This window comes from Battus philenor, unplaced genomic scaffold, assembly GCF_028537555.1.
Source record: "Battus philenor isolate CCGP_79_NKW_IND1 unplaced genomic scaffold, ilBatPhil1.0.hap1 SCAF_20, whole genome shotgun sequence".
Classification (NCBI taxonomy): Eukaryota; Metazoa; Arthropoda; class Insecta; order Lepidoptera; family Papilionidae; genus Battus; species Battus philenor.
The window spans coordinates 11,289,512-11,354,319 of record NW_027181683.1 but is presented as its reverse complement, the minus strand read 5'-3'; the positions used below and the strand labels follow the sequence as shown (position 1 = coordinate 11,354,319).

The following is a 64,808-nucleotide window of genomic DNA, read 5'->3' as shown; positions in this document are numbered from 1 at the left end:
AATTACTAAGCACAAGTACAAACAACTACTAAACAAAGGTACAAATTAACACAGGTATCCAACCATAGATATTGTATATAACTAAACTAACTAACTAAAGTTTAATTGTCATTTAAAACTCTCGGGCATTAGAAAAGCAGGTAATTTCTTTTCCTAGGTTGGTATAACTGTCTGTACATTTGCCAAGCGTTTGTTTATCAAAAATTGGAATATTATTTGTCTAAATCTAAACAATTTTGAAGGATGTTTATGTTTCAAGCGCGACAAATCGCAATTGGTGTCAAAATCGCACAATTTATAAAAAAAAATCGTTAGAAACTCATCAACTTCCGTAACCACCGTATTCGCCTGATTAGGCTACGTACGGCTAGCTATTCAGCAAACTCAAAAGGACCATGCGGGGACACCGTTATGAAAGGAGATGAAAACCGAATCGAAGAAAGTCTAGAGAAATATTCCCACTGATAAAAGCGTTCGCAAACACGTTTTATCGGATGGGGATTATTTTGAAGGGGGTAAAATTGATTTGGAAAAATTAATAAAGTGTTAATATAATAAGAAATTTAATAAATTTACATTTTATAAATCAATCCACCTTTCTTTTTGACAACAGTATTATAACAAGAACTACATAATTTTTTTTTTCTGCAAACGTCACTGACATTTGGTTTTATTCCAAAATAATTAATAATATGTTATAAAAATTTATGTTATAATATAAAATCAGCATACATTACATTAATATAGATAAAACCTCTAAATGTATTTAAATAGGTTATGTTATATATTTAAATTGTTTTGACCAAAATTTACCGACCACAGATAATAATATGTAACGATATTTTTTTTTCTGTAAGCTTTTAAAAAGTGTCAGATACAAAGACAGCATTATTATAATAACGACAGTAATTATTTGTTTCGATACTTATTTTCGCGCCAATTTATGTAACTAACCTAGCTTAAAATGAGCAATAAAAAATATATTTCCGTTAGTAGTTACGTCGTAACACTTCGAGCCACTCGACTACGCATCCTAATGTGAACTTAACCTAGATATTGGCTGTGGTTTTTCTGCCTCTGCCCGATTGTCTTTTTTTTTATCTGTTTACGCGTAACACGAATCAATAAAAATGTGCTAAATGCACACCTGTAGTATTTATTACTACGCAAATTTATCGATTTTGACATTGACTTATCATTTTTTTTTTTGGGAGCCTCTCGTACTCCTATTTATGGTGGGACAGGGACTTTATTTGCAATTTAATTTTTCACATGATTTTTATTTTTTCTCTCTTTCATATTTTACTTTCTCTTTCGGTCTATTATCTATCTTTCATGCTACATTTCTACTTTCTTACCCTTTTGCTCTGTTCATCTATCATTCTTTCCTCTTTTCTTCTTACATTTTTTCATTTTACATTTTTACTTATTTTCTATAGTACGTTATATATCACATTTGAGTTTTATTTTATTACATTTTATCACATTTCTTATTGTATATTTGGATTTTTATTTTTTTGTATAACGTTTTTAACTATTTTCTTGCAACAAGCGAGGAATCCTTTCCTAGTTTCTCTTTCGCCTATCAGGGAGGCTATTGTCTCCTCCCTGATTTTAACGCCAGACCGGCACTTACTCTCTTACTTATCTTCATCAATCTTACTTATCATCATCAATCAACCTTATGATGCCCACTGCTGAACGTAGTCCTCGGCTTCATATTTTATGGAAGCAGCCAGTATGCAGAGTTTTTTGATGACCGTAACAAGGTCGTCCATCCACCTTGTGGGCGGACGTTCAAGGCTGTGCTGATATCCACTCCAAAACCTAAAAGCCTTTGCGGCCATTTTGGTAGTTTACGTGATTTGCCCACTTTCACTTCAATAGCAAGTGGCAAGTGTCAATTCAACTGTCATTATGATTGTGATGTCACTGAAGACGAATTAATTCAAATTTTAATTATTTTTCTTGTAAAATACTATAATGTACAATACAATATATTTTATATACAGGACGACGTTCGTTTTTACACCTGTTTACAATCATTCTGTATATCCCTAGTTGTTATTATAGTATATTAAATACCACAGTAAAATATTACTACGAGTACATACAAGTTTAAAACCACGTGACAAAGATTTTTTTAATCAGCTTCCTGGGATCAGCCACTTTGCCCGTCGTGTTGGGACTAAATGGTTGTCATATAACGACCATTAGCCATTAGACGTGACGTGAGTAGAAGTTAGATCGATGCGTACTGCGCAGGATCATATGTCAGTGGACGTCTATAAACTGAATAGAAAAAGAAAAAAAATCCACTATCTCAAGATTTTACTTTTACATCGACTTAGGAGTTGATTGCATTTTTTTTAACTTTACTGCTTATAATGGCGAGGTTTAATCGTACGTTTTGAAAGTTATATAACTAAATGAATTACATTTAAAGATATTTTGTTTATTTAAACACCTCTTATACAATTAATGTGATAATGGTGAACTTAATGTCGAAGGCATTATCTACCAGTTAACCTTTTGGCCGGTGCAGATATAAATTAATGAAGGTATGATAAATAAGGTAATAATATAAAAGGTGAGGAAAATAAACAAGCAAAATAAATACCTCATATAAATATACTAATGGCTACCACTAATATATATACAAATACATACATATTTGAATATATACATATACTATTAATGTAAATATAATAAATAAAATAATTTTCGTAATGATTTCATCAGCATGTCAAGCAACAGCTTTCGAACCTTCTAATGCATTTTGTCTGTCTTCACATGCGTTTCTATAACTATAAAATCTATAACTATAACTTTTCTCTGTGTTAACCCTTAAAAAGATATCATAGCGAATTGTCAAAATTATAATATCGATTAATTTAATTAACTGTTTTAAATAGCTGATTTCGATATCGATAATTGACAACATGCATTTAAGAGCAGAGTACCTAAATATACGAGAACTTCTCTATTGTAATTGTAATAAAAGGGTGTTGTGTGAAGTTAAACGGACTGTTCCAAAAGGAATATTTGTATCAAAGTTGCATGCGGGAAACAATATTATGAAAATTTGCTACAATTGCGCGGTGTATAATTTTGTAATACTTTAGGTATACAATGTATTAATATATATTCGTCGGTCAGAGTTAGGAAGCGGCCGATAAACCATGAAGGTCCAAGCGATAAATACAAAATAAATAAAAATTAAATATTCAATAACACGTAATGAGAACATGGGCGGTATCGAAAACAATCATTATGTCTCGAAAGTGACGTGTTTACTGTCACTCATAGTGTTGAAAACACCATCACGTTTGAACTACTTTCAAGATATCTGATGGTATTAATTCTTTTTTGGAATACCACTCTTTTGAAATTAAACACGTTAATGGAAGTACACTGACAAAATCTTTTTTAAATTGTATCGATTGAATCTATATTTGTTTCTCGTTGCAGGATACGAGAGAAGTCTAGCCGCTGACGGTAAGACATTATTTATATATACGTTTAAATAAGATTTTGTTAGCACATACTGTATAGGTCACAAATAATATCACTATTCACAAAATTCGGATAACTAAAAAAAGCAACTCTCGTCAGATCGTCTTAACAGTTAGCATTTTGAGCCTGTGATACACTCTCGGACTAACTACACTGGCCTATTTATAATGTTAGAGCAGTCTTTCCCAAAATGGCCACGCCCCAAACGGGCGCAATTTGATTATGTGGAGCAATTCGAAAATGGACTCGACACGAGTTTAATCCTTTCGCTTTAATATAAAAATGGATAAGAATTTTAAGGTTGGACATGGTGAAATCGTAAATAGAGATAAATAACAAAATTTACAATATATTAGTTATAATTAGAAAATAGTAATGAAAGCACTCGATTAGTTGTAATTTGTGTAATAGGTGACTTTATGCGCCGTGTTTAACAGGTTCGTGAAGTCATATTTTATTTATTATATTATTATGAGATTATACAGGGTTTATGGTTATAGATATTGGAAGTGAATGTGTAGCTCATTGATATATATTTTTTATAATTGGCCGACCAAACAGCATAGCAATATTCTCAATTACTTCTTACGCAATTAAAACGTATTGAGACGTGTTAAAAATTTAATTAAAATTTCTTTCATATTATATATATTTTAATAATATATATTAACTTTTTCTATTGATATAATCAGAAAGAAAATTGATTTTTATGATATTAATCTCGCGAGTGTATAAATGGCTTTATAATTTTATATAACACATGCAAAGGTTCCGTTGTTTTGAGCGCACTGTAAAAAAAAACTGAATTTGCATGCGTTCTTTCGTAGAGTATACAAATTAAAAAAATGTAAAATTAAACAACGTACAATTATCTATTTATTTTAAAAAGTTATTTATTTTAAAAAGTATGTATATTTCTGTTGTCAAAAATAAAAAATACACTGACATTATTTTTTTTTAATTTCGGTGCCTCTGAAATGCAAACGCCACGGCCATTCGGCCAGCTTGCCCGCCATTTTATTCGGCGCTGAATATGCATTCCGTATGGAACAGCCATACGGAATGCTTCACACGCCAGTGCATTACATCATTTAGTATAGAGAACATATGTCTACTTCTAGTATATTAATTAACCTAAAAATATTTTTAAAACTTAGTTTCAGGTCTTACGTTAAATGAAAACGACTGGTCGTCATACAGCCCGGAGTGGTCAAGCGACTCGACGTACAAGACAATTTCAAATATAGAATACAGTGAAGGCGCGGAGGTTGCAATGCAGGACAGAAGAAGGACCTCCTTGGACAAGTCTTTTAGTGGAAGCACTCGATAGCGTTGTTATAAATAAATAATTATAGTCTTTTCTAATAATTTTATGTTTAGTATTATTTTTTCTTGTTTCTTTTATATCTTTATTGTGTTGCTTTTCATTCTCATCCATGTTATCTCTGCCTCCTGTAAAAATCTGTATTCCGTGTATTGAATTTGTTATAGTAGAATTTTTTCCTAATGTTAAATTTAAATTCCTAATGTTCTTATATTTTTTCCTTCGGTTTAAAATATATTCTAATGATTGTATTAGCCTCATTAGTTTCACATGTGGTCTTGTATTAACTATTAAATTATTTTTATTTATACTTTAAAAATATATATATCTTGCAGATAAGTACACTACAATGCAGGGAAAAATAGAATATATATGTATATATATTTATATATATATGTGTGTGTATATATATACATATGTAATGTTGCAGTTTTTCATCACTATGCATTTAAGGATTAAGCGATGATTAATGAGATTGGTCGAGAATTCCACGGTGATCAACCGTATTTTTGTTACTTACGCCAAGAATCTATTCAGAATACCTTACGAACGCGATAGTAATTTAATGTTAACTTGTCAAACTTCATCACTTCTGCTGCCCACTGCTACGCAAAGGCTTACCACTAATCACCACTATGACCAGCCTGGCTCTGCCCGCGACCCTGTGTGGTATGTCCACCTAATGGGGACCTGACTACACCGCTTCCCCATCAACCATCGGTGGAACGAGCTGTGCCCCGCCCTCTGCCATTTCAGACGAGGTTCTTCCTCAGAATGCCTTCTGATTCGATCTCGAAACCTCCAAGCATAGCTCTCTCCATTGCTGTGAGTGACCTTATGCCTTTTTATAAGGCTAACCATAAGCGACTACGTTTCGCATCCATAAGTCATCACCAGCAATACACACTGTTCAAAGACCTATGTCGAATGAACGCTGTCAATACGAGTTAGATTCGGTGAGTAGCCTCTCTCTTTGTCAAACATAAATCTAGAATTTTCATCATTTAAGCCGAAAAACCGTACACAGCTGGTCATATGCGAACTCAGTTGACCTTAACGGAAGGTTGTCTGTTCATCTGGTGGGTGAAGGTTCTAGACTGCTGTTGCCGAAGAATAGGTGAGAACCTGTTTTGATTAGTGTCCACCTCGTCGATTCCGTTTCCTTTTGGATAGAATTTAGAACCCAATGGGCTGTCGCCTATTTTAGGAATCTGTGGCTTATATGAATTTCATAAAATATAAATTTTTAAGTTATTTTTTTAGTACTTACTTGATATTAATTATCTCTTAGTTGTTAAAGGTAGAAATAAAAATGCATTTATTAAAATAGAAAAAATGTAGGTAACTTTATTTATTGCAATAAACATTGTATAAATTTCAACGAATTTCATTTCTCCTTATATAATTTGAGCATATTTGTTCATAGAAAAAATTTAAAAAATGTATACAGTTTAAACTATTAATACATTGGACGTTTATACTTATAACTATATAAAAATATAAGAAAAGGAATGTATAAAAAGAATACTAAAATCACAACGAGATTCATATATGAGTATAAAATATATTACTAAGTATAATTTTTTGTAAAATATGCAAAAAGAATGCATTCCATGTGATTTTTCATATACATTCTATTTGTGACCGTGTTAAAGCGCGGGAAAGTTTGACAGTTGCCATTTTAATTGTCATCTTTGAGGTTATGTATTTTAATAAGATAATTATTTTTAATTATATCTGTTATATACTTATAACCTGTATATTTGAGAATATATTACGAAATATAATACATAATGTTATCCATTAAATTTTAAAAAATCAGTCGACTTTTAATAACACTAGTATACAAGATGTGTGATTGAACGGGTGAATGTATAATACATTTTATAAGAGTGTAAAATTTTTTCACATATTTCCAATCACCATGTATAAAGTGATGACTCTGAAATACGTAACAATAATTTATTTTTCTCTTGGAAGATGACAGGACAATGACATCTGGCAGAACATAATCTGCAAGATCAGATATTAAATAATTATTGGTTTTATTTTTAACACATTCCATTGTAGGGCGCATACGACCCCCGCTGCACTTTCCGTTTAGGCCATTTGTAGTTCTCATTGAAAAGCAAAGGATTATTAAACAAATGAAATGTAGGGTAGAATACAAATAACTTCAAGTCACGTATGCGCGTACGTAATGCATATTAAAATTTATAAAAATTGTAAAGCATACGTCTTAAACGATTTTTTTTCATTTTTAAAACGTAGGTCGTATACGGCCCACGCCGCCTGAATGGAAAATCTTCGAAAATTGCTTTGGCGCGGAACGTGTTAAATATAGCAAATATGAATTCAGATAATGCTTTTTTATCTTACTATTTATATTTGGATAGTGTGACCCAATATTATTTTACAGAAAGTTACCATCTCTATATATATATATATGTATATATTATCTATAATATTACTGGACGGAATTCAAATGGCTTATTTATAAATATAGCATAATTAAAAGTCGGAAACATATATATATATATACATATATATATATATATGTTTCCGACTTTCTATACATATACATATATATATATATCTATATATAACATATATATATATATGTATAGATAATAGTAATAAACAATATAAGATGTTATTATTTGAATTGCCCCCGATACGTGAAATATATTCGCGTTCGTATGTTAACCCAAATATTTGCTTTTAACAAGGATCAATGTTATAACGGTTTTGTATATTTGATTTTGCAATCAATGAGATATATTTGTTTTTTAAATACATTTTCATGCTTTTATCGTACAAGTGTTATCATAACTTTTGATGTTTACACAAATAATTATGTTTGTTTAAAAAATTATTTACGCCTTTTCGACGCCATTTTATATACTGTTTTCTAATAACTGTGTTACCAATTTAAAGGCAGATTTTTTGGTGCATTTCTAATATTTATATTTACACCACAAATATGTAAAATTGAAATTCTATTTCCTTTTGTATCGCCGTTACTAAGGAACGACTTTACCGGTTTGATTCATCTTTTTTAATATAAGAGTCCTAACATCGCAGATACTATAAATCATTCATATATATATATATGAATTTTGGTTTTATATATATATATATAAAACCAAAAATTTGAAAAATAAAATTAGTAGATAAAATGGCTGCCGAAATTTTTGCATTTGACAGTTAGCAATGAAGTTTGACGTTTGACAGTACGTCTTGAAGTTTGCACGTTTGACAGTTCACGCGCTGTATGTTTATATTGCGTTTTTGCTATATCTATTTATACAAATATGTTACAGTCAAGTCAGAAAGTTTTTTTCTCTTTTCAATGCGCTTGTAGAAAGTGACATTGACAGATAAAGGGCCGTAATTGTCATCTTTTTTTAAAAACCTGAAGTTGTAATATTTTCTGTCACATTTAATTAATAAATAAAGTGATCACTGCGAAATATGTTATTATTAAGGTATTTATACTGACCTTATTTCTAGCAGTATAAAACCTGTCAAGATATATTTTTATATATGGAAAGTGACAACTGTCAAATATCCAAATCCGACAAACGTCTAAAGCATACGCCTAGGAATATACAAAGCGTGATAAGAATCGAATCGCTGACAAGTCCAAGAGTGTTATTAGAGAACCAGCTGTAGACTCTCTTCTTGGACAGCCTTCGTTTGTCTACGGTCAGTTTCCTAGGCCATGAGTCAAAGTCTTGGGGTATTTGTTGACATTGGCTGTCGAACCATTTGCGAGCGAAGCCAGAGGAGCTCTTTGCCTGAACGCAGAGTTCAACAGGTCCACTGGTGAGAGCCTTCCGGAGTTCAGAGTCCACTGGCACGGTGAGGGACCGCAGGTGGTAGGAAGGTTCCGAATGGAAAGCTACCGAGTTGTTCCGGTCACGAACGAAAACAACGAAGTCTGCTATGTCCTCAGCACTTGACACGAACCAGTGAACGTAGATCGATGTTTGAGAACTGCAATAGAAGTGAATTAATTTAAACCCGAAGATGTCGCAATAGAGACTGAGAAGTATGAAAAAGGAGTACGTCTTTGCGTTCTCCTTTTTCATACTTAATAATATAAATAAAAGCAATGAAAAAATTATTGATAAATAAAGTTCCTGTCCTAAATACGAATGGGGTAGGACAGGCCCCTGATAACGGGGTCTATGATAATATGTATACTTTTACGTATCTTCTAAATAGTTTGGGATTCGCATTCAAGAGGGTTCGAATCAAGAACTAATGCCGAGAAGTAGAATAAAGATTGAGAAGGCGAGAATTGTCTCCATAATAGCAAATGAAGAACACTCTTTCTCAATTTCTGCAGGAAGGTCGTAGAAAATATCAAAGAAAGAAATAAACTCAGGTTAAACCGGTCGGCTAATAGTAAATAATAAATAATAAAGTAAATGTGAATAAATATTAAGATAAGAAACTATAAAATAAAAAGAGAACTGAAAAAATGATTGCTCAAACCAAACCCTGTTCCCAACAAAATAGGGGATGGAACGAGAGGTCCCAATAGCGGGGGCAGAAAAAAAGAAAAAAAATAGTTTGGGAGGTGATATGGATAGGTACTTCCCGTTTATACTTACTCCAATGTTTAATGAAATAATACAGTCACAATACCATTATTGAGTAGTTATTATTAGACAGAAGGATTGCATTCTTAATAATATATAAAATACAGAATGTTAACGAACGTTGTCCTAAAAGATAAAAGGTGAGGTAAATTGTCAATGTGTGTGTCAATGACGTATGAACGAAAAATGTCATAATGTCTGTGTGAGAGTGATATTTTTGTAGCGACGATTATGTCGCCACAAGATGTAATTTTAATCTTTCCAAAAATTGGCTGGAAATACCACGATGGAAATATTAAATAAATAAATTGAACGTTGAAACCCTTTATACTTACTACTGTATATCCCGGAACACGAGATCAGGTTCTGAAGCAAGAGCATAGATTGGATCTTCTACGTCCCGGTATCGTTGGAGAAGTTCGTCCGTGCCAACGTTTGCAGCGCACTGCAGACGCTCCTCGTCCACCTTCTCCAAATCTTGACCTTCAAGGGGTGGTGGCTCAGCGCAGCGAAGCCCCCGGTACCGTTCGTCCGATTCTAGTGTACTTCGCGACAACCGGGTTAAATGGTGCTTGAGTGGACGAAGTAAACAGTCGCATTTCAAATGATTCTCTGCAATAAATTATTCATCGTTATTCTTGTTCTTATATAACTAGAGCGGTGACTACAGATCTGCAAGCACAGAGTGGGTCGTCTACCTACAAAGCGGAGACATCTTGTCAAGGTTCCCATCCTCCCAAGGTTACCGTCCAAAGTTCCTTCCAATCGTTCCAATAACATATGGGGGAGGCCCATATCCAATAGTGAACATCCTATCTAAAATTATGATGAAGAAAGCATATCATTGAAACAAATTGTCATAGTTTTAAAGTGTGAAAAGACGAAATGAACTTTAGTAAACTAAACGATGGAGCAGAATTAAGCGACGATTTGTTATCTTTGGAACGTCTAAGTTCAGAGACAAAGACAATACACTACGTAATTTTATTTGAGGTCCTAGTATCTCGAGTTACTTCAGTCCAATAAGGCTGATCTAAGTTGACTATTGGTGGGAATTATGTGAGAATATAATCATAAGTTACTTCTCCATTAGTTAAAGCATCATTAGTTGAATCATGATTAGTCGAAGCATCATTAGCTAAAACATCATCAGTTCAAGCATCATTAGTTGAAGCATTATTAGTAGCAGCATCATTAGTAGAAACATCATTGGTTGAAGCATCATTAGTTGAAGCATCATTAGTTGGTGTACCATTAGCTGAATCATCATTAATTAAATCATTATTAGTTGAATCATCATTAGTTGAAACACCATTAGTTGAAGCATCATTAGTTGAAATATTATCAGTATAAGCATTATTAGTTGAAGCATTATTAGTAGCAGCATCATTAGTAGAAACATCATTAGTTGAAGTACGGTTAGTTTAAGAATCATTAGTTGACGCATCAGTAGGTAAAGCAACATTTGTTGAAGCATCACTAAGTTAATTTGATGCTAAATAATTTAGCAGAAGTGAGCCCATACCTTAACCACAAACAATACCGGAACCAAAAACTGAGTAGAGTTAGTCAAGCGTCTGTGGAATTGGATCTTGTATACCATCAAATAAGATCTGCAGATCGCGGTCCCTGACCTCCTTGACCAGTTCCGGGGTATAGCTGGTGAGTGTGTTTCCACGAACATCCAAGAGTCGCAATTTAGTAGCCTTAAGCAGAGCGTCCACTGGAAGCGTCTCCAACGAGTTGTGGTGTACCAGAATACTGCTTATGTTCTCCGGCAACGTGAACTTCGCCTCCGCTATTTGGTGTACACGAATTGATACAGCTTATTTCACATTAGGGTAATAAATTAAAAAAATCATCAACAAAGATTTTATTAAATGTTTCAATTTTGTCTAACGCGTCAAGTCTGAATTAGTGCCAAAACCGTTTAATTTTTTGGGAAAAAAAAAACGAATGATATCGTTCCACAACCACTGTATTCGCCTGATTTAGTTCCATGCGATTTCTGACTATTCAGGAAACTCGAAAGTCCAATGCGGGAACGCATTTTGACACGACTAAGGAGATAAAAATCGAAGATCTTAAAGGCTATACAGGAAAAAGCCTATTCTAATTATTACGAGGACTGGAATTTTTTTAGCAAAAGTATGTTTTACTGGACGGCGATTATATTGAAGAGGGTGAAATTGATTTGGAAGAATAAATAAAGAACACACACAATATTAATTGTAATGAACAGTAACAGTAAATGAATAGTATATTTACTTACAGGTTCGAGAAATAAGATCTTTAAGCTGATTGTGAGACAAGTCCAGGACCTCGAGTGACGTCAAGTTGCCCAACACATCTGCAAGAAACGTGTTACACTATAAAATATATTTTCATACAATTGAGAATAGAGACGTGAATATATAGCATGTTTTTGAAAGACAAAATCTTGTGAGGTTACTTTTATCGTGACGTCCTAGCGCTGAAATGGTGATGAAGATGAAACCCGCAAAAGTTACGGGTTTCATCACCAGGAGCCCGAGTACGGTGCTCAGGGTTGAAGACCTGTTCACCTTCACCGACCAGACACTTTAAGCTTACCAAATTTGAAATGAGCCTATACTGCTTTTGAAGCTCGTTCCAAAATTACACCAATGTTTGCTTTTGAGAGGAAATTAATTTCAAGGGAATTAAATCTTCAGCAGGTCATAAAGAGAATCCTAGATATAAAGTTTATTCCTCATCTTTAGAAAAACTACAGGTAATTGATTATTATACTTATAAACCCTTTTGGGTCGAATGCATAGCTCATTTGCTTTTCGTATTACTGCTTATTAAAATTAATTACTGTTTTCTACTTCTTTTTTAGCAAATGATCATTTACCCCTTAAAGCTATATCAATTACCGATCACCCTACATATATTTAAAAAAAAACACAAATAAAAGTAGTGAAAATGCTGAAGACTTACTATTTCTGATGTCATTGATGATATTAGCGGACAGATTGAGCTGTTTGACTGTCTTCGTTCCGTAGGTGATGTCGAAGGTCACCACCGGGATGTGGTTATGGCTCAGGTCCACCTCCCGCAGCCGGTAAGGCACCCACCTACTTGACGGGAACATCTTCTTCGAAAGGAATCCGAAGTTGTTGTAACTCAAGTTCACCTAGACACGTCAACAAATATCTCACTATACCGTGGCCAGTTGTTATATAAGTACATTTAAATATATATGTCGGAAATCTGTAGTTTTGACTTTCGTCGACAGATGGCGCTTCTTGATAAGTAGGGTGTCTATAGCTCGACATAGATCTAGCTACATATTTCCAATTGGACTAATGGGATAGCAAGCGGTCTACATTTAGAGTCTTCTGTCGACCAAGATCATAAAATCAATTATTTATGGGGAGTAGGGGTAAGGAAGTGTTCACACGGACCGTATTTTTAAAAACTGGACATACAGGCTTCGTTCAAAACAAATAAGGCGTCAATGATTAAATAAAATTAGTTAACTTCAATTTAGTTGTAATTAGATTATGATTTAAGTTAGTAAATAGTTTAAAGAAACTTACTAAACACTGGAACATGTAAAGACGTCAGCAAAGGAAAATTAAAAAAAATTGAATGTAAAAATATAAACAAAGGCACAGACGCTAATGCCTGTGGAATACAGATTCAACTTTAAAAAAAAAACCTATCTATGAAGATCATGAACCACAATTTATAAGAGCTTTTATACACATCGCCGCTACCACTAAATAAAATAAGTTCTAAAATGCAATTATTCAGGAGATACGAAAAACTAAATATTGGTTACATTTAAAAAAAATTATATCGAACAATGTTTTAAACATATTTGAAAGAAAGCTTTGCACATAATTAATTTATTCTTGTTTATACTTTATAAAAAGATAACATTGCCCATCTCTGCCATTATAAGCCAGAAATTTATAAAAAAATTGTCAAATTGTATTGAAATTCGGAAGTTGCAAATATTTAAAAAAAAGCTATTAAAAGTAATAGACGTAATAAAATGACAATCATTTTATTTAGTGGGAGCGGCGAAATTTACAATCAATTTGTATTACAGGCAATATAACATCTGATAAGGGTTAAAAAAAAGTATAGTTTACTGTATACAGTACTGTATACAGTACAGTGAGATATATCTCATTTATAGAATTATTGTCAATCATTTATGTAATAGTAACTTACCATCTCCAAAGACAGGCAGTCTTCGAGTAAAGTGTTCGTCTTGTTGTCTATCTTCTCCAGGTAATTGTGAGAGAGATCCAATTTCCTTAAAACATTAATTGACTACGTAATATAAATTCAGATTAAGTAATTATAACAGATCACACGAACATCAGATCATTTCTGTAACAAGCTTCTATACTATCACCTAATTAGACGTCCCAAAACGTGGACCGTCAGCCCCGAGAACTGTAATCGCATCCTCCTGGAACTGCATGGTTGACCCATGAAATGTTAAGACGTTACGTCTTTATATTCACGTTTTACATTTTAACTACTTAGTGACGAAACAGTCAATAGGAAAGGCGTGTGGCGCTGACGATCACTAGGAACCGTATACTTTTATATTTAATGGAATCAGGCGTTACCTTGCCGAAGTCCATCCTAAATAAGAAAAGGACCAATATTCAAACACTTCCGCACATGCAGTGGCAGTCGCGCAAGAAAGCGCACCGCCCGCCAGCCCGCTGATAAAAGCGCATGCGGTAAACAATGCGAATCACACAACCGCCACCGCCAAACCACTCAACACGTGTTTCACCCCTCCACGGGGCATCTTCTTAAACTTTTGTTTACAGATATTGTCATACTTAGGCAGTATTATTAAACAAAATAATACGGCAAAATTCAGGTAGTAGTTCAAAACAATCAAAACACACACCACACACAATCTACACACACTAAACATAAACACAACTGTAGTTTTTAGTTGATATTTATGCTTACTTTATAATTGGCAATGTTTATCTATTAAAGTTATTATAACTAAATAAATTATTGAATAAATATATATTCGAGAACAGATTTTCACATACATTTGAATAGTCAATTATATTTAACATTACAAATAGATCCTCGTAGTCAAGTCTGTGATTAAGCTACGACCAGCTCGGAATGCTAGAAGAACCGACTAGATCCTCAACCCTTTTTTTTAAATGAAACTCAATAATATTTTATGTATACATTATAATATCAACCCTGCAAATATGTTAACCAAACTACTGGAGATACATTTCCTGTGAAAGTGTGACATACTGTTAGGAAACTATCAATCGAACTAGTCAAAGCAACTTTAGACCTTCGGAGCCTTTCAATTAAGTACAATATATAATGCCGACCACAGTCGAAGTTCTCGAGGGAGCCCTTGGTCTTAGTAAAGCCTAGAGTAAGGGCTATTAGGTCTTTGCTACTTTTAAACTGAAAAAAAAGCTGGCAAACTGAAAATCAGTCACATACCTTAATGCTACTAATCCTTTGAAAGCTTCGTTGGGGATATGGTAGAGCTGGTTGGCACGGAGAGATAGGTCCAGAAGCTGCTGCAGACCTCGGAAGCTGCCCGGGGAGATACTGGACAACTGGTTGTGTGAGAGGTCCACCATGAACGTGGTGGGGAGGTTTCCAAACGCCGACTTCGATAGCGATGTTATATTATTATACTGTAAGTAATTGAAAATATATAATTTTATATAAACGTGTGAGTATACGTATATACAAAACACATGCACACTTACTCTCATACACACGAACGCAATTGTCTATTCGCCCTCTCACTCACTTACGCCTCCCTCACTCATTCACTCCGTCCTTCTCTAACACACTAATGCTTTAACTGGCTCACTCATGTTTTCTCTCGCTCACTAACGCTCTAATTCACACACCTACTCGCTCCCTCGCACTTTTATATACTAACTCACACACAAGACATCCACGCATATGGAAAAGAGGATATAATAAGATAGCATTGCTTTCCTTATGAGCGACAACAACCTGCACCCAACACTTACAGTTCTGCAGAAAAGTGGTGCAGTTTATAATAAGTAATAAATCCAGGGATTAGGTTAAAGTAAATGAAAATAAGATAGAGTCGGTTAGGACTCCGAGGAAACTAGTAAGCAAGATTATAAATCTCTAAAGATAAAATAAATTCTAAGCGAATGAAATTTAATAAAGTGCTTATATTAAAATAACAGATAAAAATGTGAATGTAAATAATAAAATATAATAATGAAAATATCATAAAAATATTAAAATCGTAAATAATTTAGATTTGTGTCAATAACTGTGATAACGTAAAAACTGGAACCTGGAAATGTAGATGAGAGAAGGCAGGCAAAGTATGGAAGAAGATATGTAAATGGAAAAGTAGATTTTGTGAAGCAAAAAGTTAAAAGTATGGCACAAAACAAAAGGCGAAGGGAATAAAAGAATAATGCTTCATTCTCCTTCCTTCTTTCACATTCTTTTTACAATAAAAAAACACCCACAACTTCGCCTTTTATTCTTCAATAAAATAATAAATATGAAAAAAGTTTTTACTCGAATCTGTAACAACCCAAAAATTGGCAGGGGGGAACGGGTTCTCCTCGTCAAGAGGGCCGTAATATCATAAAAAACTCATACTCTCACATTCACATAGAGAAAGTGAGAAAGAGAAACTCACTCTCCCACACGCTCACGCTCACTCTCACACCCACAAGCATAATATAACTCTGTTGCATTACAATTTTACAAATATGTTCGCAATCTGAAGAAGCTTAGAGAAAGATAAACTGGTTTGACTTTTAGTTTGTTACTTACCTGGAGATAGAGGTACTGCAGACTGGATAAGGTGTTGAGTGCTTCCCATGGTGGAGTGGTCAGGCCATTGTTCGTCAGGTGCAAGTGTTGCAGCGTCAGTAAGGGAGTGAAGGAGTCGGCTCTTAGGGAGTCTCCCAGCTGGTTGCCAGTTAAGTCCAGGCGTAGCAGTGCGTTCATGCTGGGCCAGGTGTTGGGCTTGATCTCCGTTAGATTGTTGTACGCTATGTTCAGCTCACTAACAAATATTATTAAGGTTTAGTAGACAGTACATGGACAGTTTCTCATTTCCTAGTAGTTTTTAAGGTAATTTGAAAATAAAAAAAATAATCATATTGATATTTTCATCATTATCATCGTTTCAATGATAATACAGCCTGTGTCCATTGATTGACACCTCCGTCGATGTTCAAAAGAAATGGAAGCGGCTTGCATAGCTTTTGACGACCTTTGCCAGGTCATGTGCCGTATGAATGATTTTTTGCTACAATGTAAACGCATCCTTACCTCGTTATGATATGAGATAAAATTGTACACTTTCTACTTTTGTCTGTCTGACGAATAATTTATACTTGTTGCATATTTATACTAGGACTGAGACTTGCAATCGCAGGTCGTGGATTCGATTTCCGAGATAAAGTCTTTTATAAATGACACTTTGTGCTGATGAGCAGCAGCTCCTTCTGTGCACCTTAATAGTATGTAGGTATATATATATATATGTATATATATATATATATATACTTATATATATAAGTATATATATATATATATATATATATATATATATATACTTATATATATAAGTATATATATATATATATACATATATACTTATATATATATATATACTTATATATATAAGTATATATATATATATACTGTATGTATTTATATATATATAAATACATACAGTGGTATTGACTCAGCGGTAAAAGACTGAGACTTGCGTTCATAGGTCGCGGGTTCAAATCCGATGATACAGTCTTATACAATTCACACTTTTTGCATTAATTATATAGGATTACCATTGATCAGAAACATGTTTCTAGAGTACGGGCAGCAGTGTCCTCTGCGTACCATAATACCACACTGCAATCGCCAATTTGCCTGCCAAAACTGGCGATTATAGTATATCCCCTATAGATATTTTTGGGAGAGGCTTTCTATAATGAGCGATGGGCAACTTACCCTAAACTGATTGGAATCTGGAATATTCTATCGAGGTGATTATGGGAGACGTCAATCTCACGACAGCTCGCCAGCTTGGCCAAGGCACCGCGGGAGATATCGCGCAGTTCGTTGTGCTCAAGTTGAAGCTTCAGGACAGTTGGCACGGCGCCGAATGCCGACGGCTTGATGCGCTCCAACGAATTGTGGCTCAGGTTCAAATACCTGGTGCGATATTGTATTGTTATGTCTTCGTTCCACGTAATTAACATTTTACATTTTATTATGCATTAAAATGACATATAAAAGGTTATCTAACTCATAAAAGATATAGATAATAAAGTAAAAAAAAAGAAAATAAAAGTTAAATAATTAATGCAGAGGTACAATAGGTTATCGCTCGAGGCGATCTCTACTAAACAACATCCACTTTCATATCCACTTGGCTATATCGTACTTTCATTCGTTAGATCTAACACATTTCCCCCCACCCCAGCCCCTTCTATAGCTCTTGATTATTAAAGACCTAGGCTCTCTGCAGTCTGCGTGATTTAATTTGTATTATTGAAGACCTAGGCTCTCTGCCGTCTGTGTGATTTGATTTGTATTATTGAAGACCTAGGATCTCTGCGGTCTGCGTGATTTGATTTGTATTATTGAAGACCTAGGATCTCTGCCGTCTGCGTGATTTGATTTGTATTATTGAAGACCTAGGATCTCTGTCGTCTGCGTGATTTGATTTGTATTATTGAAGACCTAGGATATCTACCGTCTGTCTGATTTGATTTATACCAAGCTTTAATTCAAATTATATTTCCTCATTTCTGATTCGACTTTATACATAAATCCTGGCCATAGATCGTTGAACAACTGTGAGATGGCCGGAAATAAAGTCATGGTGGCACTGAAACGGAATCGATTGTTACCTTAACGAGAAAAGATTCTGGAAGACAGCGTTGCCTATCTCGCTGATGTTGTTGTGCGAGAGGTCGACGGTGTGAAGCTCGTAGAGTTTGGGGAAGGCCAGCTTCGGGACCTCCGTGATCGCGTTGAAGGTGGCATTCAGCACGCGTATACCCGACATGTTGTGGATCGGGATCTGTGGAAGAACGTTCTATTTACCAGAGATGGACAACCTTGATAGCTAGAGCCATTATACGAAATTTGAAAATTTTCATTTAAAAGACGCAAACGAATTTTTTTTTACAAAAATTATACGAATTGTGAACCTCTATACTTTTGTAACACCACTGTAGACCCCGTTTGGATCTCCCATGGACTCATGGGTTTCCAGCTGTGTCACTTTGGGTTTATTTGACGTTAAATTGGGATCCAAGTAAAATTATAGCAAGCAATTCCTAAAGCAAGTGTGAACAGAAATCTTCCACATCACGAACACATGCTCTACCGACACTTTATTTGGAATTGTTAACTTCCATTGTTTGTTACGCTAAAGTAGACTCCTATTGTGGTCTCCCGTGGAATCTTGTATCCACTTGGTTCACTTTGGGAAGTAATAGTGTTAAGCAAGCGTCGGACTCAATTTACGAGGGTTATTAAAAGAGTAGCAATCGTATTTAATGGAATCAGGCGTTACTTCGCGGAAGTCCATCCGAAGTAAGAAAAGGACCAATATCTAGCCACTTCCGCACATGCAGTGGTAGTCGTGCAATAAAATGCACCGCCCGCCAGCCCGCTGATAAATGCGCATGCGGCAAACAATGCGAATCACACAACCGCCACCACCAAATCACTCAACACGTGTTTCACCCCTCCACGGGGCATCATCATTTACACTGTGTAACATAACTCCTGAAGCCTGCGGAAGTGGCTAGATATTGGTCCTTTTCTTAAGTAGCAATCGTAGCATGTGCGAACAGAAAGCTCTACCTGCATGTTCTAATACCGCTACATAAAAATAACGACTACCCTCACCTGGTTGAAGTCAGTAAACAGGTTGTATGACACGTCAAGTAGAGATGCGTAACTATTCTCGTCAAACGCAAAACGAGTGACTTCCGCCAACTGGTTCCTGCTGAGGTCAAGAACGGTAAGATTGTTGCAGTTCTGGAAAGCGCCCGCCTCGATGCTCGACAGCTGGTTGTTCGAGATGTTCACCACCGCCTGGTACAGATCCGTGAACGCCTGCTTCTCTATCAGCGTTATGTTGTTCTCCGCCAGGTCTATTATCTGGACAAATATACTGCTTATAGTTCATCTTATCAAAATACTCGTTCACAAGGGATTTTGAAAAGCAAAATCTTTTAAGATCTTTTCGAAAGCGTTATCTTAAGTGTCTAGAGTTATGATTATAAATGATAAGTTCTACGCGTTACAATGTGGTGTATGTCCAGAATTTTGAACTTCAAAATAAACATTTCCGTGTTTCCTACAAAGATGGTCAAAAATAAATATCACGCTCATTAAAGGTCTGACCAAATTCTAATTCTGTACACATGGTCACCGACGTAGATGGAAAAATTGCCTATCGATGGCATATCGATAATCAAACATATAAATTAATATAATAAGCGAAATATTACAATTAATATTATAAATATAAGAAATTAAACTACGAAAACTAAATAGTACAATTAAAATTACTTTGACTTATTTAACTCATATAATTAAGGTTTCCGTAACTATGGTAGAGGTATTTACGGAAAACCAAAAACGGTAATTCGATATTTAAAAAAAAAGTAACAGACTGAAAAGTATAAAATGAGTTTGTAAAAAAGAGTTCCTTGAAAAAGAGGATTTAATAATTATTAATATATTGTTAGACGTTGTAATTAAATAATGATAATCATTATCTTCAAGGATCAATTGAAGCCATTCACCCATGGAAGTCTTTTTGAACCTCGTGACTTCATTTCAAGTCTACAGACGCCATTATTAAACTGGATTTTTGTTATTGATTATTTAAAAATGATTTATGAATTGAAGCGAAAAAAAAACTTAATAGTTTACCTCTGCGTACTTGACCTGCTGGAACATCTGGAAGTCGACCTTTTTGATCATGTTCCGCGCCAGGTTTACTGTTCCTATTCGAGTCACCGCCGAGAATGTTCCACGCCCCACGTCAGATATCTGGTTGTCTTGCAGGTACAGGCGTCTGGAACCAATACCGAACCAATTGTATATTTTTGTGTGACAATTGCACTTAGGAATGATTTACTTCAACTTATTTATTAAGTATATGTTAGAAAGTTAACACAAAAGTAAAAATAACGTGACAGTGTTTTGTGGTGTCTTAGATCATGTATATTTTAAGAGAGACACTTACCTTAAGAACCTCATGCCTTTGAAGCTATTGGTGTCCAGCTTCTTCAGTTTATTGTTGTCCAAGTGGACCACTTTTATGACCGTGTTCCTCGCGAACATGCCCCTGCATCATACCAAAATAGTGAATTCAATTATTTTAAACCATATAAAAATTCCAGTATACTTAACACTGGCTGGTAAACTCAACAATGTTTGATTTATACATTATAATATGAATATACCACTCGGATTCCGAAGTAGAGATGGAGAGAAAGGTAGAGGGAGTAGTAGTAGTAGCTGGTATCACCTACATAAGTGGGGGGGGGGGGCAATCTGTGCCATTACTTGAGAATTGTAAAAAAAATATGCAGTGTATAATAAATTGTTATAAAACTCAACTCTAGATATGAAGGGTCGATAAGACTGGCAGGAAATAATCAAAAATTTAAAACCAGAAATTATTTAAAAAATCTGTGATATGTAATATTAAATTGTGATCAAGGAATGTAGATGAGGGAAAAAAGGTAACGTATGGAAGAAGATTTGCAAATGAGGAAAAATAGAATATGTAAAGGACAAAGGAAGGCATAAAAGATATTGGGAAGTAAGGAGTATGTAAATAAAAGTTAAAAAACGTGAAACTCATTTATCAAAATGTTACCTCTCTATCCTAAATACGACAGGAGAAAGAGAGGTACGTTAAAACGGGGGCCATAAAAAAATACTCGTATATGAACACTGCGAATGAGTCGACAAACCAAGTTCACCACATTTCGATTTATAAAATTTATTCAATAATGTATTTTTAATTCTAGATTAGATCTAGATTTTTATCATGTTGATGTATTTATTCAGGAACCCGATTTAGAAAATAATCTATCAATGCAGTGAAAGACCGGACATTCGCCTATTCCAAATGCCGTCTATCAGTTCACTTGAGTGAATGATTGAATCTTTTTGATCGTAGATTGATGCTACATGGAATGATTTAGTGGTAGATCCCTGGCGTGACATATAGACTATATTAGTTAAACATTTAGAATTCTAAACCGGTATTTGAAAGGGCGAAACTCAATCGATTGCTTTTATATTTGGAACCTCTGTAAATCCAATTTAGATTTTAGTCTCTTATAGCTCAGTGATTTTCTATATGTAAATATAAAATAAAATTGTCAGTGTAGTTGACTGCATCTGTTACGTTTAGATTCCGACTTGGAGGCCCAAGAGTATTAAATTCTAAGTAAACAATCCTTACCTGGGTATGTCCGCGATGAGATTGTGACTTGCATTACACCAGCCCAGCTTGGTCAAGTCACCCATATGGCTGCCGTCCAACTTAGTTATGTTGTTATAACTTGAACATTAATTAAAATCAAATAAGTACAGAATATCTAACTTATATCCTAAATAACTGATGCAGAAAAAAGGCAATTGTGTTATCTAATAACATTTAGTAACAGAAGCTTGGCGTACAAAATTAAACTCTCCACATAATTTAAATTTTTATACACAAACAATACACACACACGCGTGTAAACACGCGCGAGCATATACATTATACATATGTAAGAACATTTACACACGTACGTAAACTTTCACACGTGTATATATTTGCATACACGCACATAAACCTATACACACATTTACATACGTATGTTTTTATTCACAAGCGTAAATATAAATTCACAAATATACATTTACACTCACACACTCAAACCTTGAAGCTTACAATCGTAGATCGCGGGTTCAAATCCGATGATACAATCTTATACAATTCACACTTTGTGCATTAATTATATAGGATTGCCACTGATCACAAACAAATTTCTAGAGTATGGACTGCAGTGTCCTTTGCGTATCATAATACCACACAGCGATCGACAACCGTCCTGCCAAGCGTGGTGATTACCCAGTGGCGTAGCTATGATATTTGAGGCCTGGGGCAGATTGGGGCTTGGTGCCCCCCCCCCCCCTAAAGAGTCTAAATAGTTTCAAAATTCAGAACAGAATGTAGTTAATATATAATTTTTTTGGTTCAAAATAATATTAAATATATATAAAATAACATTAGATCTTGATAAAATTTATTGGGAAAATTTTAAAACAAACATTCCTTGATTTTTGGCCTGCAAAGTCATTAATCACATGTTCTATTGACATAACTGCAAGATTATTTAATCTATTATGTGACATTGTTGATTTCAATATTCTTTTTATGTTATTTACTTTAAATTATGGTTTTAATATTTCTTTTACATTTTATTATTCATCATTCAAAAAAAAATTACAAAAAAAATTTTTCAACTTTGGTGCCCCCCTGCTTGTGGTGCCTGGTGCGGCCGCCCCGCTCGCCACCCCCTAGCTACGCCACTGTGATTACCCCTTAGATATCTTTGGGGGCCATATGCCATTTATATGACCATAGTCCTTTTATCATCTAGAGTGATAAGACATTTAATTTTTTTTTAATTATATATATAGAAAAACAATTTTCTATGTATTTTATTCGAAATATGAATTAGCCATACAACCTTTGGTTGTATATATGGTGACATTGGCATTGGACTTCCCGTAAGCCTACTGTCATGGGCAAAGGGTCACCACACATTGGCAGTTTTGAAATCTTAAATATAGCCTTATACGATCCAAAACACAACAGTATTTTTTAATGGTAAAGCAGGGACTATTTATGACTAATAATTTTAACAGAATATTATTATTGTCATGCTTCTCTCTCATTCTTCTTAAGATCTTCCATTTCTTTCTCTTTTCTTTTCGCAGTATCTTCCTTTCCTTTTCTTATGCTTTCTTTCGTACATCGCCTCACTTCCATCTCTTTTTCTGCATGATCTTACATTTACGTTATTTTTAGGAGACATAATATCCAAAAATAAATAAATAAAAATATTTATTTATTTATTCTTTTTTACATTTATTTGCCTTAATTTAATATTAATAGTAATATATCAAAGCGGCAATTAAGGTTACCTTACGTCCAGTAGTTCCAAGTCGCGCATACCTCTGAACTGATTTCTTTTCAAATTAGCAAGCCTGTTTCCATGTAAGTCAAGAGTTTTCAACTTCTTCAAATTCTGCAAAAACCGAATTTCATGAATTCACACAAAACATAATTATTTATGATTTATAACGTCATCATCAATTTGTATTTAATGTGATGATGTCTGTATTATTTCCTGGTAGAATTGGTACAGCTTATTCTAAATGAGACTGCGTACCACTGGTAAATATTGCACATCGAACTTTGGAAAGAGACAATCGACTAATTTCGACTTCGTAGAGCACTATCTCTGTCCCACAATACCTATGTGACGTTTTCTCAGTCGTTGCATTTCGTGCGACAGAGATAACGCTCTACGAGGACGATATTAGCCGATTGTCTCTTTCCAAAGGTATTTGTGCAATATTTATCTTCGCGTACTGTATATGTATATAAACTGTGCCCGCGATTTCGTCCATGTGAATTTAACAAAAATTTTTTTTTTCGTTTAAGAAATTCTATACATATACTAGCTGATCCCACAATCGTTGTTTTGCAAAAAAAAAATGTTTTTAATTTACAAATAAAAATAAGGGTTGATGGAAGATGGATAAAAATTTAGAGTTGAATGTATTTTTGTATGCTGTATCATAAAAAAAAAAAAAAAAAATTTCGTCAAAAAGTTTTAAAAAAATATAAAGGGTAAACAATCCTTATCACTTAGGGTTATGGAAAATAGATAGTAGCCGATTCTCAGACCTACTGAATACGCATATAAAATTTGGTAAAAATCGGTCAAGCCGATTCCGAGGAGTACGGTAACTAACATTGTGACATGGAAACTTAATATATATATATATATATATATATATTACATATATGTATATATATATATATATTACATATATGTATATATATATATATTACATATATGTATATATATATATATACACTACGGTGATCGGTTTTCCGCTGCCCGTATTCAGCGACTTCCTGCAACCTTAGCTATGTCTTTGGTCCATCTAGTGGTGGGCCTATCCACGCCGTATCTCCTGGCTAGCGGTCTCCCCTTAAAAGCCTTACATCCCCAACGGCCTTTGGTTGCACAAAACCGACCTACTGCCACTTCTGACAGGAAATTCTTCTACCTACTTTATTATAATTATATAACACTAGCTGTGCCCGCGACTTTGTCTATGTAGAATTTAACTTATTTATTTACTTTTATTTCGTTTAAAAATTTTCTCTAAACAAAATTAACCTTAGCTGCCATTATAAGTCTCACCAAATACTGTCCAACCATTTCGGAGATTAGCCGAAACAAACACAAAGAAAAAATTGAAATGAATATAATTCTGGTATATGTACCGTATATATACGCATGTAGTAATAAACGGTTATTTTATTACAAACACACACTCCAATTTTATTTATCTGTATAGATTTGTCTGATATTTATTTATACTTTTTTTACACAGTGATACATTGTTTTAATGATTGATAAGCTTTTGACTTAGTGATATGGTCAAATACAGCGCGAGCGAGACAACACTAAGGATTGTTTGGCATACTATTAGTTGATTGGGTCACCATATATTGGAGTGAAGAGTGGAAGGTATAGCAGTGAAATATCTCCAATATGTTAAAGGAAGTAGATAGTAAAGACCAAACATCATCTTATTTGTGGAACAGACTTCTAAAGCAGTATTGGTATAATTTGAAATTTTATAAGAATAGGATTCTAGTCGGTAAAACCTGCAACATTGGTCATCAGCCCCGAGTAACTTACATGGCACTGTGAACACTGTGGACCCATCACACGTTCAATGAATCCATAGAATACTAAAAATAACATATTTAATAGAACCTTACCTGAAAGGCTTCTATAGGTATATCTGACAAGAGACCATTGATTAAATGTAGCCTTAATAAGCTTCCCGCTGCCTCACTGCCTCCAAATATATCCTTGTCTAGTGACTTCATTTGGTGACCGTCTATGTGTAAGATGGATAGGTTACCCATAATCTAAAAATAAATAACTCATTAATAAAACTGATACAAATAAAATATAATTAAATAAAACTCATCAAATTAAAATTAAACAGAATTTCCTTCTTTTTTTAATTTAGTCTATATTCCAAAGCCGGACTCAATGCCTTTGTTTTTACATTTAAATTTAATATTTCAGATTTTTTTTAAATAAATAATTATCATGTTCTCACCCTGAAAGCTTCCTTGGGAAATGTTGCCAGATTCGTATTGACCATATAAAGCTCTTGCAAGGTCCTGTTTACACCAGCAAAGGCATATTCATCAATTGCTTTTATCGGAGTATCTATGATATGCATTACCCTCACTGTTGATCTGTGGAACAGCGAACCGAAAAGATTTTCTGCAAGAAAATAAATTTTAAACATCATAAATAACAAATAATAATGTAGAATATATTAAACTCTCAGAAAGATAAATTATATGTGTAAAAAATTTATACAGATTGAGTGTATAGCTCATTTATAACCAAAACTTTTGAAGCTTTGACATCTATTACCGATCATTCTATATAATGTGGTCACTGTATAATATGTTACATTAATTTATTTTTTGTTTTTGGAATGTGAATGGCTAAAAACTTCTGACTGTACAAAGTCTACAAAAACAGATAATAAATAATAATTAACTTTAAAATGTATTCAATTGAATTTCTAAAATATTTTTCTTACTGTATTACCATTATGGTATTAATTAAATTTTATTAAGTTAATAGCAAATAAGCGATATATTTACCCCATTGAAACTTTTACAACTATAACCAAACTACTTGTATATTTTATCATTACATTTATCTCAAATTGAAAAAAGAATTGATCTTTGGAATTGTTGTCATTTATTACGAATAAAAAAATTGGAAATCTTTAAAAAAATTCCATAAAGTACCACATTTCAATTCAATATCAAAGGACATATTAACTTTCATTGTACAAATTATTCTAGGAATTAATGTCATAAAATTTATCATTTATCTTTAAAAATACTAACTTATTTTACATTCCTTGAGCTCCAGTCTTTCGATGGGGAAACCTAGTCCTGCAATGTTGCCCAATCCCACACTCAACACAGCTAGCCCAACATTTTCACATCTTATATACAATCCTGCATCTGTACCCTTATCACATATACAAGGATACAGTAAGTTGCTTTCGGTCTTCGGACATGGGTAAGCTGGTCCAGGTGGAATGTACTCTGATTTTGCCAGACATAATAAACTCCAAACTACCAGATTAATTTGCCAGTTGGTCATTGTAACAATGTTATGATGATCTGAAAATTAATGGATTTATTCATTTTATTTTTTAACTATTTTTTTTACTAAAAATCTTTTTTGGATTTTAATTATCAATTTAAAAATATTATGAATGTTAGCAATACAAGAAACAGCAAACTAAAAAAAACAGCAGATGTTAAAATAAATACAGATACAAAAAAGATCTTCTTAATGTTATCTATTTTTACATATTTAACAACAAAAAGCAACAAGTCAAACAAGTGTATGATGTAAAGTGAGTCATATAAATATTCAAAATATTACGTATTGCAATTCAACTAGTAAGTAAACATTGGAAAAATTTAATAATTGACTATTAACATGATATTTATTTCACGTGACCTTTAATATTTACTTTGAATAATTTACTATATTGAAATAAGGGTCAAAGTTTTTGGAAAAGGAAGTAGTATGGACAGGAAAGCTATACAAGGTCAGACAAACTAGTTTTCTCGTTTTCATTTCTAGTAAACAAATATTGCGACGTATTAAGTGAAATATTAACATAACGTTGTCTATATACGAAGGAATCTTTAAAATTGATAATAATAAACATAAATTATTAAAGTTATGTACACTATACCAGACTAAACAAAACTTTCACCACGAATTATTGTCTATTATCACATTTACCTGCTAACATTCATTGATTTATCAACAATTAAAGCAAATCTAACAATTTTTGATCGATTTTTATGTGTTTAACATTGTGTTATTTTCGATTATACGTAATTATTTTGAAATTAAAACTGCGTAACCTCCCCCACCATCGTTACAATGAAAACTGATTATTCACAGAACATATTACTAAAGTTATTTGACATTGACACATAGTAGTGATGTTACAGATTGCATTTTTACTAAAATTTTAAGATTATAATCGATTCTTAGTTGTCGACATTAAAATATTGAAATGATTTCAATTGGTTATAAATAAATAATATTTTTAATAAATAGTAACAAACCTAGAAGGTTATTTATGAGCAGCTGAAAGTCAATCAATAATATAATGCTACATAGAAATTTTTGAAATCGTGCACATTACCCTATGTTATAAATAATCGATTATTTCTCAAATAGGAGCAATAATAGTAAATGATACTATTTAAAGGCTCATGGTGACGTAATGCCTAATTTCACAGATAGACAGAAAAAATGTAACTACCGCCATTTAATTTTTTTTTATTTTTGTCATGACATTGTCTTATTTGGCTTAGTAACATTTTGTTTGCTAACCTTGGTGACGAATTTTATTTAACATGATAATGTAATCAGTATTCAAAGAAAAGAAAATAATAATATGTAAAGAAACGTTTTTTTATATATTTATTACATTTAAAGTAATTGATCGTAGTTATGACTATTCTTATTTCTAAATAAAAATATTAAAGGCTTTGGAAAAAAAACTCAGTACATTTAATGTAGAAAAAAAAACTTTAATAATTTTAAAAACCTGGATAGTTTACACACGGAATAAAAAATCTTTAAAAATATACATCATTATTTAGTAACAATTATTTTTTTTACAGTAAATTAGTGAGTAAATTCGTTCTTATCGGGAACGTCTTTTTTCTCGAATGGGTAGTACGGGTGATCTTGCCAGTATGATGGCCACACTGTCCTGTAGTCTTTGTTGAACTCCGCTGCAAATATAGTAAAAGAACAAAATGTAACAATTGTAAAACTAGAAATGACTTTTAAATAGCATTGATATAAAAATTTCATTGCTAATAGCTTTTATAAATTAAGCGAAGCAAATCAGCTATTTAATAACAAGTTAACACATATTTTATCATAATCGTCATTTTATTTTATCATAAAATACGCCCAAACTGTATTAAAATATCTGTTGATTTTATCTCTGTATACAATAATCTTGAAAATAAGCGTAAAAGCTTTATATTGTCTAAATTTTGCTCATTTGTCAGTAAGTAGTAACCTTTACAGTTTTTACACCTATTTCCAATTATCTCATATAGTTGTCACGCTGAGATATGTGATAATTTGTGTCAAAATAATCAACCTAAATATTAATCAATATAATTTTTATAATTAAAATTACTCGTTCATTATTTTTATCAATTAAAAGTATTTTGAATGCGTATATTCCGGTTTATAAAAAAAAACTGTTACTGGCGGTAGTGACGTCACAATACGTTATTGGAATGCGACTGGCTATTAGTTCTGGCAATACAAAATCTGAAGAGACAGATTTTCAACAACAATTAATTTTAACGTGCAATAATTCGAATTTTGAAAACGCTTCGTTTTACTACATTATTATTAGTTTACTTATTACTTCAGAAACTTTTTATATTTGAATAGGGTGTATACATTAATCGACAGCAAATAATCTTTACATTCGCAGTCTTTAGAGTTTTTTTTTACTCTTGTAACCAATCACTGTGTATATTTACGTGATATGTATTCAATGCAAAAATCGATTCTGTATACATCGATTAAAGGTATCAATGGTTCGAATTAATTTTTAAAACATGGCATCGCTGACATGATGCAGGCTACGTCTGACTGTTCCTATTGGAACACTACAGGAGAGGTCCATGCCTTGCAGCGGATGTTCTGCAGAAATGATGATGATGGAATGAAATGTGTTAAGATTGTATAAAAATTACTCACACAATGTCTGCATCTCATCATCTGTTAATTGAAAATCGAAAATATCTATATTTTCTTCCACGCGTTCTTTGTGTAGACTTTTTGGAATTGGAATAAGTCCCCTTTGGACCTACAACATAAAAAATAATTAAACAAAAAACTGTCACATCTTCATCAATACATTTGTACCCCTCTAATTTCCACTCATCACGATATCTTTGTAACCATAAAGGTTAAGGATATCTTGGAGACTTGAAATTTGGTAACAGTATCTCTTTAAAAGAGTAAATGTCAGCTTAGAAAGAATTTCAAGAAATTCTATCCGCAAGACGTTGAAGAAGAGTTCATTATACTTGTAAAGCGGGCACGAAACAACTTGTAACTATACAGCTATACATGATAATAGAGTTTAGTATATATAAAATAAAGGTCAGCTAACAAGGGTTTTTTTTTGAAATTCCATCGACTAAGGCTTGAGGGGGTTGAATTTGTAGGGGTATCATCACGTCTTCGTCAGCGGCGCATCGAAGGGGAAATCCACAGAAATAAAATTTTATTATTTACATGGATATAAATACGGGCGAAGCGCGAATAAATATACATACTTCTGCTTCGGACTTCGTGTTGTTACTACTTCTAGCTCTATCGGCCCTAGGAAGAATCACACAAATTGACCAGAATATTGTGTTCTGTGTGTAAATTTTATAAATTAAACTCAGAAAAAGAATTGCAGGCCACGCGGAACGGATAGGGGGACTACGTGGTCTATATTTATCTATTAATTTACAAAGCACCAAAAGCAGATTCATTAAAATGTTACAAATAAGTGTGATGACAATTAAAAATTTAATCATCCCGCTTTGCAACAGTAAATAAGTACCTAATAAAAGTAGGTTAAGATCTTATATGTATTTATACACAGAAACCACATATACTAGAAAAATATAATGTATATACCAGATAATGTAATACAATCTGTGGCGTAGTCTTTCCATATTTCTTCGCTATATTTTTCAAAATAGGATGATCTTTTCGTGGAGGCGGCGGTATATCGCTTTTGCTGAATAGTCCGCCAAACGGCGAATAGGCCATCACGGCCATTCCTTGTTTTTTAGCATGTTCTATTAGCTTGTCTTGGGCTAGATTCAAATTTACCTGCAATAATAAGTACGGTATTATCAATGCCATAAAGTGTACAAATAATTAAAATAATTAACCACAACGATATAAGGATGTGTTTACAATGGTGAAAAACCTCAATCTATCTAAAAAAACTGGTTCTATTTCATTTTCTAAAAAGGAATTTAGAATACCTCTATTTTTTTAAAGATTATGGTAAAAATAATTATTTGTTTGCTTCACAGTGTTTATTTAGCAAAAAAGTTCCCATATGTAAAAGCATCTTTATACTTTTACAGATCTTTACAATCGTTGACACACACTACAATCATTTGTCCTTTTCATTTGCTTAAAAATAGCCAAATAATATTATAAAGCGCTATCTCAATCGCACTTTTAGCAAGTGAAGAAAACAAATGATTGTAGTGGGCATAAACAACTGAAAAAGTATATAAAGATTCCTTTACACTTGACAACTTTATAACAAAATGGGAAACGAACAGTTTTTTCATAATATGTGAGATGCCTACATAAATAGTATAATAATTTTTTAAATAACACGTTTTGTCTTGTTCAATTAGTTTTCTCTTCTAGGTAGAATTAGAGTGATATTTTCCACGAATGTAAACGCATCATTACATCTTTATAGCTTATTAGTTTTTATAGTCAATAATAGTTATTTTTTATGACTATATAGGTATGCAATAAGTATGATACTTTAGATGACATCGATCTGATAGGTGGTCGTTTACGAAAGGCATTATAAGCAGGCAACGTCTTTCAAAGAGCAACGGAAACGGCTATTCTCGGAGATTCTCTGTGAGGTTGAATTAGAAATGACAGGATTCATGAAACGACTAAAAATCAGGGGACGCAAGTAGGGGGTATCTCGAAGAATCGCTCCTCTCAAGTGACAGTGGGCGGGGTATTTCGGTGGCAACCACGATCTGATAGACGCGGCTTGAGTAGGCCTCCCGACGTAGACAAAGTCGCAGGATGTCGCAAGATATTTAGAGACGACTTATACCTTTCAGAGAATGTTCATCCTGATATGGTGATGATAATTAGAAAAATATAGTTAAGCTATTCTTACTTCAACTTGCAACACTGCAGGTTTAATCTCACAGTTGGCAAGAAGGCGATCGATCTGGCTGATGTTGAAGTTGGAGATGCCAATCGACTTAGCCAAGCCCAGCCGTTTCGCTTCCTCCATACCTTTCCACGTGTCCACATAGTCCACTACATCGATTTCGACCAAGTCAGGCTGTAAAGGAAATATAAGTTGACATTTCTAAACAATATCTAATAGATTTACGTTACCTTGCGGAAGTCTATCCTAACTAAGAAAGGGACTAATATATAGCTACTTTCGCTATGTTTATGCTATATATATGCACATAGCATAGCTAAAGTAGCTATTTATTAGTCCCTTAGTTTTTTACATAACGCTATTTAACTTACATTTTGAATTAAATGCTAAATTTATGGAGTATGATAGTATACTATAATACTTGAAGAAACGACTAATGACATAGCTACTAATAATAATATTTATTTTAATTTAATACCAAATACAAATGTTGCTGGCCACTACGACTATAATACTTTTGTTTTAAATCATTTTCGCGCGTTCGAATTCGAACGCTGATTTGAATTCGGGCGCTATCTTTAACGCAGTCGCTGCTATTGTGTTAGGGTCGTGTATATTGTAAATAATCTTTGTACATATATCACTACACTTTTTGATCATTCTTAGATATCATCTTCTTCACACCAACATCCATCTGGTGATTTATCTTGGTGGCCCTCTTGCGTCGGTATATACGCGTACGGGTGATGACTTACGTTGGCCTCCCTGTTTTTGGGGCGCACACACGTGGCCATAGTAAGTGATGTCTAAAGTGGTAAAAATGTATATAAGATTCTGTGTTTGGCACTAATCGGTGTAATATAACTCCTGAAGATGCCCCGTGGAGGGGTGAAACACGTGCTGAGTAATTTGGCGGTAGCAGTTGTGTGATTCGTATTGTTTGCCGCATACACATTTATCAGCGGGCTAGCGGGCGGTGCACTTTGTTGCACGACTACTACTGTATGTGTGGAAGTGGCTAAATATTGATCCTTTTGTTAAATGTATATAAGTACAAAAAATATTTTGTACTTATATACATTTGTCTTAACCTTTCGTTGACCGGGAAGGGTGCAACATGACAACCTGTCAATGTCGGGAACGAATGTCTTTGAATGATGAATGAAATATTATTGCTTATGGTCCTATGGTTTGTAGTATATCCAGAGCAAACGATTTTAAACTGTATTTTTAAGGCAAATAGATATAATATACCTTACTTTGTTTTGGGTACATATGACTAGTAGACACCTGGGGCGGGCAGATATGTCAATAGGTAACCCTCGACAATAGGTAACAGATAATTGTTTAAAATTATTACCTTCAAAGCAACTGGGAAATGTATGAGATAAAGGTCGACATAAGAAGTGTTCAGACGGGCCAGAGATCCTCGCAGTGCTTCGATAACATGACGCTGTTCGTTTTGTCCGAGCTGCAATATTGGTAAATATAAAATTTATTAGAATCTAACAATGAATATTCTTTATTCTCAAGTGCGACCCAAGTCCATTTATTTATTAAACGGTTTTATTTAGTTCGACCCGTACGAAATTTATTTGTTTATTTATTTGGGTCAAAATTAGAAATTTAAGCACCTTTCCGTTGTCAGATTGGTCTGAAATTTGGTACACACATTTAATTTAGATGACAATACAATATAATAAAATCAATAACATTATAAGTCTAAGATGGCCGCCGATACAAAATGGAGGATTACATATTTTTCCTTAACCCCCTCAATATGGGTATCAAATCAAAAGGGCTACACTAGTAAAACACGATGATTATGTCAAAATTTAAAATTCAAGATGGACGCCGTTCTAATATGGCGGACTAGGTACATATTTTTCCACGACCACCACAATATGTGTATCAAAAAACCGTTTAACTTAAAAGTTTTTTAAATTTATTTATTTTTATATATTATTGTATTTATTATAAGCATATATATATGAATTATATATAATATATATATGTTTATATGTATATATATTTTGTTTATATGTACAAGTTAACTACCAGTCATTTATCTCTCTACTGTTTCTGTTGTTTGTCTAAAAGAAATTGCCTCGTGTGATAAGACAGTCCATTGTACTTTCTTTACATGCAACTATGTATATATTTTCTATTGTGTACAATAAAGAGTATTAAATTAAATAAAATACCATCTAATTCAAAATTTTGAATCGTTAATTATTTTAACAATATGACCAGTAAGCTACCACCGGCTTGGATTGATGGTCTGTTGAGAAGAGCCGACCAGAAACTCAACCGTTGCTCTTTTTAGATGAAATTTAACAAAGTTTGATGTACATATTACATTACTTTGTAAATGAAACAACAATGCAGGTTTCACACGTTTCTAACAAGTATAAACAAACATTTATTAACTTCAAGTATTTTTAGACTCAAGACTGAGAAAAAGGTCCAGGATTAAAATATAAAGCGACTATGAAGTCAATTTTTTAGGTTATCACGACTTGCTAAGTATTTTAAGGACGAAAAGGAATAATAAACAAATACATAGATAATTTTTCTTGTTAAGATCGTAAGATCATAACAGACTGTACAAAACAAATCTTAAATGAATTGTTAAACCTTTTAAAATCCCTTTATTTATGCTAAAATATCTGTATAATTTTTGTTCCTTCGTTTATTACCATCATTTCATCATCTGTAAGTCATAGTTCACCCTTCAAGATCACCATGCCCGCATACAACGACTTTCCACAATCTTAAATATGTCGTCAATTTACCTTTTTTGTATGAGGGGAATCTTCAGTATGGACACAGGATATCCTATCCTATCCTAAAACCTCATACGGAACCCTCAGTAAAGTCAAGTCACATCCTGGGAAGAAGCTGTGCGATCGCCGGCATCCTCGCAGTAACCCTAGACCACTTCGCGTTTCTATTCTTCTCAGGTATCGTCAGTCCACTTAGTAGGAGGCCTTCCCAGGCTACCCATTATTTCTGGTAAATACCGTAACTTTACTTATAATATAACATAAAAAATCAATAATAACCTTTGTGACAATATAAACGTTTTCTCTCGGCACGTTGGACTTCTGAATGCCTCTGCCGACTTGATCCTCATTCAAATACAATGAAGCGGTATCGATTAATCTGCAACAAATAAAATCGATTTTAATTAAAACCATATATATTGTTGATACATGGTAAAATTTTGTTTTACATTGAAAAAAAAACTTTCCATTTCCTGTTTACCAGTAATAAAATAAATTACGCATTACGTAATGTAAAAAAATGTTTATTTATGCTTTAGTATAGTTCCATAGTTTTGACAAAGCAAATGAAATAAATATATATTTTTTTTTAAATTATCAGATATATTGGGCATCACGTGAAAAATGATTTATTAGTCAACTATATATTAAATGTAGTTATTAAATCTAATTAAACCTTGGTTATATTTGATATAAAATACAATTAATAGTAAAAATAATTTAGAAAGCCTTTAATATAAGCGTTTTGATATAAGGTAGCATATTTATGACTAGAGCCGACTACGCCTACAATAGGCAAACATATTTAATTTTGTAATTTATTATTAATATATATTAAATATGGGTAAGTATTAAATTGGAAACATCATCTGGTACTACAAAACGGTTGGCGCAAAAGTAACGTCGTGTATGTAAACGTGCCTTAATTTTTATAAAAGGCACCACATGACATTGAGCTTTAATAAAGAGAGAGAGAGAGAGAGACATTTTATATATATATATATATGTATATATATATAGAGAGAGAGAGAGAGAGAGAGAGAATTCGTTATCAAGTGATGTAGTAAAAAAGAGTGGAAATTTTAAGGCATCATTACTTTTGCACCACCTGTTACGGTGAGACTGAAACGATTTTGAGTTTTCGTTTCTTAATATTGAAAGGTTATTTATTTTAAATAAATCGTTTAACATTTGGAGTGGCAGTAGGTAAGCCACATATCACATAGCTGGGGCTTTAAAAGTTCTGCAGTTGAGACCATGGACTTAAGACAGAGGACGGAGATGTATATCTAGCAGTAGACAGACGTCTAGATAACATGCACATCATCATTATTTCAGCTGTAAGTCCAACGCTGGGCCAGTTAAAATTGACATCTTGCGTCTTCAGACGACGTTAACAAAGTCGTTCGTTCGTCGACATTGTGGATGAACGTCTTGGTGCACTTGGTATAATGTTTGTATACATTTAATAAATAATACATCAACACTGATACCTATAGATATGATGATAATTAAATAAGGATAACTTTGTTTTTTTTTTGCCTAATGGCATTATGACATCAATGTCTATGCCTCTTACAAAGGCTCAATAAAAACTTTAATAAAAAAAGTGGTTGGCCTCGAACAGTTGGCGAGAAATAACCATCAAAATCGATTAACACATACATTCGATACGTTTTTATGGAATTTTAATTGTACACAAAAAAGTAACGCGATGACTTCTCGTAATGTAAAGCGCGGGAAAAAATATAACAAAATGGCCGACGACTGACATACTTGCGGATGCAACGATTTTTTTGTTTTTATTCAGTGATGGTAATCATTGCGGATTACTTTTTTATATTTGTAAGTAATTTTTATATCTTAATAATAATGGCAGTTAATTAATAAAGGCATTGAATATTTTACCGCCGTTTATTTACGGCATTGATTTAATTTTAATAAGTTTGCATAAATTCGAAACACATTCCCGTTGTTCATTATTTTAATCATTTATTATTTGTTTTGCGTTTATCTTACGGCTGCAATAAAATGGCCGTTGCAATTTATTCGTGTTAAATATAAACATTTTTTACTTTATTAAAAGGTATTATGATTTTATATGTCTGAAATACTTTCATTTATTTTTACGAAGGCTGTATTCACTAACGTATATGCCGGTTCTACTGTGTTCCGTTTGGAAAGGTACGATATATAATAGAGATCCTAAGGAATAAATGACGGTGTTTCGTAATCCTCATTTCAGCACGTAGACGCCTACTCCAAGGCATAGGTCTAGTCCAAAGATATCTATGGGGATATGTCATAATCGCCACGCTTGGTGACAAGGTTGGCGATTGCAGTGTAGTATCATGGTACTCAGAGGACGCTACTGCCCATCATCAGGCAAATTGTTTGTGAGCAGTGCATAATTAATGCACAAAGTGTGAATTATGTATGGTTGTATCCCGAGAATCAAACCCGCGAACTACTACTACATCACCGTTACAACTGCTCTGACTTGGTTTTTTAAACTTAATATGAAACGCTTCTTTTACTTGACACTGTTACACAAGTGGCATTCGCAGATTCCGCGGGTATAAGGTGGCAGGCCGTAAAGGGCGCTTGTGACAAAATAACACTGCTATTTGTATACCTGAGTGAATATCGTGAAAGGTTTCTACACTGGCGCGGCTTATGATAGCCTCATAGAGGCGACGATTATTAACAGTACGTAGTCTGTAGACGAGACAATTATACGGTCTTCACTTGTATTGTCGTAGGTCGAGACTTACGAGTTAGCTCCGCAAAGCCTCCGGTCTCTCTGTATTGTGTAGCAGAGCGCTTTCTCTGTATTGTGAAGCATCCTGCCCTTCTCGCCGCCCTTAAAGCGGAATTATATACACGCCTCACATCGAGCTTCGGCGGTCTCGATGCACATGTCATGCATTACTCACTTACATATGACACAGCGGCCGCGTCCGCCTAACCCGCGTTCAAGCGAGGGCGGTCCGGAGAGGCCCGTGTCTCTCCCGACCGCCGAGTGGTCCTCGCTTCGTGCTACATACACTACACCCCACTCACTACACTATACACCTACACGGGTATAGTTCTCCGCGTGTGGATGTCTTCGTCGTAGCAGGGGTACGAACCCAACGTAAAATTTTTAGTCCGTGAACCTCTGTTTTCACTGGCTCAATTTCGATGAAGCTCTACAAAGCCTAGACAGGCTAGCAGCATAACTTCTAACACATCAAATGCAGATGCACGGGCTAGCAATTCGTTGATAACACGAAGATTCAAGTGTGGCAGCTACAATGCTTACCAATAATGTCAATATACATACACTATTATCTTTAATATCTATACATTATAAGCTTAGATCGTCGTTTCGCCTAATAGACGCCTATTGACGGAGTAGTGAAATAAAGTTTAGTATAAGATATCCATTGGTCGAAGACTGCTAGACCGAGGTATGGCTGGATCGATCGCGTTGAGGCAGATTTGCGCGAATTGAATGTGAACCAATGGCAGACGATGGCGCAAGATAGAGAAAAGTGGAAGTCTCTCGCTTCGGAGGCCAAGACTCACTTTGGGTCACTGAGCCAGCGGAGTAAGTAAGTATTGTCAATTTATGACGGTTGAAGACTTCTTGAAATAAAGTTTAACGTCCGTTGCCGATGACTGACAGCGTAGTGGAATAAAGTTAAGAATCAACTATCAATGTCTGACCACGACCTAATACAATGTGTATTATACATCCACGATAAGAAAATACGTCTTGAAATAAAGTTTAACGTCCGGTGCTGATGACTGACGGCGCAGTATCGATAAAAGAAAACGTATTTATGGAACGATAAGTGTCAATATTCGATGATTGAAGATTCTAGAAATGAAGTTTGATATCCTTTGCCGTTGACTGATAGCGTAATAAAAAAGCTAAGAATTAGTCAACAATGACTGACGGCATAAAATCTTCTTCAAAAGTAGCTATGGGGGATATAATCGCCACGTATAACAGGCGAGTTGGCGATAGCAGGGTGGTATTATGGTATGTAAAGGACGCTGCTGCCGATCCACTAGAAACTGATTGGCGAGCAGTGTGCAATTATTGCACAAAGTCTTGAAAAATTTCTAAATAATAATAATAATAAATATATTATTATAATAATCTTTCAAAATCCTGAGAATTGAACCTGTGACAAAAGATCGCATGTCTCATGTGAAAAAATACTAAAGTGAACTGAATATATATTATAAACAATCTCAATTGGCAAGTGTCACCAACCTTGAAGAAAGTCAAAGAAGATAATAAGTCAACAAACCAAGTTTCATACATTTCGATCAAATGAAAAATCTCTAATGCTGTAATTAGATTTATTTAATAATATTTTAAGTCAGAAATGCAGTCGTTGTCGTGCAACAAAGTGCACCGCCCAAAATGCGCCATGATGACTCTGTGTTTGGTCCTAACCGATGTAACATAACTCCTGAAGATGCCCCGTGGAAGGGCGAAACACGTGTTGAGTAATTTAAGGGTGGCAGTTGTGTAATTCGCATTGTTCACCGCGTGCGCATTTATCAGCGGGCTGGCGGGCGGTGCACTTTATTGCACGACTACGACTGCATGTGCGGAAGTGGCTAAATATTGGTCCTTTTCTTACTTAAAATGGACTTCCGCAAAATAGCGTCTGATTCCATTAAATAATAATATTTTGATTTTAGATTTATTAAAGGAACCATGTTTGCGTGTCTCTGACTGACTTGACGTCACGTACATTTTTGTTTTTTACGAATTTTATTCATTTTACTTTTTTAATTTAATATTTTTATAATACATGTTAAACCAGGCCATTTTGTTTTAAAATGAGTGATCGTAAACTGAACAAGTCTTACCTGTTCGTTCTTTTAGATCTAAAAACATAATAAAGGCTTAAGTTGATATAACTGGTGCTACAAGGTGACGGAGGTCATTTACTGTTTCACATATTTTTTTATTCATCTTGTAAAGTCAAAATCATTCGATTAAGATACACATTTTTTGTCATCAACAAATGTTGTCTGCCCCTGTCTAGATATTTAGTGTTTTTGTTATAAATAGATATGATAGCATTTAGTGTAAACCTTTTCCGAATAACAATGATAGTCAAGATTTTTTTACATCCAATAATTTGTTTTAATTTGTAACAAAATCTCTATAACTGCACTATTTATATCTGACTAGTTTTAATGACATAAAAAATGATATATTTTTTAAAACGAAACAAGATTAAAAAATTCTGCCAATAATTCATTTGTTTAACTTTATGTCAAAACTAGTGAATCTAATGAAGAATTCGATATTAAAATTCTACTTAAAAAATTTAAACGTGAGGGTTGGGAGGTGAAAATGCATGAGTTATACCATCAGATTTCTACTGCTTCGGTCTCTTTGGAATTATTAAGGAAATATCAGGTTGACATCAACAGGACTGCCAAAACTCATGTCGCAATTTTTTACACAACATTCCTCAAATTTTTGTTGCTGTTACAACATATCGTATATATATATACATATTTTTCACCGGTGTTGATAACGTAGGTGAATATATTGTTGATTAAAAATAAAAACTTGCTAACATTGAAATCGTGTAAATTTAACTTAAGAAAGCGACATTACTTTCCGGTCCCCCTAATATATATATACACAAGGTGACAAAGAGTCATCGAACAAAATGACCTCCGAATACTATAATTAAATGTAAATAAACTTTAACAATATACCTCCAATTACAATTTAAAATGTTAAGGAACTTTTTCCTCAACCTATTATATTCCACCGAACTTGTAGACTTCAAAGTTCTAACAAAACAAACCGGTTGTTCAGACGAGTGCCCCATGGCAGCCTACAAGGATCTCGGTTTAAACTGTCATTAGGTACATGTTTAGCGAGACAAAAACCTGCTTGTACAGAACATTGAACCTCGCAGTAAATACTTGAACTAGACCACAAAAACTGAAGGCTTAATAATCATTAAGCACTTAACAGAATGCTGCAATACACAAAGAGTAACAAAGGCTTATATACATACTTGTATAAAGGTTGTAAAAAGGAAAATAAAAAGGAAAATCGCTTACTTGGGACACGTTCTTCGACACCAACGATACAATCTCCTTCAACTTATCATGATGGGAAAGATCGCTGGTAAAAGGAAGGTTGGTAGGAGAAAGAAGTCGTGGCTTCGTAACATTAGAGAGTGGACCGGAATCGCCAGCGCTGCTGAGCTATTACGCAGAACCAAAAATAAGGAAGAGAGCAGGAAGCTGATAGCCAACCTCCACTAGTTGGAGAGGCACTTCAAGAAGAAGAAAGGTTGTAAGTGGAAAAATAAAAATAAAAAAAAAATCCAAAAAAGCTACACTATCGTTTAGCTATGCTAAACGCACCAATTTATATAAATTAATTTTATACATATATATAAATAAATCATGGCCATTCAGTTAATATAATAAAATCAAGGCAATCTTTTTATAACGACAAAACATTTATGAAATGTCTAAAGTTGAAGGTCAATCGATGACGTCATGTAGTCATCAATGACTTACGAATTATTGACAGACAGTTTAGTGACAATCATTGGTAATGATCTCCATATGTAGCTAAATGCTTTAATTAAAGTTTAGAGTCAGTCATGACTAATCATTTCTTTATCTATCTTTTGTTATTGGTCATAAAAGTTTAACTTCTGTTGCCGATGACTGACGGGGTAGTGAAATAAAGATTAGCGTCAGCCATCCGTTACTGACAATGCCTATATAGAACGTTTATTGCCAATTTATGATGGTTAAAGACGTTTCAAAGTAAAGTCTAATGTACGTTGCCTATGAATGACGGAGTAGTGAAATAAAGCATAGAATTAGCAATTAATGACTAACGTTTTTATTGAATGTGTATTATAAGTTTGCGATGAGAGAATATATCTTAAAATAAAGTTCAATATCCGATGCGAAATAAGACAAAGCATAAATATAGCAACCGATGAATGACAACGGTTTGAAATAAAGTTTAATATCTGATGTCGATGATCGACGGCGCAGCAAAAAAAGTGTAGCATCAGCCATCGATAAAACAAAAAGTTTTTATGGAATGTTCTATTTCAAACTACGTTGACAGAAGATGTCTAGAAATAAAGTTTGATGGCAATTCCAGATGACTGACAGATTCATTAAAAAAGCTAAGAATTAGTCAATGATGACTGACGGCATAACATAATAGAGTTAAGGATTAGCCATCGACGACTAATAAAGAACGTTTAGTTCCGGTGGACATGACTGACGCCTTGATTAAAAATTAAGCGTCAGTCACTGATGACTGACATCATTTCGCGTGTTTAATTACAATTATAAAATTCAATTATTTATACATCTATTCACTCATTTTACACATTGTATAATAGAGGAATTAATGCCGTAAAGGCTTCTCTATCAATTAACCAAGGTAAATGTTACGTAAAATTAATGTCTTTATTTACCTGTATCCAGCGTTGAGCGCCCAGAGGACAGAATTTTCTGTTTCATTCTGTTCCGAATACTTTCTTCCTTTCTGAAATTATTTCACATATATTAATACCATTTGTTATTGAGATACAATAAATATTTAACATCGACCTTTGGAAAGAGACAATCATCTAATTTCGGCTTCGTAGAGCATTATCTCTGTCGCGCGAAATACAAACAGTCCGGTATCTATTAGGAGCAGTTACAACAAGTATCATTTGCTTCTTATGATAATTATTTTTATTCTTTGTATAAATCCACCAATTTTTCTATAAGTGGCTTTAGGTTGGGGTAAAATAAAATTTAAAAAATGTTCACATTATATTTACGTTTTTAATTATTTAGGAAAATTACAACTGTACATAATAAATACCATTATACCTATTGTTAAAATGATACATTAAAATGTACATAAGTTTAACATTAGGATTGAAGTTAAGCTTATCTCTTTCTCTTGGTTCTATAAAATCAGTAGGTTTTATAGGCAACTGTATACAATTTTTTTTTACTTTTGCCATAATTAAAAATAAAACTGTTCCTATTAGAAATCTATGGGTGGAGCCCTATCTCCACAAGTGAACGTGTTATGGTTAAAATAATAAGAATATATATATATATACATACATATATATATATATATATATACACACATATATATATATATTAAATGTAAAAATTTGAAATTAGAAAATAAAATTACCTCATCGAAACCTAAAAATGTACCAAAACCGAAAACAGGAATGGTGTTGCCATCGTTGAGAAGAACACGCGGTGCTTTTCCACCGTCGATTTCATCGCAGAACTGCGTGTAAAATAATTACTGTATTTATCTTATATTACAATTTAAAGTTAACAAAATAAAAATATACCAATCATAAAGAATAAATATTTAAATTAGTTATTTACATATTGAGCATGTCAATCAAATGAGGAGATTCGTAGAACAAAAGTAATATAGCACCGCAGATTGGAAAGTTGTATTGACAGTGACCAAACGACATAGCGAGCAAAACACGCTGGCGCCTTAAGGTTTTAGAGTTGAGACCACAGACCAGTAAACGCAGTATGAACAGCAGGGTGGACATATGACGTTGCCAAATTCGATCGTATATTAAATCTATATGGAATATATATACTCGCGGAATCATTATTGAATCTTTGCTTGTGAAGTGCGATGGAGAAAGGAGATAGCGGGAGACTTGACATGACACGCGAGCCATACAAAAAAAATGTTTTCCCAATTGGGACATTTTTAAAGAGATATAGCGCGGGCTGCAATCTACCACACGGGTCCATATTTATGCCCATATATAACCGCCATGTTCGATGATGTCGGTCATATTTATGATCCTCAAACATGCCGGTATCATCTTTATTTACTATAATTATAATTATTTTGAAATAAATGTATATCTATATTTGATGTCGCTATTTACGATCTAAATCCACCTTAAAATTTTGCTATGCTACAACCGTTCTCTACCAGCTGGAATTAATTATAACAATCATATTTTAATTCAAGTATTGTACACAATATTTTAATATACTTTTTTAAAATTTTTCATGTTTAATTTTTAATTAATAATATCAACTTTCCATAATCAAAATAAAAAAAAATTTGGCAGAATTGTAGTACTTTACCAACAATTTGTTTTATATTAATAAAATCCAAAAATATTAATACATCATCAAATATTTTAACTGCATGTAAAGATAACAGTAGAAACTAAATAAAACAACTTACCGCGTGAAATATAGAAGAAAATAATATTAAACTCAACAGCATTTTTATTTTAATAACGGTTCCCCAATTTGAAATCGCTTCCACTTATGTCATATATACTAAAAAGCAAAAACAGTACTGTACTCACGACACGACGGCCTCGACAATTCTCTGACCTGTGTTACCACACGTAAGAATATACAAACTCCCTAAATGTTATAAAAGAACTTTACGATTTATTAATAGAACTCAAACAATATTTTTATCAAGATTTATTAAGTAAGAATGAAGAGAATATTAGGCAATAACTTAGTCAAACCAATAGATATTTACTGTTTATTCTTTATTAAGTAGAAAATTATTGTAATTGTTACACTAATAAATTAATATCTCATTACTCGAGAATTCAAGTTTAGCTATTTTAGTATCTTCTGGATAAAGCTTTGTCAAACTCAAATCTTGAAACCTAACATCTCGCATCCATAAGCTGACATAAATTTACTACCATTTTTACAGTAAATTGGTAATTTCCTGTTATATGTCATATATATTCACAGCGTTATATTTATAAGTTTTTACTGCCAAAAGAGACGGTATTATTTTGTCTCTGGGCTAGGAATAAAATTTAAGCTCTTTCTTATAACCTTATAAAATATTATTTGGTACATTTCTTTAGATATAAATTTATAAAATATGTCACTTTAATGTGTATTTTTTTATTATGCGAAATTATGGGAAATGAAATAGGTATATGGCAACATTAGTTATATCTTTATTTCTATACTCTTGTATTATGATAGTTCGTAGGACATTCTAATTTGCTTTGGGCTATTTTTGGAAGCTTCTGAAATAATATGTAAAGTAAAATCACTTAAGAACAATACATATTTAAAAAATTTACCACTTATTCATTATTGTCTACTACAATAATAATTTTGAAAAACTGTCATTGTCATATTTTTTTAATAAGACTAGTCTGTAAGGGATTAAATACAAAATAATTGATGTTTTTGAGTATTACACACTTTTGAAAATTAGAACAGATGATTTAGACCATGTGTATTGGTAATATGTTTGTGTCTAAATAAATAGCTGTATCGAAAGATTTTACAAAAGTAAAATTAAATAAAACTTGTACCAAAGTGATCACTGACTAAATAGGAGGTAAACTAATTAATTCTTTGATCGAAATTATCAAACGATGCAGTTGATAAACGACATTATAAATTTATAGCGCGTGAATGGCCAGGCGTGCGAAATTGAAACTGTCCAATACGCAATACAAAAATTCGCAAATTTTTACTAAATTTTTCATATTTTTTTTCTATAGGAAATGTCTACATTTTTACGCAATAAATGATTAAACAGTATTAAGTATAAAAACAGATGAATGCGATTTGTAAAGACGTTCTCTAGTTATGGCGTGGCCTAAGAAAATAGGGATTAATTTTAAACATACAGATGTAATTTTAGTTTTATTGTTATTATTACAATTATATTAAAACAATAGAGATTTTGGTTAATATATTTAATATTTTAAAACAAAACAAAAACATAGAACAATTTTTGTAAAATACCAACGTTAGGTACACAAAATGACATTACTCGATGTCAAGATTCGCGCCATTTTTCCACTTGCGCAGAGACAAAGGCACACCTTTCATTGGGTTTGCGATCTTCTCGAATGGATAGTTCTCGTAGTCCTGCCAGAACGATGGAACATCAGTTCTATAACCATTGTCAAACTTTGCAATTTCAGCCATGTCATCTTTATCCAGTTCGAAGTCAAAAATGGAAGCGTTCTCTAATATACGGCTCTTAGATAACGATTTAGGTATACTTCCAATACCACGTTGATACTGTAATTAAAATAAATAATTAAAACAAAATCGGTTTTATAATAATCGATGTTAGAAAAATATATTTATATTTTTTTCTATTGCTTGTCTATATTAGTTTTAAGTTAATATAAATTTTGATCATAAGAAGCGCAAATTCAGCCTAATATCTTTAATTAAAATCTAAATTTATAGCGTGTCAAAAGAAAGTAAAGAGTTATTTTTATATGTTTAGATATAGTTTACTCACGACTCTTTCAGTTACCATCATAAGTTCGAGGTTTTGGACATACTTTTTAAGGCTATGTATGGCTTGCCTAATAACACATTAACAGCATTAATAAAAAATCCGGTTTAAAGATGGAACAGCCTTTAACTTACCAAGTATCTAAGAGCGACTTGGGTGACAGCTTTTCCGTGCTTCTTAGCGATGGCTACCATTGTGGGATTGTCTTGCTTCGGCTCAGGGCTGCCCGGAAAAGACCGACTTTGTACCATCGTGCCGAACGTCGCGTAACCCACTACGAACACGCCTTTGGATTGGCAGTAGTCCACTAGGTCTTTCTGACCCAGATTCAAATTGACCTGCAATAAAAGAAAATACCTACATTTTTATATTAATTTACGAGTATTATTCGTATTATTTCATTACCATTATTATTTTTTTAAGTAAGAAAGGGACTAATATATAGCTACTTCCGCTATGCAGCAGTAGTCGTGCAATAAAGTGCACCGCCCGCCTGCCCGCCGATAAATGTGCATGCGGCAAACAATGCGAATTACACAACACCACCGCCAATTCACTCAATATGTCCTCGGTGTTTCCTAAACACCGAGTGCTCTGGCACTGGTCTGGTCTGACACTCCGAGAGTAGCACTGGTCGGTGTAACGTTGCTCCTGAGGATATCCCGTGGAGGGGTGAAGCAACATCCCCGGGGAAGAAAGATTGTCAAGAGGCGACCTCGTGTCGGTAGATCGCCCAATAAGTGGACCAACGACACAGATGAAGTCGCGGAAAGTCGCTAAATGCGCTACTAGAGACCACTCGTATCCCTATCTTGTTTTGAGGCGTAGTTTTTACACCTCTATTAATAAATATTTAATGGAATCAGGTAACGCCTTGCGGAAGTCCATCCTAAGTAAGAAAAGGACCAATATTTAGCCACTTCCGCAGATGCAGTAGTAACCGTCAAATCACTCAACACGTGTTTCACCCCTCCACGGGGCATCTTCAGGAGTTATGCTACACCGATTAGTGCCTCTGACTTTAGACTCTGTATTTGGCACTGCATGTGCGAAAGTGGCTAAATATTGGTCCTTTTCTTCCTCTGTTATTAATTTTTATTACATCCTTTTTTAAATTTATGCTCTTCTGTTATTCCTCTTAAGATCTATCTTTCCTCTTCTTTCATTCTACAATTTTCATTCATTCTTTTCCATACTGATTTTACGTTCATTCATCGCCACACCCCCTTCGCCGCGTTCCTATCTATCGAATGGTTTGATGTTGATAATGAACACAACTCAATTTATTATGCACACTGCATCATACGAAGTTTCTAAGATTCGATACAAGATGGCGTTACGTTCTTCGTATCTTCGAAGCGCAATTATTTTCTAATAAATCTTTCATAATATACAAGTTCCGATTACACAAAAAAAATTGCATTTAGCACTAGAACGTGTAGGTTTATTTATTTTGTTGTTTTGAAAGTTATATGGATTGGTATTACAGTTTAGTTTTCTATTACCTTATATTTATATAGATTCTAACCTTGGACGGAAAAGACATAATTAAAAAAGTATATAATGAAAGTAAACAAGTAACAAAATAAATAGAATTTTAGAAGGAAAAAATCAAAAGGAAATAGTTTGTAATTTTGTGATAGATGTATGGTGTAATAAGACATTCAGATGCATAGAGGAACTATACTGGCGTATATATATTTAAAATGAAAACTAGTTTAAATGGTCAAATACTATTCATTTATGACGAAATTATAATAACAAGGTGCCATTTTATGTCTAAATGCATATGCTTGCTATAAAAGTAACAACAGATGTGTAAAAAATATATCCTAAAATGGGGTAAGTAGTGCCATCTGTTGCAATTCATTCGTCGTTAAAAGTAGAATATATGGAGCTAACTAGACATGTTCGGATACGCCGTAATTTCAGACGCCGCCGATAGATGGCGTAAGTTCAATAGCTGTATTAAACCTATGCCATCTGTTTTTCTTGGCAACTAAGAGAAATATGGCTAGAGTATATATCAAAATACAAAAAAATATTAATAGATAGATATTTTGTATTTTGATGTATAGATAGACACCAACTACGTTTTGTACTGTCGTATATATAGGAATGCATATTTCCAGTACACTGTACAAGGAAACAAAATATTAGAGGGACCGAAAAGTAACATCGTTTCTGTCGATATATTTTACAGAAATACTTATTGATTTTTATCGCATCGGTATTGAGAATTTGTATACTAGATACCAAAAGGTAGTTGATTATGAAGGTAAATATATTGTCGCTTAGATATAATAACTTGTTAAAAATGTATTCGTGTGAATTTAACTTAGGAAAGAGACGTTACTTTCCGGTCCACTTGATAAGCATATGTTTGCTATCTCTTTCTTTTATTTTGACTTGATAAATACCTCGATCTGGTTTGAAGCTGGAACAACATTGCAGTTCGCCAGAAGTCTCTTCATCTGCTCAAGATTAAAATTGGAAACGCCAATAGCCTTCGTCAGACCTTTCTTCAGCACTGCTTCAAGTCCTCGGTACGTCTCCAGATAGTCTATCTTCTCGTCTACTCCTTCTTCCTGTAAATATTTATTACACCTTGAACAGATTTAATATAGCGCTCTTTCACTTGAACATTTGTATGTGAAAGGGATAGACTATTGGTGGGCGTCGACAATTATAAAAGAATATATAGATGTGTTTACATAATTTTGACAACAATTTAAAAGAAACAATTTTTTTCAGATGTTATCTGTGTACATTTTTTATCTGATTTACTGACAGTGTGTTTCATAAATTAAAAAAAAAATCTTTGTACATACTTGGTTGGATGTAGAAACCTTAAAAGGAGTGAATGTTTAGATAATTTGATAGGGAAAAGCTTTTTAGTGATCACTCTAATATATGTTACATTAATTTTTTTTTTTAAATGCGACTGGCCAATACCTTCTTGCATTACAAAGTCTGCAGTGATATTTTAGTATGTAGTAATGTGAATTTTAAAACGAATTTTTACTTTTTTTATTATACTTGAAACTAATGTTTTTTTTAAAAAGCTCTATATCTTTAATCAATCACGCTGTGTATACGTATTTGGTATATTGTATTTTTTGTTTTACAACCTTCACAACATGCTTGATACCATTCTTCCGGACCTTTATAATTATTGAAATATATTGATTGATTAATTTTATGATTACACTTAATTTAAAGGTTTATTTTTAGGAGTCCAACCCACGAAATCTGCTAATGCCACTTGGACATCAGTGAAAGGCAGGTCCAAAGAAATTGTCGAAATTGGAGTTCTTATGTCTGCATACGAAGAAGAATAGATGGGTACAAGAATACTTACAGAAATAGACATCGGCCAGTGCATGAGTACCAGGTCCACGTAGTCCATATCAAGACGCCGCAGCGACGCACGGACTGACTTCTCCACGTCCGCCTCCCGGTGGTAATGATGCCACACCTGAAATACAAAATGAAACAAAAACGAATATCACAAAATTAATCATCAACTTAAACCAATCGAAGACTAATGCAGGGCATAGGTTGCTCTCAAAGATTTTAGATGAAAGCGTTGTAGGAGTTTCTTCCGTCATTAGTCTAAGCCGATGTCCTCTCAAGAAGACTTGGGCGTGGTCACACAATGAAGCACCAATCGAAGTAATCTTAGACCTTCACGACCTTCCAATCGAGTAAAGTGGTAGTATTTAGCCGTCCGAGCCAAGACTCTGGAAGCCTCGAGGTTCGTTAATTTAAAAGAGGCTGTTGGCTAGACGCCTTCTGCGTCCTATCACCTCAAGTCCTTGGAATCTGGAAATGCGATTTAGGCAGCAGCAGTGATAGTCTGTTCCAAGATAAAACCGGTAAATTACGCCTTGCACTGCTTGAATCCAGCGACATGTCGCGCACCTTGATAAATATAAAACAATATAACACGAAACAAAATACTTTATTCGGAACATGACAGCCTTAGGTAGGCTTTAAGTTAAAGTCCGTCGTAACGGGAAAGCTCAACTAGATTCTTGTTCTATTAAATTGAGTTAAAAATGGCAAAAGGCATTCTTCTCATCAGGTACATGTTGTAATTGTAAATAAATCTAAATAGATATTAGTATAAATGAATGAAAATTAAAGGTTCGATATGAGCATTGGTAGTCCAGTGGTAGAGAACTACACCAATGCCTCGCTTTGCGTCGTTTCGTTTTGCGTTTTTTTCGAAGTAGCGTCGCTGCTTAATTAGTACTAATTTTCACTGTGCGTCGTTAGATTTTCGAGGTTGCGTTATTTTTTAGGGTTCGAGACTTTAATCTCTTTTAAATTTTCTATTTTTTCCTAAAAGATGGCAACACTGTTGTTTCTAATTGCGCCATGCCTTCAAAACTCGGGGATTCCCTTTCTAACAAAAAACCAACGCAATTTTAATACAGTTTTATTTTAACTTTGTTTTGCTAATTTTAAGAATTCAGTTACAATTACGCAGTGTGTTGTAATGTAGTGTGTTGTGCTTTTTTTTGAAAGAAAATTATAAATTTATATAAATTTTTACGTGTTATATCTGGTTACTTTACGTTACTACTTGGCAGAATTATATTATTTTTGTTTTGTTAAATGTTTACTTTGTTCAATTATCTTTTTAAAAAGTAGGTTTTTCGTGACCCTGGAACCTATCTTCGATCTTTACATTCAGCGGCGTTTCAATTTGCGTCGTGTTTTCTTGGAACGTAATCACGACGCAAAGTGAGGTATTGGTGTATGATCTACGATCGTAGATCACGAGATCGATTCCCGGGATACATTCTTAAATAATTCACTCTTTGTGCATTCATTATTCAGGTTTACCATTACTCACATACAAGTTTACAGAGGATGCGCAGCGGCGCCATCTACGTACCATAATACCACACTGCTATCGTCAACCCGTCTGCTTCATGTGGCGATTATGGTATATCCATAATAGATACCTTTGAACGAGATCTATACCTAGCAGTGGGTGTCTATAGGCTGAAACGACAAGGTTACACATATCCCTATGTATAGAGCAAATAGCGCATAGAACAGATGACTGATGGGGTCTGATGATGGTTCTGGAGTGGAAGCTGCGGACCGACAAGAGCAGTGTAGGAAGTATGCCTTGATGATGGACAGGTGACTTATGTGGGAGTCGTATATACACTGATGTGATGTCTGAATGAATAATAGGTGTAAGATTTTGTGGGCGAGCGTAGCCGACGGGCGAACTTAGTGTGCCGAATTAGTGCAGCGGGCACATGCACGCACCGGTGACGCGAGCGCAGACCTTTTATTACTTTTGTTTCTTTTGTTTCTTTTGCGCCTTTGTTCTATTGCCCGCTTTCACTCGGTCGCGGACCACAGTGCGCCCCAGAGTCCTACGACGAATGCACGTCCTTTTTGCTCGCACTCAAGCGCTAATAAAAATTTGTTCGTGTGTTAAATAAATTGATAAAGTGTTACAAACGTCTTTTAATAAGACACAAAACTCTTTACTTAGATCTTTGGAAGACAGGTGTAGACCGCTTCAAAAAAGTCCTATTGGAAATCTATAGAGATAGCCTTTGTTAAGAAAAGGACCAATATTTAGGAGCCTTGCTACACCGATTAGTCCCAAACACAGAGTCTCTGTGTCTGTGTCAGAGACTCTGTGTTTGGCACTAATCGGTGAAGCATGACTCCTGAAGATGCTCCGTGGAGGGGTGAAACACGTGTTGAGTAATTTGGCGGTGGCGGTTGTGTGATTCGCATTGTTTGCCGCATACGCATTTATCAGCGGGCTGGCGGGCGGTGCACTTTGTTGCACGACTATCACTGCATGTGCGGAAGTGGATAAATATTGGTCCTTTTCTTACTTAGGATGGACTTCCGCAAGGTAACGCCTGATTCCATTAAATAAAAAAGTAGCGTAGTAGTAGAGTAGTTTGTTGTTTGAAATGATAATTGTGATGATTAAAGGTTTGAAATATTACCTTTGTAGTGATAAACAAGTCTTCTCTCTTCACAACGCCCTCAGCAATCTTTTGTTTCACTACCTGACCAATCTCAGGTTCCACTCTATATAGATGCGCTGTATCTATATGCCTATATCCAATATCTATGGCATATGAGAGCGCCTCCACTAGTTTAGGGGCATCTTGAATGTTGAATACCATCTGTGAGAAGTATAATTAAACAATGTTAATCTTAAAAGCTTATAAATTTTCCAAACACCTTGATGCTGTAGGCGGCCACCTTGCATTTCTATTATAACATAAGAGTATAAACCTCTGTTTTTAAAGAAAAACCATTATTTTTTTTGTGTAAACACATCCTTATCGACTCAATACCAAACCAGTTGATTCTAAACCTTATTGTATTCGGACACAAATTTCATATTTCATGTACGATTTGGACGTATAACTGCCATGTTTATCTTTGTAATTGATATACAAACTATGAAAAAAAAGTTCATATCCACCTTTTCGTCGAGTCCCAACCATGTGCCGTAGCCGAGAGCTGGAATTTCCTGCCCAGTGTTGAGCTTGAACGTGGGAATGTTGATCTGAAATATTCCATTATTTTAGATTTTGTGTATAGAATTATATAAATAAATAATTATATGGGATTGCTAACACGCAAGTTAATAAGAAAACTAAACAAAAATCGTGAAATCGAGTATAAATATCGATTTTTTAATATATATCGCGCTTATCATTTTAAATTTTAAGTCTTTATCTTTATAAGGTTGTGTGATCATAAAAAATTACATAGTTTTTTAACTCAAAACGTGCTAGAAGTATGCCAAATAGATAAATTGGATATTTATTTTAATTTAAATTAGATTTTACTTTAAAAGCGATTGTCATTTTAATTTCCCAATACTAAAATAAATAAAAAAATTACGTCAATTTATAAAAAACTTGAACGAACGATTTAAATTAAGAATTACTTTATTTAAATTTGCTTGACACATAAACCAATACATATATAACTGTCATTAGATTAAGAACTGTCACCTGTCAAACGGCAATTTTTCGGAATTCAAATTTCGAGTACTGTAAACCAAGAAGTTTATATATGTTGACAAATAAATTTGACATTATATTGAATTGATTTCGATAAAAAATATATTCGTTTCCAATACAAGTACTTCAATTATTGACTTGTCGTGTTGAAGAAAACACATCAAATGTAGTTTTCCTTGACTCTAAAATGTATTAGCACGCGACCACGATACATGGGATCATTATAATTGAAAGTAAAAAATTAACAAGATAAACATTAATAAAAACAAAATAAAAAATCATTTATTATCTGTACTTGATTTACATTTCTTATAATATATGCATGCATGAATAAATTCGATTTATTCTTAACTATTTATATGTATGTTTAACTATATGTATAAATAAAATTAATATATATTATACACAAATATATTACATAACAGCCATCTCTTTCCCACACTCGTAGTTAAGTGAGGAAGAACAAAAATATGAGCGAGATAAAGCCTTGATAAAATTTAACACTTGACCCAACGTAGATTTTCTATCGCGGAATATCATAACATGTTTCTTGATATCATTGGAAGATTATTTTTATCAGATTGTTATTCCATCCTGATGTGCTTTCATAATTTAAAGAAAACAATTTTATACTATTATTGTCGAAATTTTAATTATTCACATCGTTAAAAATATGCCACAATATTTTCTAATTGTCTGCGACTTCGTTTACGTAAAATTAAAAAATAAAAATCTTTAAAGAAATTTTCTAAAATAAAAGCACTCTTATTACTCCTTATCACATCAGCTACTTGCCAGTATGTCTCGTCAAAATCACTGTAACCATTTCAAAGATTAACCAAAAACAGAAAGACAGATAGAGACATGAATATTAAAAAATATATATAATTTTGATATATGCACTGTATATATATGCATGTAGTAAAAAGCGGTTATTTTAACGTTACAAACAGACACTCTAATTGTATTTATATGTATAGATATACATTGAATACAGCTGTTCAAATTTCACCGGGCTATTCGTAATGAATGTCAGCTAGTGAAAACAAGTGTCTCCAACCTCAATTATTCCATATTCTTCATTGCTGGAGATTCGTCTGTCATTTCTTCTACTAGCGCTTATGTTGTCCAAAGTGTCCAACATACGACAGGTAACGCAACAGACCAAGTCAAGGTATGACCTTCTCTGGCACCTTTGAGTCCTACTCCTAAATGGGTACACCCGATAAGTGACATTTAGAAGATCTCGCGGGGGCCCTAGACCCTAGTCACTTCAAGGAGCGTCTGCCAAAGCAATTTAAAAGCTCGGTATGAGGTAATATTTTACTTTGAGTTTATAAATTTACTCCTAATAATTATTTTGGACATAAGACGTCAAATACCGGATAAAAGCCTCCTCCATGTATTTCCAATAGAACTAGTTGGAAGCGGCCTGTATCTAGCCTCTACTAAAGACTTTTAACAAGGTCATCTGTACAACTTAGTGGGCGGACGTCTTACACAGCGCTAGGAAGTCCGTGGTGTCCAATCCAGAACTATTATTAACTAAATATTCACGTGATCTTTGTGAACTTCAATAGTTCATTCATTCATTCATTTCAGCTGATAGATGTTCTCTGCAAGGCACATGCCGCCCACAAACGTCGCGACAATGACCATTCTTGCGTTCCCCGTATCCTGTGAATTATCCTATGACCTTATGTGTGGTCCAGTTGTCACCCGCTAGTTGTCGCCTTTGAGAACCTATATATTCCTTTTCTATTTCCAAAAAGCTTCCAAATTAATTTTAATTCTTCATTTACCACTAAATGATATTAAAGATCCTAAAGAAGAAAGAAGTATATATGTTATATACGTATGTATGTATGTCTATGTATGTTTATGTATATTTATGTTCATTTGTTTGTAAATATGTATTTTTTTTTGTACACGCGAACTACCATTTATAAGTACTATTATCTTTTCCTTACTATGGTTGTCTGTAAGAGATTGCCTTGAGTGATAAGACCGCCCATTGTACTTTTCTGTATATTATTGTATCTGTATATTATGTATCTTATCGTGTACAATGAAGAATATTAAATAAATAAAATAAATAAATAAAAGATCCTTACGACTCCTCAAGGACCGTTTAAAGGAACTAACTTTTTAATAAGTATATATATAATATTATTATTAATATATGCGTTCAGCGACTGGAATTGAGTTACTCGACCACGTATTTGCTCCACAGCTTCGATATGAGCGAAACTGCTGCGACTACATCATGGCGTTGAAATTAGAATTTGAATTCGCGCAAAAATGATTTAATACAATAGTATTGTGGCCACTGCAAGCAACACTACACGTTACAAATTTATTTTTATTCTTATGTACAGACATGAAATAATAATATAATTACCATATTTATACATTAGTGTAATTAAATTAATATTTATAAAAATCGACACTAAAAATCGATATATGCGTAAATCGATTTCAGAGAAATCATTCCACCGATACAATCGGTAATAAATAGCTACTTAATTAGTTCTCTTTCATGATTAAATTTTCAGATTTATTATTGTTCATTTCACATTAATTTCTTTTTCGATTATAGAAATGTTTAAAAACAATTCTATGATTGAGATATCGAAGTAACAGCAGACAGAACACAGCCTGCAGGTAGCCGCTGTTGCCACAGTTTCACTGCTAGTGTCTTAAGCATGGGAGTCAGTCAGAAGTCAACTTTCGTTTCTGTTGTTTATTTATTTAAGATGGATTCAAATTTTATTAATTAAATACCTTTTTCATACACAAGGTAATTAAAATAAAAATTTGAAATCAAAAATATCACGCACCGGCGCGAGACCGGCACTGCGAAAGGAGTTCTCTGTATTAGTGCCGGGTCTCACGTTGTGGACCCTTTGTCATATATCGCAGGCGCATTAAAAACAATTATAAAGCATAACTAAAAACCAACAGTTCGCCAAACAAGTTAGAACGTTCACGCGCAGTGCAGACATGATAGCATGTTACTACGGATGATGCTGGGGCGAGAAAGGCAGCTAGGTTATTAAAGTTCTCGAGTTCGGACCGGCAAGCGCCACCTAAAACATCTACTTACAACCTACCTTCGACTTTGGACGTCGGAAAACGCTAAATGCAGGCTGCATCCAACCGGCCTTATGGGAAATCTATAGGGGAGACCAATGTCTAACAGTGGGCAACCTACTACTACTGAACAATCTACTAATACTGGGCAATCTACTAATACTGGGCAATCTACTAATACTGGGCAATCTACTAATACTGGGCAATCTACTAATACTGGGCAATCTACTTATACTGGGCAATCTACTAATACTGGGCAATTTACTGCTACTGAACAATCTAACACTACTGGACAATCTTACATTACTGGACAATCTAACACTACTGGACAATCTAACAATACTACTGGGAAATCTACTACTACTGGACAATCTACTACTACTACTGCTGCTGGGAAATCTACTACTAGTGGACAATCTACTACTACTACTACTGCTGCTGGGAAATCTACTACTAGTGGATAATCTACTACTAATAGGCAATATACCACAACTGGGAAAAGTACTACTACTGGACAATCTACTTTGCAAGACCCTTATATTCATTCATTTATTTTATCCTCTTTTATAAACACACATTTATAATCATGGACGCGAAAAATATCAGAGAAATGCAATTCGTCAGAAACTAGAATCGAATAGATTAGATCCTATAATAAAGACTTCCTTTTTTTAAAGCTATAGGATTCCAAATGCCTCCAGATTGAACCTACAACGAACTGAATCGATATATTTTAATGATAATTCTCAAATATCTATAATATAATTAGAGCATTTTAGTCTCAAGCTGATATAATTATAAATAAATAGTTTACATTGTAAAATGATTTCTTATTTCTTTATTAAAAGGAGATATCTACATGTTTAAAAGTACAACGTAACGTAAAGAGACGTTTGTCTCTATATCTCTATATCAGTATGCAAAGAATGTATTGATGAGACGCAGAAATAAGTTTTTGTATAAAATTTACAAAAAATCTGATGCAAATAGAATATTTTTAGAATTAACACTTCGCTGTCTAACGTTTGGAGAAACAACATTCTTTTACACGATTTCAACTAGTAATGATATTCAAAAAGCTAAATAGCCAATATTAGATTAACAATAATAACTACCAAATATCTAATTCATAATAAATCACGGTAAAAAATATAAATAACCGGCAAAAGATTTATAAAAATTCACTTACTGACCTTCGCCATTATAACGTATTCACACTAGGATTTTAAAATCGCAACTGAACTGGCCGGTTAGCGCGTAATGTGTATATTAGTGGGGACGACATAGAGCAATACACTAAACAGAACGGTCATTCGGATTCAAAATGTATTATAGATAATTAATAAAAATATTTTTTAAATATTTATTTATAATTATTTATGTAATTAATATCAACCTATTCTTAAACAAACTTATTTTTATTTACTTAATATCATTTTCTGAGAGTCTTTGTATGTTTATGTGGAATTTTTACTAAAAACATTTGGATGGTTCTTTATATTATTCTTACTAATATTGATAAATGTATTACGTATATTACATTTTAAATGTTATATTTGTAAAGAAACATTTTATTTATTTTAAAAAAAAAATCTTTACAAATTTTAAAAGGAATTGAATTAAAATTATAACACCATGTGGTAAGAAATATAAAAAATTGCTTAAAAAAATAAAATCGCAGGTAAAGTCGTTAGTTTTCGGTAATTTACAATAAAATGTTTGATTTTTGGTTTCTTATATAAATTTTGAGGTCATGAGAAAATATAATATCTATTGTTAATTTAAGATTAATGTAAACGTAACAGTCATACATGATCTTTGATAACGAGTAGAGAAAATAATATAGTTTATATTTACAGACTGACTTCCTTGCTACATACCATTGTTAGTTATTTGTGATGGCGCACTATACAATAGTGATGTAAAAAGTTGATAAACTCCCGAAGTTTTTAAACAACTTCAAGTCTCTGTAAATCAAAATAATGTTGTCAAACATTAAAACGAAGAATAATGTTTAAATAACCCATTAATGCCATTAACAATGCTTGAAATATATTGCATTAGGTGTCATTGATGACAAAATTAACGTAATTGGAAATCGTTTGTGGCAGTGAAACATGGATAGTTTTTAATACTAAGGGGATTTATGCTTAAATATAAATCGATTATAAAAAACTTGTCTTAATTAGAAAATATATTCATTGCGCCATCTGTTATTTTGTAACGGCATATAGCTTGAAGTTTAGCTACTGTACGCTAGATGGCGCTGCTAGTACAATGTCTAGCAATTATTATAACTTGACAACAGATGGCGTCAAGCTATACGTTGAGTAAAATTTTACAGGGAAAAACAGGTTTTTCTATACAACAAGAAAAAAACTGTTGTTCTCAAAACTCTTCCACACGCAGACTATGAGGGAAATGGGGTATTAATTTCTTTACAAAATCTAGCTATGCGCATATAAATGTGCGTGTGCACTATTTATTCAAGTACTTTAAAAAATACAAACTTATCGATCTTAACAAAAAGTTGGATAATTGTATGTTTTTGCATAAATCGGTAACAGGGAATCGGTTTTTATATGAAAGCTAAGCATGTTTTTAGTATTTTAATGAGAAAAAGAGTTTTACCAGCGTTATGTTTTAATGTATATGTTTCGAGAAATACTTTATTATGCATTCGCAGAGAAGTTCGTTACTTGCTTTTATCAAATTATATTTTCTAATCTTCTTTATTTCTCTTTTACATTCATACAAACAACAGACATGGTATAATTCGAACTAATATTCATTGTTTGTTGGAATAAATCTGAAAGGATTATCACAATTAAAACTGCTTATTTTCGTTCAAAAAAGGTTTTACATTTAAAATTGTTCTTTAACACATGTATATATATATATATACGTATCGTGTTTATAAGTTTTCTATGATATTGGTACTTAATATTATTTATGTTATTTTAATTGATATTCTTAAATATTCGTAAGCCATTTTACTTATTTTCTGTACGATAAACGTTTTTTATTTTTATTTTAAGTAAAACCTTTTATTGAACTAAAATTAAATAAATTATAATAACCCTTTATTGCAGTTAACAATTTTACACATTTTAAATAATTACAGTTGGTTTATCATACTTATACTAAGTGGTTTATATACATATCTACATATATTTAACAGACGATCGTACTGTCCATCGACACAAGGCTCCTATAGACTTTTCCATCTTCCTCTTTCTCTTACTTCTCGTCCATTCTGAACCAGCCACTTTTTTGAGAATCATCTCCCCATCGTTTCAATTGTCTTCCTTTCTCTCTTTTTTCGTTCCTGGAATCCCACTCTGTAATCAATTTAATTCACTCTTCAATTGTATCTCTTAGCACATGTCCTGTCTATCTCCACTTTAAAGTCTCTCTATTTTGCATCTCTAAATTTAGTTTTGTTTTTAATTTCTTTCAACCTTACTTTATCTCTTTTTTTGTTAAGTACATACTTCTATCTATCCTATTCTGACAAAAAAATACTTTGTTAATTAGCTCTTTGGCAGATGTACGTCAAACACATTTTATTTGCTCCTTTATTGTACTATATTACATACCATAAATTACAGTACAAATGTAAGAATAAAATAATAATATAAATATTAGTATCATATATTGGCAAGTAAACAGTCGCATTACGAGCAATGGGTTACGAGTAGATTTATAGACAAATAAAGGAAGTAACTGTTATAGCCTAGTTGATAGGTTGATGTTGCAGTGGACAGGCTGCACAACGCGAAGAAAACATTGACGCTGAAGCCTTATGTGTAGAACATCCATTGATAGACAGATGACGATGGTGGCAATGTCACGTCACACGAACTTGTCCGTGTATTGCACGGACGAGACTCAATGCTTTCGCAAAATTAATCGATGTAGCAAATACGGCAACCGCCGCACAGATACTGGAGCACAACCTGAGGATAGCAATATGGAGTAGGCACGAGGAAGTGGTCGCACGAAACGTAATGTTAAAAACTAGACATTGATAGGTCTTTAAAAATAAACAAGGCACCAATGATTTTTTAAAAAAATATAATAATTAGTTGACTTCAACTTAGTTTTATATAGCCTGTGATTTAAGTAAGTAAATAGTTTTTAGCATAGATTTTAACATAACACGGTGTAACATAACTCCTGAAAATGCTCCGTGGAGGGGTGAAACACGTATTAAGTAATTTGGCAATGACGGTTGTGTGATTCGCATTGTTTGCCGCATACACATTTATCAGTGGGCTGGCGGGCGGTGCACTTTATTGCACGACTACCACTGCATATGCGGAAGTGGCTAAATATTGGTCCTTTTCTTACTTAGACTTTAATACAGTTATATGCAAAAACGTGAGCAGAAAATCGGAAATATATTGTTTATACAAAATTGTATAAACAAAGGCACGGACGCTGATGTCTGTGAATATAGATTCTAATACTAATAACAAAAATTAAGTAGACAGAAGATCTTGTTAAATTCGTCGGAAGACTGGATGAAATACGCAATTAATCTGTCTCATTAGATATCTATAAGAGGCTCTTATGTCCAGCCGTGGACGACTTAAGGATAAAAAGATGATGGTAATGATGATGTCAATTATTTTAGATCTGTTCATTTTAGACAAAAGGTCACTTGCCTTAAATAGTTTGTGCAGAAATAGAAAAAGAAATGTGTAATAATGAATTAAGAAAGTAAAATAAATGTGTAAATAAAGATAAAATTAATGAATAAAAATAAATAAAATGTACCTAGCCACCTTAGAGTAAGAAGACGATGGAAGAAAGGCGAGGAAGGAAAGAAGGTATAAAAGAGCAAAACGAAAGATATTGTGAAGGACAAAAGTAAAGAATGAAAGATATTGTGAAACGTGAGAGTGATAAATAAAGAAAAGACTGAAAAAATTATTTAACAATAAAGTCCCTGATATCAAAAAGTTAGAGGTACGAGAGGCCCCCATTAGCGAGGGTAATAAAAAAAATAGTTTATGAAAGTGAGGAATTTATAAAACGCCTGAAAGAGAGTGATAAATAAAGAAAAGACTGAAAAAATGATTGAACAATAAAGTCCTTGATCCCAAAAAGTTAGGGGTACGAGAGGCCCCCATTAGCGAGGGTCATAAAAATAGTTTGTGCAAGTGAGGATTTTATAAAATATTGCACTGGAATAACAAAATAATGATAATTAATAATATGTTATAGTTATAAAGAGAAGTAATAATAAAAATATTACATTTTATAAAGATACTGAATGATAACAAATCATGTTTAACGTAAAAGGTTATATCGTCATTGAGTGTGCCTTGTTAAAAATAAATTCCGAAGTAGAAGTGACTCGTAATAAAAGTTTAATTAGAAATGCCTTCCCGGCAGACACTTCATCGCGAGTCTGGTCTGCACTCGAAGTTTTATGTTACTTTCCGTTTGCTTTAAGAGGGAAAAACTCTTATTTTTCTTGAACTTTTTTCTACGATAATGCCATGGAGATGCCTGTGCTTTCTTTGCACAATTCGTTTTCTCAAGTACTATTTACTACAATATAATATCTGTTTATAATGATTTTTACATTAATGTCTACACAGGGTGCTTTTAATGTATGTAACCTATTTCTAATCATTCTGTATGTAGTTATCACTCTGAAATATATTTCATATAATTTACATTCTTTCAGAATAAGGCATAAAAACAACTTTTTGCAGTACAAAATCCGCAGGATAGTAAACAATAATAATTTTATATAAATTGTAATTATAACTTTGAAAATTATTTTTTGTAGTATATTTTGTGTAATATGTTAATAAGTAAATTATAATTACTTTGTTTATTATTTTTAAACCCGTGGACTTTAAGATTTTAAAATAAGGTAGGAGTTGTAAAGGAGCTTTGTGTGCGCTATTTACAGTATTTAATGGAATCAGGCGTTACCTCGCGGAAGTACATCCTAAGTAAGAAAAGAACCAATATTTAGGCACTTCCGCACATGCAGTGGTAGTCGTGCAACAAAGTGCACCGCCCGTCAGCCTGCTGATAAATGCGTATGCGGCAAACAATGCGAATTACACAACTGCCACCGTTAAACCACTCAACGCGTGTTTCATCCCCCCACGAAGCATCTTCAGTAATTATGTTACACCGATTAGTGTCAAACACAGAGAAACTATTTACAGTATCTGCCGGTTGAAGTGGCGTGGGTAAGTTCCACACTAGGTAGAGTGTGACAAAATAAGGTCCCAAGAAAGAGATGCAGGCAGTGCCAGAGAGAAGAGATATATTTTTTTAATTCTCTTAGTTTTAAGGGCGAAAAAATTTCAATGATTTTTTTTACATTAAAGATTATAGTACGTTATCTATATACATTTAATAATATTGGATGTTATGTTATTTAAAATTTTTATATTAAATGGAATCAGGCGTTACCTTGCGGAAGTCCATCCTAAGTAAGAAAGGGACCAATATTTAGCCACTTCCGCACATGCAGTGGTAATCGTGCATCGACTAGTGCCAACGACAAAGTAGCCTCACTCTGTGTTTGGCACTAATCGGTGTAACATAACTACTGAAGATGCCCCGTGGAGGGATGAAACACGTATTGAGTGGTTTAACGGTGGCAGTTGTGTAATTCGCACTGTTTGCCGCATACGCATTTATCAGCGGGCGGGCGGGCGGTGCATTTTGTTGCACGACTACCACTGCATGTGCGGAAGTGGCTAAATATTGGTCCTTTTCTTACTTCTAATTTTTATGGTTTGGATGGGTCTCACATTAGGTAGACCGACATGGGTGGTTGCGGAAATTAGCCGGATGCGGGAAATGAAGAAGGCGTCTACCAGTTGGAGAGAAAAAAAAAGTTCATCATTTATATACGTGTGACTTCCATTTATATTCTATATTTATTATTTGGTCTCGTCGTTTGCTATAACATCGCCTTTTCTTTGTTTCTTGTACATTAAATAATTATATAAATATGATATACATTTATGTTTCTTTTAAATTCAAATAGTTACTTACCATTCTATTTGCGCTGTTCCACTGGCCCGTTCGAACGAGGCATCCTTCTTAAAATATACTACTTTTAAAAGCGTCGACTAATTAAAAAACCTCCCTGCTCTAGAAACTTCGATGTCTTTTCCCCTACCATCCCGGTGTAAGGTGAAACGTAAAAACACGGAGCTTTATCGCCTTTAATTGTTTTTATGATCTGTCTTTCTTCCCCTCTTAAAGCAAGGATCAATAGTCAGACCCTCCAAATGTATTAGCAATAGTTTTAACTAATTATTATGATTTCTAATAATACAGGATTTATTAATAATAAATAAGACTATCAACTGTAGTTCGGGATTGTTATCGTAATGTTTTGTAACTGTTAAAAAATGTTAATTATTTTTATATTTTTGTAATATCCATTATGCAATGTTAGATAATTCACACTTATTACGTTAATTATATGGCAATGTTCACAAATAAGTTTCCAGACAATGGGCCGCAGCGTTGCTTTTCGTACTATAGTACTACGCGATCGCCAACCTACCTGCTAAGTTTTGCGGTTGTGTTATCTCCCCTTAGATATCTTTGGGGGAGGCTTGGGCCTTATGTGCGTCTATGGACTGATTTATTATCTAAGACATGGATGCACAGACCGCGACCCGCCGGTCAAATACTGGTGGCCCGCTGACAGCAAAAATAATACTCTCATACATTCAAAAATTTTTGAATTCCATTCCAGAATAAAACCAAAAAAAAATTAATTACCTATACTTCTGGCGGCCGGCCCACCATCAGTTCATGATTTGCATGGCCCCTAGTCTTAATAAGTCTGTGCAACCATGATCTAAGACGTATTGAAACAATCAATTTATGATAATATGCCAAAAAGGCAAATTCTATACTGTGGTTATTATAGTTAAAAAAAACGTACATTTTTAATATATATTCGAATTCTAAATATCTTTATTCAAGTAGACAATTACATTAGCTTTTTAATCGTCGATCATTTTAACATTATTAGTAGTTACCATCAGCTCGGAGTGCTGATCTGTTGAGAGGAGTAAGTTACCACTGACTAGGGCTGATCTCTTAAGAAGAGCTGGCTGGAAACTCAACACTTGCTCTTTAAAATTAAATGTAATTTTAAATGTGTGCATTATATCAACCATGTAAATGACTCAATGAACCAAGTTCCACACGTTTCGATCAGCTAAAAATTCTTTAATGATATAATAGGATTTATTAAATAATGTGCTTTTTATTTTAGATTTGAAATTAAAAAACATGAAAGGTTTAAGATATCTCGTGAAACTTTATTATAATGCGTACACTCATATCCATGAAGGATATACAGTATATATGTAAAATATGTTAATACAAATGTGACGGGAATTTTTCCCCACTTTTTTTTTATTGTCTCCTGACACGGCTTTTCGGAACACGGCAACTGCGGAATCTGCAAATGCCACTTCATTTGCAGATTCCGCAGTTGCGAGGAGGCAAGTCATTGGTCACTTGGTCTGAAACCTCTTAAAAGGTAGTGAAGTTGGTTGATAATACCTGCTTAGGATTCTTACATAAGGGTGCTTGGAAGGCACGGCTCGGTGGGTTGCTAATGCCTGGGTAATTCTACTAGAGTCGTATCCCTCGCTGGTGAAGATTTTGATCCAGAAAATATAAAACCTTTAACTATATCGAAGAGTTACCCGTTGT

At 33.5% G+C, this 64,808-nt stretch overlaps 3 protein-coding genes across 3 annotated transcripts; all 3 read right to left on the bottom strand.

Moving 5' to 3' along the window:
• Positions 1 to 8,260: 8,260 nt before the first annotated feature.
• conv (convoluted) lies at positions 8,261 to 27,786 on the bottom strand. Its single transcript, XM_068765603.1, has 19 exons — positions 27,657 to 27,786; positions 26,738 to 27,019; positions 25,924 to 26,093; positions 25,574 to 25,726; positions 23,692 to 23,795; positions 21,959 to 22,057; positions 20,726 to 20,827; positions 20,410 to 20,554; positions 19,375 to 19,629; positions 18,366 to 18,538; positions 17,461 to 17,664; positions 16,273 to 16,507; positions 14,932 to 15,131; positions 13,657 to 13,741; positions 12,412 to 12,607; positions 11,723 to 11,800; positions 11,051 to 11,248; positions 9,786 to 10,062; positions 8,261 to 8,839 (listed from the first exon to the last, which is right to left on the bottom strand). Exons 1-19 carry the CDS (start codon positions 27,664 to 27,666, stop codon positions 8,404 to 8,406), a joined length of 3,402 nt encoding a protein of 1,133 aa, XP_068621704.1. The 5' UTR covers positions 27,667 to 27,786; the 3' UTR covers positions 8,261 to 8,403.
• Positions 27,787 to 28,550: 764 nt separating this feature from the next.
• On the bottom strand, positions 28,551 to 43,986 carry LOC137922623 (aldo-keto reductase AKR2E4-like). Its single transcript, XM_068765602.1, has 9 exons — positions 43,894 to 43,986; positions 42,850 to 42,951; positions 42,125 to 42,195; positions 34,914 to 35,013; positions 33,209 to 33,319; positions 31,852 to 32,022; positions 30,597 to 30,794; positions 29,661 to 29,769; positions 28,551 to 28,666 (listed from the first exon to the last, which is right to left on the bottom strand). The coding sequence occupies exons 1-9, from the start codon at positions 43,933 to 43,935 to the stop codon at positions 28,557 to 28,559; spliced, it is 1,014 nt and encodes a 337-aa protein (XP_068621703.1). The 5' UTR covers positions 43,936 to 43,986; the 3' UTR covers positions 28,551 to 28,556.
• Positions 43,987 to 45,413: 1,427 nt separating this feature from the next.
• On the bottom strand, positions 45,414 to 57,359 carry LOC137922622 (aldo-keto reductase AKR2E4-like). The gene is made up of 7 exons (XM_068765601.1): positions 57,275 to 57,359; positions 52,442 to 52,525; positions 51,954 to 52,136; positions 49,319 to 49,435; positions 48,378 to 48,545; positions 46,092 to 46,295; positions 45,414 to 45,731 (listed from the first exon to the last, which is right to left on the bottom strand). Exons 1-7 carry the CDS (start codon positions 57,281 to 57,283, stop codon positions 45,474 to 45,476), a joined length of 1,023 nt encoding a protein of 340 aa, XP_068621702.1. The 5' UTR covers positions 57,284 to 57,359; the 3' UTR covers positions 45,414 to 45,473.
• Between the last annotated feature and the right edge of the window lie 7,449 nt (positions 57,360 to 64,808).

Excerpts from the sequence above, each read along its gene's own strand:
- conv (XM_068765603.1), bottom strand. Across the intron at positions 19,630-20,409 it reads AGCAGGTCAAGTACGCAGAG|ATAATAGACCTGGCGGAGAA; the intron begins GTAAACTATTAA and ends ATATTTGTCCAG. Across the intron at positions 16,508-17,460 it reads CAGATTCCAATCAGTTTAGG|TGAGCTGAACATAGCGTACA; the intron begins GTAAGTTGCCCA and ends AATATTTGTTAG.
- LOC137922623 (XM_068765602.1), bottom strand. The coding sequence starts at position 43,935 with ATGCTGTTGAGTTTAATATTATTTTCTTCTATATTTCACGCG. Across the intron at positions 42,952-43,893 it reads TTTCTTCTATATTTCACGCG|TTCTGCGATGAAATCGACGG; the intron begins GTAAGTTGTTTT and ends TTTTACACGCAG. Across the intron at positions 32,023-33,208 it reads ATTTCCCAGTTGCTTTGAAG|CCTGACTTGGTCGAAATCGA; the intron begins GTAATAATTTTA and ends TTTCCTTTACAG.
- LOC137922622 (XM_068765601.1), bottom strand. Across the intron at positions 48,546-49,318 it reads ACTGGCCGATGTCTATTTCT|GAAGAAGGAGTAGACGAGAA; the intron begins GTAAGTATTCTT and ends AAATATTTACAG. Across the intron at positions 46,296-48,377 it reads CAGCTTCAAACCAGATCGAG|GTCAATTTGAATCTGGGTCA; the intron begins GTATTTATCAAG and ends CTTTTATTGCAG.